Source organism: Molothrus ater, chromosome 17 (assembly GCF_012460135.2).
Source record: "Molothrus ater isolate BHLD 08-10-18 breed brown headed cowbird chromosome 17, BPBGC_Mater_1.1, whole genome shotgun sequence".
Classification (NCBI taxonomy): domain Eukaryota; kingdom Metazoa; phylum Chordata; class Aves; order Passeriformes; family Icteridae; genus Molothrus; species Molothrus ater.
The window spans coordinates 1613400-1672890 of record NC_050494.2 but is presented as its reverse complement, the minus strand read 5'-3'; the positions used below and the strand labels follow the sequence as shown (position 1 = coordinate 1672890).

General features: G+C 49.0%; 2 protein-coding genes across 2 annotated transcripts; one reads left to right on the top strand and one right to left on the bottom strand.

The window, feature by feature from the left end:
- Positions 1–6404: 6404 nt before the first annotated feature.
- On the bottom strand, positions 6405–9455 carry GDF5 (growth differentiation factor 5). Its single transcript, XM_036395771.2, has 2 exons — positions 8822–9455; positions 6405–7273 (listed from the first exon to the last, which is right to left on the bottom strand). The coding sequence occupies exons 1-2, from the start codon at positions 9453–9455 to the stop codon at positions 6405–6407; spliced, it is 1503 nt and encodes a 500-aa protein (XP_036251664.1).
- Positions 9456–13641: 4186 nt separating this feature from the next.
- LOC118694675 (centrosome-associated protein CEP250-like) lies at positions 13642–43038 on the top strand. The gene is made up of 31 exons (XM_036395858.2): positions 13642–13758; positions 14350–14406; positions 15087–15169; positions 15737–15902; positions 17209–17315; positions 19070–19297; positions 19880–19976; positions 20459–20557; positions 21316–21477; positions 21782–21960; positions 22403–22585; positions 22714–22858; positions 23138–23284; positions 23463–23693; positions 25008–25201; positions 25560–25687; positions 25868–26037; positions 26796–26975; positions 27584–27718; positions 27995–28138; positions 28601–28881; positions 31932–32091; positions 32657–32969; positions 33395–33522; positions 33786–33906; positions 34518–34672; positions 35625–38141; positions 39777–39929; positions 40926–41039; positions 41201–41251; positions 42274–43038. The coding sequence occupies exons 1-31, from the start codon at positions 13642–13644 to the stop codon at positions 42562–42564; spliced, it is 7236 nt and encodes a 2411-aa protein (XP_036251751.1). The 3' UTR covers positions 42565–43038.
- The last annotated feature ends 16453 nt before the right edge of the window (positions 43039–59491 follow it).

Genomic DNA, 59491 nt, shown 5'->3' with positions numbered 1-59491 from the left:
AGGAAATGGTAGCCAGGGGGGGGTTGGTCTCTTCACCCATGTAACAAGTGACAGGACAAGAGAAAAACATCCTCGGGTTTTGCCAGGGGAAGTTTAGGTTGGATACTGCGGTCAATTTTTCATAGAAGGGGTGGTCAGTCATTGAACAGGCTGCCCATGGCAGTGGTGGAGTCACCATGCCTGGAGGTGCTCAACAATGTGTGGATGTGGCACCTGGGACATGGGTTAGTGGTAAACCGGGCAATGTTAGGTTAAGGGTTGGACTCCGTGACCTTGGAGGTCATTCCCCAGCCTTAATGACTGTGTGATTCCATGATCCAGCCCCCTCTTGCTCTAAGCCTGCAGCAGCTTCTGGCCTGGAGCCCTCAGGAAAGCCCTGGAAGCCACTAGCAGGGAGGACAGGAAAGTGCTAAGAAAGAATTACTTTCACCAAGCCCTCAGAATAAGGGTTTTTTTACCTGGTAGGCACATAGAGAGAATTATAGAATCATTTAGGTTGGAAAAGACCTGTGAGATCATTGAGTCCAACCTTTGACAGATCCCTACCTTGTCAACTAAACCATGGCACTGAGTGTCACATCCAGTTGTTTCTTCAACAGCTCCAGGGATGGTGACTCCACCACCTCCCTGGGCAGCCCCTGCCAATGCTTGACAACTCTTTCTGTGAAGAAATTCTTCCTGGTGGCCAAGCTGAACCCCCCCGGCACACCTTGAGTCTGCGTCCTCTTGTCCTGGTGTTTGTCACCTGGATGTGTCAGCTCCCCCAGCAGCCCTGCCACCCACCCAGCTCCTGTACACTTGGAGGTGCATCCACTCTGCAGCTCCTCCTGTGTTTGCCCCACCTTAATATTAAGTCTTTCATCCAGACTCAGCCCCTGCTGTGGGGGCTGCCTGTCTCTGTCCCCCCAAGAGCCACTTGTCCCCAGGTCCTCTCCCCCAGCCACGTTCCCTCCTCCTGCTTCTCCCCTCATTGCCTTTAGCCCTTAAATCCTCCCTAGCTGGGTTCCTGTAACCTGATCACCAACCCTAGAGTTAATGACTTCTTTGCCATCTGAAGTTTATGAGCCTTGTTTCACCTTTGCAGAAAAGAGAGCTGTGGGGAAGGTATCCATCCCCTTCTCTCAGCATGGGGAGAACCCAAGTTGTGCTTCTCTTCTAAAATTTCTGGAGAAAGATTAATGTTTTCAAGGCATTTGCATGAACAAACTGAAATGCCTCTGGTTTTATCAGTTAAAGCCTTATTTCTGACTTTATGCCACAATCAATGGCATTGTGTAAAAACAGGCAGATGGAAACTGGATGTGCAGAAGCAATTCCTTCATTTTAGTTCCATTTAATTAGTTTAATAACATTTCTCTGGCAGTATGATGGGCAGAGGCTGCTCAGCCTGGATTCCTGGATGGCAAATTATTATATCAAATAGATTCTAAGAGAAAAAAACAGTGAAAAGAACATTTTCTGTCCCCTAGCAGAGGGTCAGCCAATTAATCACTGTTATTGTTGACTAAGTCATTTTTTCTTGACAGCTGTGCCCTTCAAAATGACATCAGGGGAAACTGAATCCATTTGCATTACTTCAGCTGGCCAAATCACTGCAGAAAGTTGAAACTAGTTCTGAAAAAAAACAACCAGGCAAACAGGGACATCAGTGAACTTGGAATGACAGAATAAATGGGCTATTCTGAGTACTCAGCAAAGTGCATTTACTGCTCTGTATTTACTGTTTTTCAAAAAATGTTAAGAATATTGTTTATTGGATTTGTTGAGAAGCAATGAAATCTCCTGCAATTTTATTTTGAAATATCATTTTACTACCCAATAGCAATAGTAAAATCCATAAAATAACACGATTGACCAGGACTATGGAGTAAAAAAAATATTGTTTGCTTTGTACATTCTTATTACTCTTGGCTAAGATGTTATAAAAGCAGTATCTTTTAACACCTTTTATTATACAAGGGTCAAGGGGTTTTTATGTTTCTTAAAGAAAGCTTCAAATAGCCCACATAGTGGGTTCCTGCATCTTTCATATGGCTGCTGTATAAACAAGCCCATTTTACACAGGAAATGACATAACCATGTAAAAGTGTACACGGAGTTTAGGCACATATTCAAACACTAATGGGAATGCATTGTTTTCAATGGCATACTTTTATGTTTACCTATTGAGCTTAGTACCCATATTTTAGCCAAATACAACAAAAATTATCCACACATACCTGTCTTATAGTGTACTGTTTATTTGAAATTTGGACCTTCACAAAGACTCTCGTGGGACAGATAATGACCCTAAAAAGTAAATACAAATGAGGCATTCTCAGTGAGAGTGAAACCTGCCATCATAAAGGTGGAAAGCTAAACTTTTAACCTGTATTGCTTTACAGCTCAGGTTTCTGCCATCCAGTTGCTCACATCAACTCACCCATGGGAAGAAAGCCGTAACAATAATTTAGGGTGTCTATCTTTGCACATTATATAATGACCTGGCTGAAGAAAGTAGTGCCAAACTCCTGGAGTCATAGAATCACAGAATCACTCAGGGTGGAAAAGACTTCCACTGAACCACATCAGCAAATGTCACATCTGCTTGTTTGCTGAACTTCCAGGGATGGGTGACTCCACCACTTCCTTGGCCAATGTCAGGTTCTCTGATTTCTCTGTTTCTCTCCAGTTTCTGTGCTGAGTGTCAACTCCAGGGTGTGCCTTATTCCTAAACCCCTGGGTTTGGAGGGGAATGAAGATTGAGTGAACCCTGCCTGGGTATTTCTTTTGTGCTCATCCATGCCATTCATGTACCTGGAGAAGTTTCAATGCCTGTTTCTGTCCACGTGCCAGGTAACTGAAACTGAGACTGCCAGGTAAGGTCTTGACAAGATTGGCAACAATTTGTGAGAAGACAGAAGTTTGTTGTGCCTGGGGATTCCAATGCCTCCAGCAATGTACCAATAAAGCACCTATAGGCTAGTACACATTTACACCATGGGCAAAGTCAGTAGAGCATTCCAGAACAAAATAGTGTAGAACTGCAATTTCCAGACTTTTCAGACAATTTTACAATGTAAATGCAAAAGGGCACACTGGTCATCACAATATTGGTTTATAGCTAATGGTATCAAACAAGAATGCTCAAATTTAGACCTAAAAGTGAAAAAACCCTACCTTATTCCTATGCTCATGATTATAAACTCCTCACTTTGAGCTGAACCAAACTTGAGCAGTGCCAGGGCTGTCCCTTCTGGGTGTCACCACATTTGAGAGACCAGCCAAGCCAACTGAATGTCATGTTACCTCCTAACCCAGACACTTGGGCTTAAACTGCTTCTGTTTTGGCCAAAGCCGTTTTTGAAGCAGTAATAATCCATTATGATTCCAGCATTTACTGTCTGTACCTTCAAATTTGTTTAAACTGATATTACAGACCTACTGATGGTTTGGTTTCTTATTTTCCTTTCTAGGTATAACTCCCACCAAGCAGAATGTAGGCTTTTGAATGATTACCAAAGGATATTTGTTAAGACTTCAGTTTGACAGTAGTTCTTTTCATTTTTCCTCAGATCATACTGTTTACTTTGGGATAATTGCAAAACCATGGCATTTTTTTCCATTTAGATGCTGATACACACTCAATTTAAATACCATTTACCTGAGCTTTTATTTTGCTTTATTCATGCATTGAAGAACTCATACAAGGACAGCAAGAAAGAACCTCAGAGAGGTTTATACCTATTAGGTTTTAGAAACTTTCTATTGTGACCAGCCTCACCAGGACTCTCAGGCTGATCACCAGCTCTGCAGTGTGAACTGAAAAGGAATTTTCCTCCTCAGATTTCCAAACTATCATGCCTCATGACTCACCAGTGCTCCTGTCCACCACAGTTGTTACAGCACTTGATGAATCCAGGTGTACTGAAGCAAACTGCCCTGTGCAGGCAGTCCTAATCCCAGGAGTTAACTTGTCTTAGTTTAGATTTGCTTCAAGTGTATTTAAATAGGCAGTATTTGCTATTTTAAACTGATCACCCTTAGCCATTGAGAAACCTGTGTGGTTAGTAACTGGCATGGCACAGCTGTGTCTCAAAGGTCAGAGCAGAGATTTCCTTGGGAACGTGCAAACAGCATTCCCAGAGTGGGAGCTGCACATGCCTAAGGAAAAAAGGAGACAACCCTTTGTCATGGTCATTGAGCAAACCTCTCCAGGAGATAGGTGGAGCCAGTGCTAGAAAAAGCTGCAAACACACCTGAGAACAGCCAGGAGCTGGAAAAGAACTGTTTGAACAGATCAGGGGGAAAAAAAAAGCCTGAGCTGCCCTCCTGGCTTTGGAATTGGCAGGGGAGTGTTTTCCCTCCTACTGTAGCAACAATAAAAATCAGCAGTATTTAAATCAGGTTTTAGTAAAACTTAGACTTGTAGTTTTGAAAGACTGGCTGATGAAAGGCAGGTAGTGCTGGGGCCAGTAACTGCTGTGCCTGGCCTAAGGCTCCATGAGGATGAGGAAGAGCAGGACCTGGAAAGGGACACTGGGAGTCCAGAAGGGAGATGGGGAATCCCTGCAGGCAGCCCTGACCCACTGAAAAGACCCATAAAACACCCGAATTTCTATGTGCCTGCTGCCCTGCTGGGCATTCACCATCGGGGCAGGGGCAGCTTTCTGGTCCCGGGTGTGCAGCAGGTGAGCAGTGCCTGCAGGCAGGAAAAACAGTGTCAGCCCCTCCAAGCCAGGCAGTGTCAGTCTCTGCAGGCAGGAATGATGGCACTGAGCAAATCCCACAGACCAAATGTCCCTGCAGGGCTGTTCTGCATCCCTGAGCTGCAGGTGAGGGCACAGGGCAGGTCCCCTGCACAGGGGTTCCCCAGGTGTCTGGCAGTAAGGATGCTTATCCAGGTGCATTAAGCTGGTTAAAGGCTGAGCTACCCAGAGAGTGCAGGAGGAAGGGCAGAGCTTTATGTTACTGTTTATGGCCATTGATTGGGAATTTAGGATGGTTTGCTGCCGGTGTGAGCTGGAACATGTCCAGACCGGGGCACTGAGCAGAAGGACCTTGGGGACTGTACTCAGCTCCCTGCCTCTACCACACCAGTGATGCTCTGCAGAGCCAGGAAATTTTATGACTTGATGGTCTAAGAAATATCCAACCTTAGCATTTATATTTTGTACTATGGATAAACTCCTTCAGTAATTTCGGTTGGTTCATAGGACTTTTCTGATCCATCTGTAGTTGAACATTTGGTACCTAGTTTTGTTTTGGAAACATACAGGGGCAATCCCATTTATAATCCATGTCTGTAATAGATAAAGGGGATATACAAGCACACAGCCTGTGGAGGCTGGAATAAATGGATACCAAAGCTCTTTTGCAACCATCTGCATAACTCATTTTTGCCCCAAACACATCAAGTCACAGTGTCATTCCCCACCAGATCAAACCAGGCCTTCCTTTCAGGTCTTTCTTTCAATGTTTCCACAGTTTCTCTCTGTTGCAGCAAAATACACAGACATGTTTTGCATACCCCTGGTATTCTGCTGCATGGAAAAGTCCCTTTCACTTCTATTTATTGTACAAAAACATAAAACAATTTCTTAATTGTGTTATAATTATGCAGAGTTGGACAGCTAGGCACAATGCAGCACTGTGTCAATAATTTATTACATCTTATGCCATAATTGAACACTTTTACTATGAGCACTTGAGAACAACTTGGACCTTATACAGAATAATATATTTTGCTACATAATAATGGAAAGGTGGATACTTAAGAAAGATGTGTAGCTTGGAGGAAAACATACATGGAAGCAAATACCTCCTGCATCACCTATCTTTATGTAAAACTTAAAACTAAGCCAACATATTATATTTAATGACCCCTTTTTATATATGCATAGTTTCAAGAGCTAATCAGAAGGAAATCGTATTACAGTGCAACTATTTACACCAAGATGGGGGCACACCAGAACACAACAACTCTTGTCAACATTGGGACTCTTTTCTCACATTTATGAATGGACAAAGCACATGGGAATCAGACAGAAATTCATTCTCAAGAACAATGTTCAAGGAACAAACAGGTCATATCCACAGCTCACTGATATCATCTCTATCCACTGCCTCGAGGCTGAAAGCAGGAGATCTCCAGGTGTACAGATATCATCTTCTCTGTCATGGACTTCACTTAGAGTCAGTCCTGTGTTGCCAGCGGCACAGGGCCTTAAATCCAGCTGTGTGACAGCATTCAAATGCTACTGCAATATGTCCATGGAGAGACACAGAAACGCTGGATTTATTGCTACATCCTTGTAAACACACTTACCCTAGGGGTAAGAAATCTAGTTAACCTTGTTTGAGGAGAAGTTATGTCCAATGTGTCAAATTACCTTTCGTAACATATTCAGTGAGCAGCTGTTCTGCTACCTACAGCCACAGGACTCCACCACCATGTCCTCGTACTGCTTGTAGACCACGTTGTTTGCAGAGTCAATGAAAAGGATGCTGATGGGGCTCAGCCGGGTTGGGACGCAGCAAGTTGGGGGCGTGGACTCGGGGTCCATGGAGTTCATTAAAGTCTGGATAACTGCATGGTTGGTGGGCTCCAGGTGGGACCGGAGGGGGAATTCACAGAGCCCTTCGCAGTGATACGCCTCATACTCCAGGGGGGCTATTATCCAGTCATCCCAGCCCATATCCTTAAAATTCACATGGAGGGCTTTTCTGCTACACCTCGCCTTCAGATTCTTGGTGGGCCTCTTGCCTTGCCGTGTTGCTAGAGGAGCTCTTCTCTTCCGCCTCTGGTTGAATAAGTACTCATAAACAGTTTTGTCATCTTGGCCGGATCTAGCTTTGATTTCATTGAAGAATAAGTCTCTTTTTTTTGTCCTCCCAAACACCAAGAACAGAGCCTTTTCATTGACCTGTCTTCCTGTTCTATTAAATCCCACACTCCTGAGATCAACAGCTCTCCCCCTGTCAAAAGTTTCCAGTTCAAAACACAAGTTAACCAAGTTTTTAAAGTTTCTGAAAAGTTTCCAGATGTCAAACACTTCCCACTTGGGTGTATCGGTGATGCTGACAGTCCGAGAGTCCAAGAGTGTTGAGGCCTGTCTGTTTGTAGAGCAACTAAATAATTTTACTTGGGAAGTTTTTCCAGAAGAATGAGACTTCCAGGTATCAGAAGGTTTTTTTCTCAATATTCGAAGCTCTGCTCCCAGCAAACCATCTTTTTCTAATGCACTGATGTCAAAAATATATTTTTGTTTTCTTATAGTTGGTGCTCGCTCATCTAAAAAAAGCACACAGATTTTTAAATGTATATCAAGCACAAAGCAATATCACGTATTCAGTTCTCAATGGTTTTCCTCAAATTTGCTTATAAGCCTTGAAGTTAGCCCACTGAACAGAAAAAACAATTTTTGTCTAAGGGATCAGCCCCATGCAGGGACTCAGAAGAACTCAGGGACTCACCGGAGAAATGAGTTTCTGAGTCTGCCTTGTGGAAATCTTCTTTCTATTACCAGTGGGCATTTTCTACCTTCAGAGTTGTGAGTAGCCAGTTAAAAAATAACACTTTTTCAGGGCCGAGCATTCACAGGACCTATTTACACTAATATCCTACTTAAATTACTGAAAGAGAGCTTCAGTAGTGGCCAGGCCTTATGCTGGCTCCAAACATGAGCAAATTTACCCTTAGATGATGCAATAGTAAATTAGTCCTTTAAAACTAGCATCCTCAGGAACTGCCAGACATAAGGATAATTGCCTAATTAACTAAACCCCACGTAATTCACAATTTTTCAAACTGGGCAGAAAAAAATTCCTCTCTTTATCCCGACTTTACATTTGCTTGCTTCAGGTGGTGAAGAATATGGCTGAGCCATATTCATTCCAGTGAGGTGACATTAACAGAGCCTTCCAGTGGCAAGCTGGGAACCTGAAGGCAGCACTTGTGAGCAGTGCATCCTCCCTTCCCAGCAGCCAAGCTATTAATGAAGAGATGGCAAACAAATCCAGTCCTGGTGAGTCTTTCATCACAATTCCTTCACCAGCTGTGTTGCTTCCTTGAGAATGTGACAAAACTCTTACAAATGTCACTGGAAGCAAGATGGGGCTCCCAAAGCAGGGTGGGGAGGTGAACATCATTCATTGGGAGGCTGGTTATTTCTCCTGTGAAAGCAGACACTAGCCCAAATTTCCAGAAGTGTTTGGAACAGGAATGTTCCAAATCCGGAGTCCTGGATGTTACTACCCTTGGTAGCCTGTGTTGAGCTATGGGCTCCTTGGTGCTACCTGAAAGTTTTAAGGTAGTATAGATACACCCCCCCACAGGATAATGACCCCTGGGTCTGCAGAGTAGTTCCTCACAATTCTACCTTGAACAAACCAGACTGTTGTTTTTTGTTTTTTGTTTTTTTTTTCACAGAATAGCTCTGTTCTTAGCATATTGTTTGTTTTTAGGCACACTACAATCTAACATTAGCTGTTTCCATGAGCTAGTTTCCAGCTAACTAGGAAGAAAATAAGACAAAAATCCAAAAGGTTTCTAAACACCTAAGCATGCAAAGACTCATTGATTTTCAACAATATGCATCTAAAATACTTCCTAAATGTTTTCTTTGGCTGCCACACAACCATCTAGTCCTGCCTGTAAATGAGTTTCCAAGATAAGTCAGGAGGACAAAATCTGCAGCATAGTTGTGTGATTTCATTAACATTAAAAAGAGCTCTTTGACTTTTCCAAAACATTATTATTTTCCAATACTCTCTGCATTTATAAGCACACTCAGACATCTCTCTCTGTCCACACTCACTCACACACAAGCTCCTTTCTTACCTTGTCCTTTGTCTATAAAGCTGGTTATTGTATTGGCAAGTCCAGCCTCCAGTTTTACACTTCCATTAACACCCTTTCTTTCTGCATCTGAGAGAGTCCTGTACAAAGAGAGCATGTATTCATGTGGCGTTATCGGGGGATGTCGGAAAGTTTCCTTAGCTTCCCTCTGGGTTACAGGCTCTTTAGTCTTTTTGGTTTTGAAAGAATCACTGTCAGTACTGCTTGTGCCAGTTTTTTTCAAAGCCACCTTGCTGCTAAGATTTTGAACCTTTGGAGTCACTGTCCTTACTCCAGAAGGTCTGCTGGGGAGATGTCCTACCTTGCCCTCCGTGGCTGCTGTTCTTGAGGGAACCTTCTTTGAGTCATCGTTCTTGGCCAGCAGAGCTCCAGCCTGAACAGCACTGCTTTTAGTCCTGGCCTTTGAGGTCCCAGCACTGTATCCATGGCTTGCAGTCCTCAATGTACCTGTCCGTGCAGAGGGATTCCTCTCCTTTCCTTCTGCTTTCAAAAAACCTAGTTTAGATCCTGGATTACCCTGGCCTGCTTCAGAATTACTCAGCGCTCCAGGAACTAGATCCAGAGACAGCCAAGTCAAATGCCAAAGCAGTAAAGTGAGAAAATGCAGGATTTTCATCCTCTGGTCTTCCTCTGAATGCCACTAAAGAAAAACTCAGAAAAGGTTCCTCCAGTTTGGCAGAAGAAAACATGAAAGAAATTAAAAACCAAAGTTAGCAAAAATGGTTTTCGTTTGAGATTAAAACATTTCAGATATCGTTGTTCAATACTTGTATCCAGTCCCATAGTGGAAATGCTCATGTACTCAGATATGATCTCCCCTGACTTCAGTTAGCAGCTATAAAGAACTTGTTCTTGAAAAGAGAAAGTTTACCACCTCGTTTTCTTCTGTAAAACTGACTGAAAACTTGAAGGAGTCTTGTTTAAATCCAAGGGTTTTTTTTTTTTTTTTCCAAGAAGGAAGAATGGCGTAATGCTGCCTCTGTGTTAAAAGGTTTTTTTAAAGTTTTGAGTTTTGAATCCTTTCCAGTGAAAATATTTCACACACAGAGGCCTGCAGGTGCTCAGAAATCTTTTACAAACCTGAACTCTGGAATTGGAAACGGAATTCCAACAAACCTATTTAATTACTCTCTGATGTCATGCTGTCTAAACTAATTTAACTGCGATATATTTCTTTAAAAAAATCTTCTTTACCCTTTTCATTAGCATGAGTCATACTCTGCCTCATGTGAAACAGCTCCACAGGCTCAAAACTCCAGAGGATGCCTTTTCAAGTGGCAGTATGACCTCTGCCTCAGCCCTCGATGAACTTCACGTTCAGACAGGACAAACTGCAAGATCAACAACTGAGAGCTGTCACACAGTCCACTGGACACATACATAAACTAATTTAGAAATAACTCATGTAGCTCTTTTTCCATAGAACTTCTAACAGTGCCTTCACTCCGTCCCCCTGTGACTGAAGGGCTGTGCTGTAACGCAGGCGCTTAACGAGGGTAACATTTAATTTTACACAAACTCAACAGGGCCGTGCCCGCAGTCAGTGTATTTTGGCTTATTTATTGCTGCGCTTAAAAAACCCCGTGTCAGCGCAGCTGGAGAAGCAGCTCCTGCCGGAGGGGATGCCCCGCGGGGCGGGCGCGGTGCAGCGGGGCAGCAGTGCACCCTGCAGGCAGCCATCCTCCTCCTCCTCCTCCTCCTCCTCCTCCTCCTTCTTCAGAGCCACTCGGCAGCTGGAGGCAGGCGAACCCAGTCTTTCCTCCCGAGACTGCTGAACACCAGCCTTTGTTTTAATTTTAGATGCAAAATGTCCAAGAGCTGCTGACCCCGGGGCCCCAAGAAGGCTGCGGGTCAAAACCAGCGCTCCTCGCTGTCAGGGCTGCCCTGCAGCTTTCAGCCAGGTGTGTCTTTGATAACCTGCACAAAATGAACTGTTGTTCTAAATGAGCCTTCGGGAAAGAAGGCACTGGGCTGGACTCAGCAGGGATTACTGGGACCCATCTCTCATCTTGCACAGATGCTAAACCCAGTCCTTCTGCAATTGCCTTTCTTTTTGAGTTAAGATGAAAGGAAAAAGGTACACCACCTTTTAGCTTGTTCTGTGTGTGCTGTAGCATTCCCTCCCCACCCACCCTGACCAGTATCAGAAGCAGTGAACTGCTTTCATAAATAACAACCTGCATGCCATGAGGAGCTCTGGATGCTTCACTTGTTTTGATGGAGGAACTGAAGGATAGAAGAGTTCAGTGATTTTTCAGATGTCACAAATAAGGTAGATTCAAATCACAGTCCTCCTGATTTTGATCTAATGGCCCTTCCTCTGAAGTCAGTTATACTTTTGATATTTCCCTACAAAATAAAGCAGCTTCTCCTGGGAGTTACCTTTGGTGAAACCATTCCCCAGCAGTCACTCCACACCATCCCATGGCCCTCCCAACCATACCATCACTTTATCCTTCCCATATTGCCCACCTTTCTGCTGGGTGGTGTGCTGTGTCTGGTTCTGCATCGTGGGGGTATTGATCAGCTTGCCAGTAAGCCACAAAAGTAGCTAAATGTTGAATTTCCACTTTTAATCTATCCAGCTTCCAGTTTTCACATTGCTTGTAAAAATTTAATATCTTTAAAAGGTTGTTTGCTCTATCAAACTTGGCTGAGATTTGCAAACAGATTTACAAATGACATAAGAGATGGGATGTGAAAGAGCAGGAGGCTGGACAATGTGATTACATGGGCCTTGTCTTAGTAAATCAAATTAAAGCATGATCATTGATATGTTCAAAGAATATTTAAATATTTGAGATTTAAAAATCTTAGTGGGCTGGACAGAGCTAGACAGAAAGAAAAAGGAAAAGCAAGCAAAACAAGGTGTGCAAACTAATCTCTCTCTTTAAAAGAGGCTCTCTTGAAGCAAACACCATCTCAGTGCTTGGAACCACGGGAGCACAGATGCTGTGGAGTGCACTGAGCCCCACAGACCCCAGAGTGGAATCCTGACCCTGAACAAGACCCACAGACTGGGGGGTTCCTATCATCCCTACACCAACGTGGAGTCATTCCAGCTGGCTAAACTCAAACTCCACTGCAGGAGTTCAGTGTGTAGCTGGAAACCCTCCTGCTGGGGAGGCTCTGGATACAGGGCACAGCGGCAGTGGTGCTCCAAGCCTCCCACTGCTCACCACCAGCCACATTTCTGTGCCACTCCCCTCGAGTGGTCAGGTTCATGTAGCCCAGGTGTCCTCCTGAGCCTGTTCTGTGACAGCAGCTCCTCCCTCACACGGTTTGGGTGGGATTTGAAAAGGGAGGGCCACCTGTGTCCCTGCTCCCTGAAGTGCCTTTCCTCCTGTTCTCCAGATCCTGACATTATGCCTACATGAGCTGTGACGCCTTCTCAGACAATCTCAGCCCTTCTGGCTGTCCAGCATGGTCTAGAGGAAGGGATCACTCTGAGAAGCCAGAGGAAGATTTCACAGTGTTGAAAACACTGCCATTCCCTGAGGATGAACAGCTCCATTGGATATGTGATGCCAAGAGTTAGAATTTGCTCTCTGCTGCAAACTTGCAGTTGAAGCTGCACATGGAAGCCTTTAGAGTGATCTATCAGGAAATTCATTGTCCTTTCCCAGGTGCAGTAATTTCCAGAAAGGACTTACAAGATTGAGTTAACTCCATATATTAGGCCATTTGCTGTCACATTGTTTTGCTTATTGAAACTAATTATCGTTCTGTTTCTGTGAGGATTTAGACCTCTGCACCATAGCTCTTGGGCAACTGCTTTTTAAAAGTGTGAAGTTATAATTTAGGAAGGAACTTAACAGCTCTGTACTTTTCAGAAGGAAAGAATTGCACAAAACCTACAGATGTTAAAATTAAAACTTGCTTGTCTTGGGTCAGAGCAAAACAAATGTAATGATGCTTCCACTTCCATGTGAAGGTGGCATAATTTAAAACAATGTGGTGCTGTTAAATAAAAAGTTGGAAGTCGAAAGAAATAATTGTGTCATTGGTTATCAATAAACTTGGCTACATGTGCAAACAGTAGTGAACTACAAAGCACAGAATCATAGAAACATGGAATATCCGGAGCGGGAGTGTTATTTTTGTTTCTTGATTCCACAGATGTACCTAATTTCCCCAACTCTGAACTAAGTGGAATTTTTTTTTCTTATTTTTGGTACCTCTGCCTGTTCCCAGTTAGAGAAATAAAGGGTTTGTTTCAAGCTTCTTCAAGCCTATTCACTAACAAGAGTCCCTGCATTTGGTATACAATGTTAATTAGCCTGAGTTGCCTTTGATAGGTATTGTTCATCTTTGCAATAGAAGCATGTTTAAATGATTCAAGACTTGAGAGAGAGATCCCGAGATGCCAAATTACTTTGCTGACCAAAGAGAATTTTGGTGGCAATTCATTTATTCCACCTCTTTTTAAAAAACCAGAATGTCAGTGATGAAGAATTCACAGACACGGGAAAAAGCAGGGACTGAAAACAAGCCAGCGTTATTCAGCAGCCAAATACAAAATGAAACATATTTTTAGCAATGGGGTTAACTTCACTAACTCCCAGAACAATTCCCGATGAAATGCAGAGGGTTCACTATCACTGTATTTTCTGATTACATTCCCTGCCGGAGCGGAAGCGCCCGCAGCGGCCCCGCGCTGGGCCCGCCACGGGCAGGCCGCGCCACCCCTCACGGAGCCTGCGCTGCCTCCGGCCGGGCCCGGGGAGCCGCTCCTCCCGCCGCCGGCGGGGCGGGACCCTCGGGGCGGGCTGGGCCGGGCCCCGGGCTGGGCTGGGCCTGCCATGGCGGGCAGCGCGGGCCATGGGGAGCTCAGCCCGGACTCGCTGCGGCGGCGGCTGCGGAGCGCGGAGGAGGCGCAGCAGCGCCAGGCGGGGCTGGTGCGGCAGCTGCAGGACGAGGTGAGCAGCGGGCGGTGCCTGGCGGCGGGGAGGGGGAGCGGGGCCGCCCGCGCTCCCCACGGGGACTCGGCGGGAACCTGCGGGGCCTCCCCGGGCGGGCGGCGCCGAGCGCGGAGCTCGGGGCGGGGAGGCCCCGGGAGCGCCCGTCCCGCCGCGGTCTCGCTGCCGAGCCCCTCCTGATCTCCGTGCCTGCAGCATCGCCGCTGTTCGGCCCCGTTAGCGGGGTTTGTCCCAGGCAGGAGTCGCGCTGGTTTGCTTGCAGAGCAAGTTTGAAAACTCATTTCGGTCGCTTCAAGGACCCCCTTGAACAGCTAGATGTTGGCTCGGGGTACGCGGGGGCCGTAGGTCACGTAGAGCTGCCCGCGGCCGTCCCATCGTTCTGCTTGCTGCCGCTGTCTCAGGTGAGCAGACAGCGCTACGCCTGAAAGAAACCCCGCCCCAATCTCTGTCGTATTACAGTGAAACTTCCCTATATTGCAGTGACTTCTTGTGGAGCGTATCAGAATCACTCTTGGACAGAGTCAGAGAAAAGTTAATGTGGGGTGAGTGGAGTCTATAACAAGCTGCTTCTCTCATGTTCATTCCATTCAGGTACTGCAGTACCAGACCTGGTGTCGAGAGTTGGAGCAGCAAGTGAAAGCTGGAGGGGTGAGTGTGCTGCAGGTTGTGAACTAAAAAGGGTGTATCTAATGTTCCCAAATGTAGACCAATAAAACCTCTACAATCCAATTACAAGAAAGCAGATTTTTACTGTCTGAGGTTTTAGAGAAACATTGTGAATTTTCCCATCAGTGTTTTGTCCATTTGCCGTTCTTAGAGCAGTCAATAGTCCCAGAAATGCACGTCCAGAAAACCCAGTTAAGGATTTTAATTTTGTGAAAGAGTGCTTCATTGGAATTACATTTCTGCTGGGTCTCAGGAGAGGACTGTGCTGTGTGTTACAGCTGTCCTGGAGAAAGAACCAGTTGAAACAGCTTTTTGGAAGTCAGGAACGCTGGTGGTCAACATACAGAACTGGATTTGTGCATTTCTTTCTGCTTCATAGCTAAAGTAAAGCTAGAAGCCAAAGGGTGGAAGAATAGGAGAGCATTCCCAGGCTTCAAGTCCAAATCAGCACTTGAGGTGAGGACACATAGCAGTGGGAGAGTGAGGAGAGCTACTCACACTAACACCCCTCCCTTCCCTTCCTCCCTGTAGTCACAACATTGTTACACCTGGAAGAAGCCATGAGCTCCTGAGATACCCAACAAATGGATGGGAAAAGGTGAATGCTGACAGTTGTGGAGGAAACACTATCATTTGACTAAACATTTCCTTTCTTCTTAAAGGGATCTCTTCCAGGCAGATGGGAAGCCACAGCAGACCACAGCCTGGAGAAAGCACTGCTTCAGGTGGAAGAGGAGCAGCAAAGGTACAAGGAAGAAGCATTTCTTCATACTTGGTATCCTGGATGCTCATGGAAGTGAGGGAAAACCTGTCGGTGCTACCTGGTCTCCTCAAGGGGAAGCGGTTGGGCAAGCTGCTTTGACAGGACAAAGGTCCACAATCTGCTTTCTGTGGTGCAGTAATAGTGCTGTGTGCTGAGTGGCTCTGCTTTGAATGGGGAAGTGGGGTGTGTATTCTGGGTGAAAGGTCCCTTTCCAGCCAAAATTATTCTGTGGTTCAGTAGGTGAACGACTCTGGACAGTGCTATAGAAAAGTGATGCATCCAGTGACCATCAGCATGAAGAGGGGGCAAATTGTTACTTGTGGCCATCGTCAAGGTTGAAGGGGAAACCAAAATCATGGATGGAAATTGAAGGCTCAAAGCACAGAGAAGCAAATGAGGTTTTCATCACAGAGAGATCTTAGTTAACCCCTTAAAGTGCTTTTACTGCCTCTCAGACAACAAAGTCATTGTTAAAGGAGCTGGAAAATCACAGGGATGCTGGAGAGCTGTTGTTCAGTGACCTTCTTGTTGTTTCTCTCTCTTTCCAAGGTGTGAGAATCTGGCAGAAGTGAACACTCTCCTGCGGGAGCACCTTGATAAAGCCAGCGAGGTTAATTCTGCCCTCAGGGAAGATGTTGGGAAACTGACAGTGGATTGGATGAGGGCCCGGGAGGAGCTGGAGCTGAAGGAGACTGAATGGCGAAGTGAACGGGAGGTGAGGATGGGCCAAGGGAGTGCCAGAGTGGAATGGGAATGGGAATGCCTTTTGTTCCTTGTTGGGGTACCTGCTGCCGATTCCCTGACTTCTGGGACTCTGGCTGGGCCCTCCCAGGGGGCTCCCCTGTTGGGGGAGACCCTCCTGGAGCAGTCTTGTGTCAGGAAAGAGAGACACACTTGATCTTTTAGGTCTTCAGGTTCTTGTTTATTGTTATCTTATGCAGAGTTTTGCACTCTGTCCACACCAGGCTCAGTGCACTGGAAAAGCACCGCAAAAATGACCAACAGTATTTTGTTACAAGGTCTTTTAAAGCTAAACTATCCAATTAAGAACTGACACCTGGATTATTTTCCCTTTTAACCCAATAACTGATCCCAAAGAGCCCACAATGCGGATTTCTCCACCCAATTACAGAATGCCACCCAAACCCATGAAGAAGAAGCCCAGGATGACACCCTGTGCCCTCCATCTCGCTTCCATCCACTACATACTAAAAATCCTAAAACCTAAATTTCTCATCAAGTGATGCACCTACACTGCTCTCTACAATCTACTTCACACCCTAGTGGATTCTAGTCTATTCTGGAGTTAGGAAACTTTCTCCATGAATGAGGTCAAAGTCAGTGTTCCCCTGGGGATCAGGGCACCCCAGAGCAGACAGGGAAATATTCCTGGTGCCCTGGGTTTCCACAGTTCCTGGCATGGAGAACTTGCTGTGTGGAGGCTGTGGCTCTGCTGAGGATGTACTGGTGCTGGACAGGGGTGTGGGAGGGAGGAGTGTCAGCAGAGCATGCTGGGGGGAGATGCCCACCTTCTGTCACTGCACTACTTGGTCAAGAAGATAGAGCTGGGGGCACTGTAGGGCAGTCACAGGAACACCTGTCTCTATAACAGTTCCTTAATCCTTGTTTTGAGCAATTGAGACCAGAGAGGTCTATGTGCGTTCAGACTCAAAGTGGCCAACACAGGAACAAGACAGGCCTCTTGTACTGACTGCTTGTTGTAAGCCAACCTGGCACTGGCCTTGAAGGAGTTTGTGTTCCTCTGCTGGGACTTTGAGGTGGTCAATCACCATCAGCTTGCTTTGCTGCCACCCACTGCCATGGGAGAAGTGTGGGTGTTCCCCTCTGGGCAGGTGGTTCCCTTCTGTGAGGCTCTGTGGTGCCTCTTCAGTCCCTGATGCCCCTGGTGCAGTAGTTATTAAAATGCACCTGGTGATGGTGATTTACTCCCTCCTGTCTGAGAGATGTTACAGTGACAGTGAAGGCTGAATTGGCATTTCTTTTTGTCTTTGCACGTTTAGCTTTATGACAGCTACTTAAGGGGGGAACATGCCCGCCTGCTGGGGCTGTGGCGGCAGGTGCTGACCTTGCGCCGCCTCTTCCTGGAGATGAAAACTGCCACAGACCGGTGAGTGGGGACTGGGGCGACATCTCCTGCAGCAACGAGAGCCTTGCTTCCTTTTGGGTCCTGCCTTTTGAACCTCCATGTTGCATTAGTTACAGCAGAGGTAGGATTTCTCCTTTGGCAGTCAGAAGCAATGCCATTCAGCTTTGAGCTGGTCTCCCAGGAGTTGCTGGCTGCTGGTCTTCTGTCACGGACATATTTTATGAAAAATCTCTTTGTTATGATCTTTAGAAGCTGAGAGGCCTCAGAAACGAAATGTAAACAATAATTATCTGCTGCTGTGGAATGCAACAGGTGCATCTTTGATTGGTCTCATGTGGTTGTTTTTAATTAATTGCCAATCACAGTCCAGCTGGCTCAGACTCTGGTCAGTCACAAGATTTTATTATCATCCCTTCCTTTCTATTCCTTGCTAGCCTACTGATGAAATCCTTTCTTCTGTTCTTTTAGTATAGTTTTAATATATAATTTTCTTATATAATATGTATTATATATATTATATTAAAAGAAAACTATATAATATTCTTTATTTTTTCTTTATATATAAAGAATATATAAAATATATTCTTTATTTATATAATTTTATTATTTTATTTATATATATATTTTATATATATATATAATAAAATAATAAATCAGCCTTCTGATACATGGAGTCAAGATTCTCATCTCTTCCCTTGTCCTGGGACCCCTGTGAACACAACCACATTCTTCAGATAAAGCTGAAGGGTTTGGGCCATAAGGACAGCAGAGGCTGTGAGCAGGCAATGACTGTGGTGATGTGTGGGCATGTGAACACAGGCACAAAAATGCATGGACACCTGGGAAGAGACTCAGTGAAGCTGTGCATGCAGCATATAGAGTGGTCTCTTTTATGAAATTATAAAAACCTGCCTTTAAAAAATCTTACCAGATTTCCCACTGCTCCTAAGAGAAAGATGATTAATGCATATTTTTTCCCTTTTCATTTCCAGGATACATTTATTCTGGTCAGTTTGTATCCTCTTCCAGCATTACTGAGAGAAAGAATAGCTTCTCTGCCCCGTTACTGCATTTGTTCAATTTGTTTTGTTTAGTTTGATACCTCTTTTTATGGTTGATTCCTTGTTCTTGGGCTCTCTGAAGATTTTTCTCCCAAGAAAAATAGTGTAGCCATAATAGTACCTTCTGGTGTCAACATGCACTTTCAAACTCTGGGTTACTGTAAACCATTTGTCTTAATTGATTATTATAAGTCTTCCCTATTGTGTAGAGTCTGCCTGACCTGCTATTTAGTACTTGTGTTGTTTGTGCTTTTATGTTACAGCATTTCAGGCTGATTCTTACACCACCTTTCTGAAATGTTTTATTATATAGGTATAGTCTTGAGCTTCTTAGTAGTCCAAGTGGGGATAACAGAGTACTCAAAAGCAGAGTATATAAAACTGGGGATCTTGGTAAAATTCCTAATATCTAGTAATGATAATTACAGTATGTTAATAAGAGTAATTAGAGGTGCTTCAGGCCTTCTGGTCTGTGCCATATCTTACTTCTTATATCTGAGAAGAAAACAGACTCCACACTTGGCTACCTGGTAAAGTTATTGTTCAGCTGTCAAGATGTGTCCTGGTCCCCAGGTGTCAGATGAATGACTTGTCCCCAGCAAAGACATCACCTTGCCTGCCAGCTCTTCCTTATGCATGATTGCATGCTTCAGAAGTGAATCAGCTGATAGAGATGGTGGAGTGAACATTGGCTTTTTCTTGGTTCCTCTTCAGAGATTTGTCAGAGCTGAAGGCAGAACAGATGAGGCTTTCTGGATCTATTCTTGTGAGCTGCTCTCGCCTGAACTCCTGTGTGCAGCTCAGGGAGTCCATCCCTCTGGGTAAACCTGTCCTGACGGATCAGGCAGAGCAGCAAGTGGAACCAAAAATAAACCAGACAGCTCAGGAAGTGATAGCCTTACAAGTCAGGTGTGACATGGAGAAGAAAGAGCTTCAGGACAGGTAAAGGTGTTTTAACTTTGCTATTACCAGCATTATCTTTTGTAGCAACTTCTTGGGTTCACAGATGGGCTGTGCTCACATTTAGAACTGCCCTGCACAGCCCTGTGTCTGTCCCCAGTCAAACTCTTGCCTTCAACAGAAAGGATGGGAAAAAGTACCTGCCTGACAGAAATTCTTCCAAGTAAGACAAGACTGAAAAAGAGATAGCCTCTGATAGTGCTTTTGCTGTTAACCGATTCTTGGTGAAAAACTGAATTCAGCATAAAGAGAGTTGTGTTTCTTGTACAGCCCTTTTACTTCTCAGGGCTGTGTGAAGGAATTGAGAGGAATTTGCCCAGGGCCACCATAAGCACTGCAGCACCTCTCTGCTGACAGTTCCTTGCAAGACTGAGTGCAGAGGCCTTTGGGGCAAGAAGTTCCATTGTGCAACATCAAGCCTATTAACCTGTAGAGATGAATGCTGCCTTTGCTGTGTTTCCTGGGTTGAACTTTGCTATGCTATGCTTTGGGGAGCTGCTTGGCTCTTTAACAGGTGCTGGTGTGCAAAGCTTTTGGAATGGCACGTAGACCTTCTCTTCTCAGGGTGATGGAGCTCTCAGCCTTGCTTGTACAGTCTCAGAAGCAGAACGAGGAGAAGGAGAAGACCATGAAAACACTTAACGACACAGTGGAGATTCTAGTATGTTTTACCTTTACCTGGGAGATAGCCCAGTGTTTGCTCTCCAGCCTGAACACAGAGGTGTGGCTTCCTCAGGAGAAACAGTGGTAAAGATGCCCAGTGTATGGGAATATCAGGCACCTTACCAAAATATTCCTTGTGTGTTCAGCAGATGTGGAGTCAGTCCAGATGCAGGCAGTTCCAGAGGAACTGCAGACAGTTCAGGTGTCTTCCTCTGAGGGGTTGCACCAGTGCTCTTCCACCTGTGACTTTAGGTCTCTGGGGATCAGAGTTCCTTGGAACTGACCATTTAATAGCAGTCTATAAAAACTAGCTTTTGGTCTTCCTTGTAGTTTTAGTAGAGAAGAAATGGAATAGATATGGACAGGAATATACTGGAATCACTAGAGCTGAGACTTAGCAGTGTGACTGCTACTGAGGATGGGAATGCTGCAGATGGGAGCAGCTCTTCCGTGCCCACCCTTTCTTTATTCTGTTCTCAGGAATCAAGTTGGATAGAGAAAGAATTTGCAGCTTCATTGACTAACAGTGCCAAAGAAGAGAATCTTTTCCTTCAAAAGCTCATTAAAAATATCACTGAGGTGAGTACAGACCTGGTACAGGGACCACATCCCTGTAAATTTGATTTTGAAGTATTTGAGGAAGGCAACAGACTGGCCTAGGGACTAGAGATACATGTTGTGTACTATCTGTGTTAACTGCCATTGCCTGTTTAATTTTTAGACCACTTTTCTGACACAGAACCTGTTCTAGCTTGTGAGTTGCTATGCTGTGACAATTCAGTGAGCCATTAGAAGTTCCAGTACCTTTGCCTTCACCACCCCAGAGGTCTCTCTTGGACTGTGTTTTTGGAGTGTGCTACTTGACATTTGTGTTCCTATGTTTCTTGGGCAATTCCCTCACCCTCTTTGAGCAATGGGTCTGCTGTTCTTCAGATCTTTATGAAAGGTCACTGTCTCAGTTGATGCACTTGCCTGCTCTGCTCCTTCCCTCAGTGTTCACTGACCATTATAATCTCCTGAGAATCACACCTTTCAGGGGTAACCTTAACTTAGTCCCAAAGTTCTTGTAATAGTGAAAGGTTTAGTTGTCAGCTCTTCTGCACAGCTGCATGAAAGTGAGTGTTCAGGCAGCCTCCAGCCACTTCACATTTGTGAAGAGTAGCTGTATTCAGAAATCCCAGGAGTACGTGTAGCCACAGGGACAAACCTTTGTGGACTGAAGAAACAAGGAAATTGAGTTTTTTATGACTCCAGGGTAAAGTGGGAGGAAAACGAGAACAAGATAAAGAAAACCAAGTAGAATGAGCAAAGACTAACAGCTGGATGTGGGCTTTCAGATGGTGCTAGATGACAGTGACAGCATGGTCAGCATTATCTGCACTGGCAGTTCCCAGCATGCAGACTCTGGGCACATCTTCTCAGCTCCGAGATCTGTTGATACAGGGCGTGCCTTTGGACTGGTTCTGGAAGCACTGGCAAGGATGCGAGGGGCAACACGGGTGAGAGCTTTGTGTCTTCCCCAGTGGCCACAGGCTCAGTGCTGAGGCCTTGCTCAGCTCAACACCTTTCCATTTGCTCAGCCACTTGAGGCACTTCTTTGCTCCTCATACTCTTGCTCCTGCACTGCTTTGCTGGTCTTCCCAGCTCTGTGTTCTGCTGCTTTTCTCTCCTTGATGCCCACCCTCTCAGCACAGCTTTTGCCTTCAGGGAAGCTGTCTCTGCTAGCTCTTTTTCCAGCTCTCTGGAGCCACCTTCCTTGCTCCTTATTGCTCATTTGTGCTCCTTCCCTGCCTGTTCCTGCAGGCCCTGAGAGAAGAACTTTCTGCTAGGCAGGACTCAAACAAATTCCTGCTGCAGCAGCAGAGGCATCAGGAAGAGAAGTGCAGGGAGGTGCAGCAAAGGCTTGAGCAACTGGAGGAGAAATGCAAGAAGTCCAGCAGCCACCAACAGCACCTTCAGTCTTTAGTAGAAACACTCAGAAGGTGAGTCTCTCCTCCTCCTCCTGCATTCCAGAGGCAATCTGCTTCCAGGTCAGAGGTGTCCTGGGTGAAGAAATCACCTGCCTACCATGTGTAGGCCTCAGTGTGGCTCTCGAGCATTGTCCTGTCTGTGTTTTTCATGCTCTACTGGGACTCCCAAGGCTGTCTAGGAGATGCAGAGCCACGTTGGAATAGAAGACTCCTTCTTCTTGTTGCGCTGCTTCCCTGAATTCTGTTCTTTGCGTGCCCCTGCCCAGCCACTGCTTGTCACTGAAAGAAGGCAAAATCCTGCCTTCCTTTCCCTTTGCCTCTGGAGGTTTCCTTGGGAGGGAAAGAGCAAGGTCTTCCTTAGCCCACTGCCCCCAGCTCCATCCTGGAGTGCAGAAAATGGCATTGCTGACTCTTCAGGCCTCTTGCTTCTTCTGACTGAGCCTTGTCTCTGCAGTGACTGTGCAAACCTCGAGAAAACCAGGGAAGAGCTACAGGAACAGCTTGGATTAAGGGAGCAAGAAGCTTCATGTCTGCGTCAGAGTAACACTGAGCTGCAGATGAGGGAGGAGTCAGCCCAGGCAGAAAAGGCAGAGCAGCAGGACAGGATGGAGAGAGCACACCGTGAGCAGGAGCTCCTGTGAGTGTTAAAGCTTTCTCTGGCAGTGCTGGGCTTGAGTAGGCCCAGTGTGAAGGAACGAATGGTGCCTGGTCCTCTCTTGCAGCATAGACTGTTTTTCTATACAAACCTCTTTCCCCTCCTCATAGAGTGAAGGACCTGGCTGCACTTGAGGAAAAACACTCATTACTGCAGAGCGAGTTGGTAATCAAGAGACAGACACTGGAGAAATTGCAGCTTCAAAAGGATCTGCTGGAGCAAGAGAAGGATGAGTTTGCCATGGCTCTGGAGAAGGTATGGACACCTTATTCCTAGGCAGCACTTGTGGGAGTGGGAGCTGTGCTACCAAGATCACCTGAGATGCTGTTTCTGGCAGTAGAAGAGAGGGATACTGTTGTTCTTCTTGGAAAATGGTGATCCAACCAGACAGGCTCTTTGGGATCATTGGTCCCCATGATCTTACTGAGAGCTCTGCCCTAGGAATAAGTCAAAGACACCCAGGAGAGGTGGAGTGGCTGCCTGCAGTCTGGGATTTTGCTGCCCTTGTTGTCCTATTGTTCTTTGCCTCTCCAGGCAGAGCGGTCAGTGGCAGAGCTGACAGGGGCTCAGAACAAGCTGAATGCTGAAAGAGCTGATCTACAGGCTGCAGCAGCGAAGATGAGCAGCATCAATGAAGCTCTTGCATTGGACAAAGTGCAGCTGAACAAATATGTGTGGCAGGTGAGCAGAGTTGCCAGAGATGTGCCAGATGTTTGTCTCCAGCTGCTGCTGCTTCTCAGCCTTCTTATCTTGGCACAGTCTGCCCAAGTGACTGTGGCAGCGTTCCTTTTGTGTCTGAGACAATCTTTCATAGTAATTCTTCCTGTACTTTATTTCTTCTATGTTTCTGTGATTCTAGCTGGAGCAAGAGAAGGAAGTTTTGTCTGCTAAAGTGGATGAGATGGAGAGAGCAAAGATCTGTGAGCAGGAGAAGTTGAACTTCTGTGAAAGAGCAAACAAAGAGCTCTGTGCAGAGAAAGCCCGGCTAGAGCAGCTACTGAAGGAAGCAGAGGAGCAACGGGAGGAGCTGTGGCTGGAGCTTAAGACACTGGGAGAGGAGAAAGCAGAAACCCAGGAGAAATTCCATCAGGTGACCAAAAGTATGGTGCATCCATGTGGACACTGGGCTGCTTGGATGAGAGAAGCTTTACCTGGTGGATTCTGCGGTGGTTTTGTCAAGGGGACACGTAGTAGTGCTCGAGGTCACAAGGCTTTGCTTGCTCCTTTTTGGAAATGTGTGGGTGGCTTGCAGAGCTGTTCCACAGTTCTTGGAGTTGTCCTCTGCTTCTACAGAATCTTTCGGTCCACCTGTCTTTGTTGGCCTCTTTTTTGGCTCTTGATAAGTTGCGGAGAGATAATTGTGTTGTCCATGAATCTGAGTGGGTGGCAAAACAAACTGTGGCAAAAGGATCAAATTCTGTAGCTCTGAATCCTTTTTCTGAAAAAACCCAGGTCTGCACGTTTCTGTTGATGCTTTTTGTCATGAAGTTGGAGCATGTCCATAGAAGGGAACGGAGCTGGGGAAGGGTCTGGAGCACAGGTGTGACCAGGAGCGGCTGAGGGAGCTGGGGGGGCTCAGCCTGGAGAAAAGAAGGCTCAGGGGGCACCTTCTTGCTCTCTCCAAGTCCCTGTGACAGGAAGCTGCAGCCAGGTGAGGGTCAGGCTCTGCTCCCAGGGAACAAGGGACAGGAGAAGAGGAAACAGCCCCAAGCTGTGGCAGGGGAGGTTTGGATTGGGTGTTACAGGATAGCTGCAAGAGAAGGCTGTGTTTCAGAGGGTCTCTGTCAGACACTCTCAGGTCTGGGCAATGTGGTAGGTTTGGCAAATGCACAGCAGAGGTTTTGCTTTGGCCACATCAGCCAGACATGCATCAGTCACTAAATGTCTGCTCAGCACAAGAGCCATTTCCCTGCCAAGCATCCTCTCCTTGCAGAGCGTTACTTGGAATATGTGAGGAGGTGACACTTTGATGTGGGTTTTGTTCTTGAAAGGAGAAATCCTGTATATTTTCCCTTGATTCAGCAAGCAAAATTGTTTTCCCCAACCTTCCTGAAAATGTTCAGCACTGAAATAGATACAGACAGAAATTTTGTTAGCCCAGTGGCAGTTTTGGAAGATGCAGTGGTTGTGAGAGACAACACAGAGTTTGGAGTAGGGATGTTTGTTGGGAAGGAGCTGTCTGGTCCCAGGCAAGGCAGCAGGGCCTGCCACAGCACTTCCAAGGGAACAGTGCCAGAAGCTTTTGGCAGGCCAGGCTATCAGAGCTGCATGGGGCAGATGCTGTGAAACTTTGAGGCCAGAGCACAGGTGCTCCTTGTCCTCTGGCTGCCTGTGAGGTGGCACTGGCTGGCTCTGCACAGGGCTCCCGAGGAAGGGCTCCAGCTGTACCTTGTCCCACTTGCAGGTTTCCCAGGAGCAAGAATCATTGAGCAGGGCTCTGGAGCAGCTGAGCCAGGAATCCTCTGACCAAAGGCATGAAGTGGCCCAGGTGGGCAGAGAGAAGGAGCTGCTGGGCCGGGAGAAGGCAGCCCTTGAGGGCCGACTGGCAGCCATGGAGCGCCACCAACATGACCTTTCCAAGCAGCTGGCAGAGACCAGGTAAAGGCAGGGAGCAGGCCCTGGGCAAGACAGGGCTGAAGAGCTGTAATGATAAAAGTGATAAACACTATACAGAGGCTTATTGTATCCTCTGTGCTTTTCAGATGTAGATTTGGCTGTTGAGGCCAAGTTGGGCTGGGCTGTCTGTGCTATGGCAGGCCATAAGGAAGGCCTGGGCAGTCCCTCAGAGGCCCTGCTCTGCTCTGGAAATGGCCCAGATGTGCCTTCTCAGGACGAGTTTCCAGCTGAGCCATTTTCCATCCTCAGGCGTGGGGATCTTGACCACATCGTCCTGGAATAACCGGCTGTGGGTGTCTGGAGCAAGCAACTCATGTCTGTCCATATTTGCAACTTGTAGGTCAGCAAAGGAGAGCCTGCAATCCAGGCTGTTTGCTGCTCAGCAGCAGATATCCCAGCTGGAGATCACCAGGAACCATCTGGAGGCTCAAGTGCTCATAGTCACACAGGCCAAGGAGGTGATAGAAGGTGAGAACCTCATGTGCTTTGTTTGTGGTGCTGCCCCTACCACAAGAGAAGCTGAGCACCCTGTAAAGGTGTCTCTGTCCACAGAACTTCTGAGGAGTGGTGGGGCTGGAGGCACTGAAAGGGCCTGTGGTCAGTAAAGTCAGTCAGGACCCTGACTGTTGCTGTTGGTTGTGTGTGCAGGAGAAGTGAAGTGCCTGCAAGGTGAGCTGGAAGCAGAGAGAGCTCTCAGGAGGCAGGAACAGGAAGACACAGCTCAACAGCTCCTGCAGGCAGAGCAGCAGCATCAGGAAAGCCTCAGGCTTCAGGGAACTGCTCAGCAACTGGAAATAAAGAAGCTCCTGCAAGACCTGGTAGGGGACAATATGCTTCTGAATTGTCCAAGCCAGCCCTGTGGGTTGGTGCAGCACAAGCAGAGGCTGAGGGTGTGAAAGGGCAGCAATCCTCTGCCAGAGGCCTCCCGCTGCTGGGCCGGGCAGCAGAGCCAGCAGCTGAGACTTGGAGGAGCGTGAAGGCCCCCAGGATGGTGCTGGGACAGTGAATGCAGCCATGGCTTCAGTGAGGGTGTAAGAGGAGTTCCAGAGCAGGTTGGGCAGTGCCCACCCAAAGCGTGGCAGCCCAGGGCAGGATCATCCCCGAGTGCCACCTGCCACAGAGCAGATGCCAGCGTGGAGCAGATGCCAGCGTGGAGCAGATGCCAACAGCACTGCTGGCTGCAGGCGTGGGAACTCGTTTCCTTTCTCGCTGTGCTTCCATGGTGGACAGAGGGATTAGCTTTGGGCTGGAAGCAAATGGAACAGGCCCCTTGTCACTGGTCCTTCAGTCCTTGTGACTGGGGCATCAGAGAGGGGAAGGTGACACCTCCTCCTCTGAGTGCTTGGACTCAGTGCTTGGGAAGGTCTTTGCCAGCAGAAGAGATTCCACAAGTCTGTGATTCTTGCACCTGCTGAGCCTCCTTTTGAATTCCCTGACAGGACACAGCTTCTCGAGTGCAGAAAGCCAGTGCTGTTGTCTTTTCCAGTTGGGGGTTGTGGGAGGGATGGAGCTTCACATCTTTCAGCCAGGAGCTTGCCTGGGGCTTCATCTTGCAAATTTTTCCTCCCCTCCTCAGGCAAGTGAGCGTGAAAGGCACCGTGCAGAGATGCAGGAGACGCTGGAGCAATGGGAAAAAGAGAAGGCAGAGAGAGAGCAGGAGCACAAGAAGGTGCTGTTTGAGATGAGGCAGAAAGTTGCCACCCTGCTGGCCCAACAAGAAGAGGAACGAACTAGATTTGAAAATGCCAAGCAAGAGGTAATGATTGTGAGAGGAGAGCTGGTGTGATTTTTTGCAAGGCTGGAGCTGTGGGAGATGGCAGGATATGGGGCTGTGTGGAGCATGCCCTCCGTGTCTCCTGCATTGAATTAGGGGAGGTGAAAGCTGAACGGGGCTGTCTTTGGCCCCAGGAATGAGCCCTCTCATAGGGAGCCAGGCAGAAACATCAGCTGTCAGCTGAGATTTTTGTGCTGCTCTTGTGCTCTGTTGTTCTAAGATGCACCTCAGGGTATCTTCACTGTTCTCCTTCTGCTCCCCTTTTGGTGTGTACTGGTAGATGTTCATGGCCAAGGTGATTTTGTAGGACTTTTCTTTTGTGGGCATGGGAAGGGTGCAGCAGGAACGCTGACAAGAGAAAAATCTTGTAAAAGGCTTGCCTGGAGTATTTCTGAACAGTAACGCAGAGATGTCTTCTGGGCTGTGTTTTAAGTCACTTCCTGGGAAGCTGTGTCTCCCCCAGGGCAGGCAGTGGCCAAGGGAGCAGCAGCCAAGTGCTCTGAGAGCACGTGAGCCCATCAGTCTTTGCCCCTTGCCACATGGATGTTGCAGGAGGAGCGTGAAGCCCTCTGCTCTTTCCTCCTGTGCAGGTCCTGCTGGAAGAGCAGAAGGAGAAGAGTGCTTTATCAGAGGCACTGCTCCAAACTCAGGGAGAGCTCAGCCGAGCCCGCCAGCAGGTGCAGCAGCTCAGGCAGGAGGTGACAGAGCAGCAGGAGAAGGCGCAGGTAAGTGTGAGTAGGCAGGCAACAGAGGGCAGGGCAGTGACAAGGGCACAAAAGGCAGCTCCTGGGACTGAGGAAGCAAGGGCTGCTTCAGGCCCTGGGAGCACAGAGCCTGGTAAGCTCCAGAGCTCAGCCCCAGGAAGGAAGGCTTGCAGTGGAAGCAGAGCTGGCTAGAGCAGCCAAAAGAAGCAGCTGAGGGAATGGGATTTTGAGGCAGCAAGTGGAAAAAGCTGAGCCTGAGGGCAGGTCCCAGGAAGTTGCTCTGCATTTTGTTGCCAGACCATCAAGGCAAATCTGCAAGATGAGCTGCAGGAAGCTCAGAGTGAAGCCCAGGCAGCGCAGAGGAGGCACGAGGAAGAGCTACAAGGCCTCAAAGATGAAAGGAATCTCCTCCTTGAGCAGAGGGAGGCTCTAGAAAAGCAGGTGAGTGAAAGAGCAGTGGCTCTGCAGTCATGCAGTGAGGGGTCTGTGGCCTTCTTGCTTTTCCATGGCAGAGCAGCAGCTGCTGGGGTGAGCCCTGGGGCTGTCTCATGCTCTGGGGGCTCCATGGCAGCTGCTCTGAAGGCCACTCAGTGCTCTGCTGAATGTCAGCTGCTGCTCTGGACAGCTGGGCTAGTCCTCTGTGCTGCTGGCCAGCAAGCAGCAGCATGGATTCCTGCTGGCCTCTTCTTGCTAGCCTTGCTTTGGCAGGTGCTTTCTCAGGTGCCCTTGCTGGTGGGCCACTTAGAGACTGAAACAAGTTGTCCATGTCCTTTGTGCATCTGGTGCTCTCAGGACAGGGAGGAGTGGAAAGTTGTCCTTTACCTTTGCTCACAGCCTGTGCTGTGGCTGAGTGTGAGAAGCTGTGGCTGTAGCCTCTGACTGCTTTGTTCTGTTTGACTGGAGGTGGCCGAGTTGACATCTCAGCTGGCAGCCTCCCGAGAGTGCCAGGAAAGGACTGCGCAGAGAGCCCAGCAAGATGTGAGGGAGGCCCAGGAAGAGTCCAGGCAGAAACTGTTGGAGATTGAGCAGATCCAGAAGATGCTGGACGAGGCAGAACATCAGAACAAGGAGCTGCAAGTGCATCTGGAGTACCTGGAGAGGGAAAGGAGTCGATTGGAAGAAATGGCTCAGCAAAATTCAGAATTTCAGGCTTCCGTCAATGCCCTAGAGAAGGAAAAGGCCAGGTAAATGAAAGCCTGGGGGACTCTGCATTGTGGTGAATGGATTCCCTCTTTGTCATCTTTGCACCTGCCAGGGGCTCTGGCAGCATTCCCTAAGTGGCAGATTCTGAACTCTCCGTGCAGACACTTCTCATTGTCTGAATGTTGAGTTTAATTTTCTTTTCTTTCAAGCCTTCAGATAAAATTTTTCAGAAGATAAAGGCTTTTGGGGAAGCCCTTTCCCTCTAGGGGTTATTGTGTTGTTAGGTGGGTGTGTTGACACTGCCCGAGGTGCACTGTAAGGAGCTGCATACATCCATCAGCTCCACCTTGGGGCCTGTAAGTTGAAGCCTTTGGGGTCTGGATCAGCCTGGCATCTGATGCTTTTTGTTGACATAAGACATGTTAAGTCCATGATTTTTTATCTTAGCCAGATGAAGACAATCAAAGAAAGGGTAAGGTTGGAGGCACCACAGTGGCTCATCTGGTCCCACCTCCCTGCTCACACAGGGCCGTCCCACAGCACATGGAACGGGATTGCATCCAGACGGTTCTGGAATGTCTCCAGTGAGGGAGACTCCACACCCTCCCTGGGCAGCGTGTTCACGGTCTCTGCACAGGAAAGAATTTCTTCCTCCTGTCCAGGTGGAACTTCCTGGGCATCAGTCCCTGCCCGTGGCTCTGGTGCCATTGCTGGGCCCCAGGGAGCAGAGCCTGGGCCCTGCTCTGCCCCTCCTGCACACAGGGACAGCCAGGCCTGAGGGCCCCTCTCAGCTGGGGCTCCTCTCCAGGCTGAGCAGCCCCAGCTCCCTCAGCCTTTCCTGGGCACCCAGATGCTCCAGGCCCTCGCTCAGCTCTGCAGCCTCCGCTGGCCCCGCTCCAGGAGCTCCTGTCCCTGCTGTGCTGAGGAGCCAGAGCTGGACCCAGCACTGCAGATGTGCCTCCCAGGGCTGAGCAGAGGGGCTGGATCCCCTCCCTGACCTGCTGGCAATGCTGTTCCCGGTGCTTTCCAGGATCCCAGAGGCCCCCTTGGCCACAAGGACCCACTGCTGGCTCGTGGAGAGTTCCTTTTCCACCAGGACCCCCAGGTCCTTCTCCACAAAGCTGCTTCCCAGCAGGTTGGCCCCAGCCTGTGCAGGTGCCTGGGGCTGTTCCTCCCCAGGTGCAGGACCTTGCTGGATTTCAGAGGGTTCCTCTCTGCCCATCCCCAGCCTGCTGAGATCCCTCGGAGGGGATGCCAGCCCTCATGGGGAGGCATTGCTTGCCTCATCCAAGCCATTGAAGAGCAAGTTCAACAATAGTGGGCCCAGGAGTGAGCCCTGAGGGACACCACTAATGACAGGCCTCCAGCCAGACCCTGTGCCACTAATTACAACCCTCTGGCTTCTGCTGTTCAGCCAGTACTCAGATCAGCCCATCGTCCATTCCTCCAGCCCCTGCTGCCTGAGTTTCCCAAGGAGGATGTTGAGAGTGACTGTGTCAAAAGCCTTGCTGACATCAAGGTAAACAATATCCACTGCTCTCCCTTTGTCCACCCAGGTAGATGTTTCATTGTAGAAGGCAATCAGGTTGGTCAGGCATGATTTATCTTTAGTGAATCCAATGCTGACCATTCCTGATCGTCTTCTTGTCCTTCCATGTGGGGAAGAGGGCACCTCCAGCATGAGGTACTCCATCACCTTTCCAGGGATTGAGATGATTCTGACAGGCCCATAGTTCCCTGGGTCCTCCTCCATGCCCTTTCTGAAGACCAGAATGATATTTGCTTTCTTCCAGCCCCCAGACACCTCTTCTGATCTCCATGACCTTTCCAAGATAATGGGGAGTGGCCTCACTCTGGTGTCCACGAGCTCCCTCAGCACTCATAGTCACATCCTGTCAGGGCCTGAGGACTTGTGGATGTTGAGTTTGCCCAGGCATTCAGTAACCCAGTTCTCCTTGAAAGGAAAATCTTGCTAAGGGATAGTCTTCCTTCCAACATTCCTTCAGCCTGGTCTCCTGGGCCAGAGATCCCTGAGGGCTGGTCTTGTCCAATACAGACCAATGCAAATAAAGGCACTCAGGAACTCTGCCTTCTCTGTATCCTCTGTTACCAGGGTCTCCCCTCCATTTAGGAACAGACAGAGACACATCATCCTTGGTTTTCCTTTTGTTGCTGATGTATTTTAAAAAGTCCTTTTTGATGTCCTTGCCCAGATTTAATTCCAAGGTGGTCCTTGGTCTTCCTTGTTTCATTTCTACTTAGTCCAACACTGTCTCTATATTCATTCTAAGTGGCCTGAGCCTGCTTCCATCTCCTGTGTATTTCTTGCTTGCACTTGAGGAATAACAGAAGTTCTTTGCTTATCCACTCAGGTCTCTTGCCCCCTTTGCCTAGTTTCTTGCTCACTAGGATGCATTGTGTTGAGCCTGGAGGAAGTGATCCTTGAATATCAGTTGGACCCCTTTACCCTGCAGGACCTGTTCCCATCTGCTTCTTTCAAGAAGGTCCCTGAAGAGGCTAAAGTTAGCTCTCATGAGGTCTGTGGTTGTAATCTTGCTTGCTGCCCTGCTTTTTCCTCACCCCCAGCTGAACTTCACAGTCTCATTCATAGGCAGTGCAGCCAAGGCTGACCTCAGGCTTCACATCTCCAACAAGGCCTGCCCTGATGGTTAGGGTAAGGTTGAGCACCATGCTGTTCTTTGTGGGATCCTCCACTGCCTGTGACAGCAAGTTGTCATCAGTGCTTTCCAGGAACATCTGCACTATGTGGCTTCTCCAGCTGATGGCAGGGAAGCTAAAGTCTCCCACAAGAACCAGGGCTGTGACTTTGAGATTGCTTTATGTTGCCTGTAGAAAGCCTCATCTACTTCTCCTGTTCAGGTGGCCTCTAGCAAACACCCACAGCAATGTCACCCTTACTTATCTGTCCTTTTATTCTGACCCATAAGCTCTGGACACACTCATCATCTACCCCAGACAAAGCTTGACACATTCCAAGTATTGCCTCACATAGTGGTCAACTCCACCACCCCCTCTGAGGCACCCAAGGATATGAATGTCTCTCATGGCCATCTGTTACCTTGTTCTACAGGCTGACTCTGTCTCTGGAAGAAAAGGATCTGAGCCTCAGAACCCTGGAAGAAAACAACCTGGCCCAGATCAATCAGGTGACTCAGCTTCGTTCTGCCCTTACCCAGGCCGAGGAGCTCCACTCAGAGCACAGAAGAGAAGTGCAGGAGCTCAACACACAGGTAAGCTGTGCAGTGGCATCCTCTTCTCCAGGGACACACAACAGCACCTTTGCCTTGGAGGCCCCAGCCTCTTTCCCCTGCCAGCAGCATCCACAGCTGCCGTGTTCTGCCCAGGGCTGCTGCTGCACCCTGAGGCTGAGGCTGGATCTGGTGTCTGCTGCAGAAGTTTTCCCCCATCCTCTCCCGGGTCCCAGCAGGAAATGTGGGAGGAGAAGCAGCAGCAGACTCCTCTGGAGCTTCTCTGTCCCTCTGTTGGCAGTGTTGTCCCAGACAGAGTCGGTGCCTGTGCCAGGCACTGAGCAATGTGGGGACACAGAGGTGGCTGTGGCAGGCTGGGCAGGGCACTTCCAGCACAGCCAGTTCAGCCGCTGTTCAGAGCTGCAGCCCAAGGATGCCCATTGCCTCCCTTTCCCTGTTTTCTCTCCATTTGCCTCCATTGCAATCTTTGCCTCTGTGCCTTCTGGTTTTGGCTTGAAGTCATTTCTCCTTCGTTGCGCTCCCTGCGGCCCACTCTGCTGCCTCAGGAGCAGCCCTGTCCCTGAGGCTCTGTGCATCCATCTTCCAGATCCGGGCCCTGCAGGACGCAGTGCTGCAGATGGAGGCTTCCCAGGCAACTCAACAGAAGCAGCTGCTGAAGGAGCTGGAGGAGTCTCGAGCAGGAGAACGCTCTTTGAGGGACTCTGTGCACGTGCTGCAGGCTGAGGTGTCTGAGCTGCGTGTGAAGCTCCAGAGCTCTGATGACAGAGCAGAGGCCTTGGCCACACAGTGTCAACAGGCCAGTGGTGCCCACCAGGAAACTCAATCCCAGCTGGACAAACTGCTCTTAGCTCTCCGCCACATGATCAGGGACAGCAGAGACTTGGTCACTTGGAGCTCAGGCAAGTGTGGGAGCCTGGGTGAGCAGGTGGAGTGAGGGGGTGTTCTTGGTCACCCTGGTATCTATCACACACTCACCCTGGCAGTTTAGGCTGACTCAGGCCTTGGGAAGTCTTGACAGCTTGACTTCCCTGCAGAGACACAAGTCCATGTTTGTATGTAGAGAAATGATCAGAGCCAGAAGGGAGACTTGGGCCTGTCAAGCCCATGCAAGGCCCAAGTCCATGTCAAGCCCAGGGCCCATGCAGTTGTCTCTGGGGCAGTGCTGACATTAGTGGTCATCAGAATAATGTCAGCCTGTGAACACACATTCTGCTGCAAAGTGAGCTTTAGGACAATGACAAAGGGCCCTCCTCCTAGGTAGAGAGGCCTTGTTTGTTGGAGACCACTGGATTAAATCTTGAAACAGAATATCTTCTCTTTTCAGAAGAGGGTCATGTCATGGGCCTAACTGCTTCTCAGGCTGGGGATGTCCCCACAGAGCTCACAGTGGACAGAGTGGCAGCAACTCTGCAAGACCTGCAGCAGCACCTGGAGCATTCCCAGAAAGATCTGGTAATGTGTGCCCAGTGCACCCAGAAATCCTGTCTTGCTGCTGGGCTGCTGGACAAGCACTGTGCCAAGGCCAGGATGGGTGTCAGTCCTTGTAGGGGGGTTGGCTCACTGGCATGGGGAGGAAGGAGGATCACAATCACATCCGCCAGTACTGTCTGGCTGCCCTCTCCCACATTGGCTATTTCTTCTTTAGTGTTTGTAGTCCTTTGTCTCCTGCCAGCAGTGGCAATGAGAGGTGATTCTGCTCCTCTTGTCTTTTCCAGAATGATGCAAGGAAGAAGATACAGGCCTTGGAGCTGGAGCTGGGCACGGGGCAGGATCAGATGGACAATCTCAGAGCCAGCAATCAGGATCTGCAGATACAGTTGGATGAAAGTCGGGCAGGTACAGCTTCTACTCTCCCAGCCACTGCCCCATCCTGTCTCTCCAGTGGGGTTCTTTGATGCCACACAGAGAAAAAACGCAGTGCCCAGACATGGCAGAGAGGAAAAACAGCCAGCAGGAGATTTCTCCATCCAAGTACCAGTGAAAGCTTTCTCTTGAGAAAGATGCTGTGGCTGGCAGTGCCATCTGGCTGTGCTAGGGCTGATCCCGTGCACAGCTGATGCCTCTCAGGTGCCGTGTCTGTGCTAAGGAGCTGTAGCTGGATGCCTCAGCTCCATTCCCCCCAAACTCCAGGCCCTGCCAGTGCCTCCAGGCTCTTGGCCTCTCTGGAGCAGGGCTGCACAGGCATCCCCTGTGCTTTGTCTCTCTTGGCTTGCTCACTCTGCACAAGGCCAAGAACAAACACACTTTTCTGTCCCTCTGAACCCTTGCCCCTTTCATTCCTGCCTTTTTCTGTGCCTGGAAGTTTCCTTCATTTCTGTCAGCTTTGGAGCCTTTGTGGGCTTAGGGCCTGGCAAACACAGGCAGGTAGAGAAGAGTGCTGTTGTCTCTGCAGGATGCACATCAGTTTAACTTGACTTTTCTTTTCCTCTTCTCCTTCCCTGCTGCAGCAATGTTGAGGGCAGAACACCAGAAGACCTCTCTAGAAAGTGCCTTGAAGGAAGAGACCATTGCCCTGAAGGAAGAGGCTGTGGCTCTTCGGCAGGAGGTGGCATCTCTGAAGAGGAAATTGGAAAAGCTGGAGAAGGAAAGGAAGGATGTGCTGGTGAGATTGGCTGATGCCACAAAGGGCCATTTCCTAGCTATGTTTGGGCCTTGTGTTCATAGTTCTAAAGAGCACCTTTTCCCAGTTTAACTTTTCTAATTGCATTCTTCTGAATAAGGAGGAGAAGATGTTGTAGTCATGGCAAAGCCAGTTAATGCTGAGGCTGCTGATTTTCCTCCATGCTGGGCTTCTGTGCCCTTGAACCTTTAGTTCTCAATGTCCTCAGTGTCCCTACTGACATTGCATGGTTTGGGGAATTCCTGGTGTCCAATCCCATGTTCAGATTTCTAAATATCTGAATCTGGAATGAAGGGGAGAGTCCCAAGTTTGCTGTTAATAGAAAGGTGTTTGGCCTTGGCCATGGGAGAGCAGCCAGTGGGGAGAGAGGAGAGGAAAGCCAAGGTCTGATCCCCAGCAGGACGTGTGCCTGCAAGGGGAGAACTGGTCCTGAGTGGCAGCAGAGAATGACAGACTGATCTGGCCATTGCTGCTGCCAGAGAGGGCAGTGGGGCTCTGGGGCATGGAGCCATGGGAACTCTACACAGGAGAGGAGGAAAAGCACTGCTGTCAGCCCAGCCCCAGGGAATGAAAGGCTGCGGCTGTTTGCTCTTCCCTTCCTCCCTGATGGAGAGCACATCCTCGTGGCACTGCCTGAATCCTGCTTAGCGGGCACTTGAAATCCTGGCTGCAGTTCTGGCAGCTCCTCCCCAAAGGAGCCCTGGAGTGGAGCTGCAGGAGGTCAGGCAAGGGCAGAAGGGAAGCTGGGATGGGCTGAGTGAGCTGGGAAAGATGCAGCATCAAGGGGAGGGGGGCCCAGCAAAGCTCTGCAGCATCCTGAGAGGCTGAGAGAGAGGGGCAGCCTGTGCCTGCCCCTGCAGCAGGAGTGCAGATCTGGTATGAAAAGCAAAGTGAGAGAGGGAATGAGTGACCCTTTTTCTCCCTGTTTTGGCAGCATGAACAGGACAGGCTGCAGGCAGATAAAGAAAAACTAGAGTGTGAGATAAAACTTCTGGAGGAATCAGTCACAGCCTCTGAAACCCGAGCAAATACAGCAATAGACAAGAATCACTCCCTTGAACAAGAACTTCAAACTGCCCTGTCCATGTTAAAAATTAAAAATGAGGAAGTGCAAAACCAGGGGAAGAAAATGGAGATTCTTCAGAAAGAGGCAGCAGAGACCAAAGCTTTGCAGGAGCATCTCGCTCATGTGACTGCCATCCTCTCAGAGAGGGAGGGTGAAATGAAATTGTACCAAGAGCAGATGAGAATGTTGGAAAAGCAGAAAGAAATGCATAAAACTGCTCTTAATCAGGTTATTAAGGACATAACAGAGAAAGAACAGAAGACAGAATCCCAACAGGAACAGATACAGGAGCTGGAGAAGCAGCAAGAAAAGCAAAGGATTGTTTTTAGCAAAATGAGCCAAGAGCTGGAAGAGAAGGACCAAGAGATCAGATCCCAGCAAGAAATGATAAGGGAGCTGGAGAAGCAGTTAGAATTGCAGAACTCTGCTGTCAGCAGGGTGAGCAAAGAGCTGGAGGAGAGACACCTGGAGATCAAATTCCAGGAGGAGAAAATAATGATTCTAGAACAGCATGGAGCAGTACAAGTCAGAAATCTGCTTGTGGATCTTGATGATATGAAAGGAAACCTGAAGGAGAAAAGGTTGGAGCTTCTTTCTCTGACTCAGCAGATTCAAGAACTGGAAAAGGAGAGAGAAGATGTGAAATCTCTAAATGCTAGCCTTGAACACCTGAGAACTGTTCTTAAGGACAGAGAGAATGAGTGTGATGCTCAAAGGGAAGAGTTAAGGCTTTTGCAGCAGCACAAGGAACAGCAAGACAGGCATCTGCAAGAGCTTCTTGATAAAGTAGAAATCATGACACTTTCTTTATCTAAAAAAGAGCAAGAGCTTGAGTCACAGCAAAAGCAAATGCAGGAAGTTGAAGAAGTCATGGAAATGCAGTTAAAAACTGTCCGTGACCAACTGGAGCAGACCTTAGCAACCTTAAAAGAAAAAGACAGACTTATGGACATCCAAAAGCAACAAACAAGGAGTTATGAGGAAAAAAAAGAGGAACAGATTAATGTCTTGCACAGAGACTTAGAATACTCTAGAACAATATTGAAAGAAAAGGATTTAATGATTGAATCTCAGAAGGAACTGATTGAGACCTTCCAAAAACAAAAGCAAGACTCTGAACAGCAGAAGCAAATTCTGCATTGTCTTCAAGTGGAACTAAAGGAAAAAGAGCAGGAAATTTTGTCCCTTAGAAAGCAATGTGAGGCATGCAAGGAAAAGGAGGAAAAGCATGAAACTGAGCAAAGAAATTTCCATGCAACAACACTGACTCTGAAAGAAAAGGAAGACAAGATTTGTGTTCTGGAGGACACCATCACAAAGCTTCAACAGCAGAAGGAAGAGACAGCGGTGCAGGCTAAAGCCATACTGCAAAAACTAGAATATGCTGAATCTTCTCTTGAAGCTAGACATCAAGAGATAGTGTCTTTGCAAGAGCATGTCCAGGACCTTCGAGAGCAGAAGGAGGTGGCAGGCAAGCAGGCCAAAAGTCTAGAGCAGGATCTAGACAAAGCAAGCGAGATGTTGAAGAAGAACCGTTTGGAGTTCCTCAAGCAGACAGAGCAAATGAACACATTCCAGCTTCGTGAAGAAAGCATGAAAGTAGCACTGACATCATGCCAGAAACAAGTGACTCTACTTGAGGAAGTGGTGAGGAAGAAAGATGAGGACAATGACACTCTTAGGCAAAAACTCCAGCATGTAGAAGAAGAACTGAAGACTTTGCAGAATCTCCAGCTTAGGCTAACTGAAAAGAATGAAGAGGTTAGACATGATGGAGAGCAAGAGTTCCTGAAAGAAACCTTTCCTGAGAGAGAAGGAGAGATCAAGGCTCAAACTGAGCAAAAGCAGATAGAAGTGGAAATAAGAGCTCTTCGGGAAGATCTCCAGCATGTTCAGCAGACTCTGACAAAGAAGGATAAAGAGATCAAGTACCAGACAGACAAAGTCAAGTATTTAAAGAAGACTCTGATAGAGAGAGAGCAAGAGCTTAGGAGGCAGAGTGAACTCCTGAAAGAATTAACATTGGCTTTGCGATGGAAAGATGAAGGGGAGACTCTAAAGAAACAAATCCAAACACTCCAAAAATGGGAGGAAGAGGAAGTAGAGAAGAGGAAAATTCTCCAGGAGAGAGACTATCTCTTGCAAAGGCAGGAGGAAATGACCCAACAGTTAGAAGCTGAGAGGGAAGCCAAAGGTGAAGAGTTGGGGTGTGTGGCTGCTGCTTTGAAGCAGAGAGAAAGCAGAGAACATGAATGGAGAGAGAACGCTCAAGTCCTGAGTGCTGCACTGAGCAAGAGTGAAATGGCCAATGGGAATCTGAAGAAGGAAATAAGCATCCTGCAGAGAATGATTTCAGAGAGAGACACAGACCGATTTTGTCAACAGGTAGGCACTGGGATTGATCTTCAGTCCACTCCAGTGTCCCTGAATTATTCCAGAGATGTTTCCCATGAAGAGGTGGGTCTCTATCCCTGTCAGTCCCGTTGGGTAAAGCAGCCTGGGCTGCAGCAGGCAGCCTTGTGTGTCTGCCTGGCTCCAGCCTGACACCACTGACTGCCAGATTGTTTCCTGGTATGCTGGAATGACTGATCCAGCTCTGGAGCTTGCTGTTCAAACCAGCTCCAGACCAAAAGCTGGGCATGGGGAGCTGCTTCTCCTGTGCCCATGCAAAGGGATGCAACACGTGGGGGTTTGGATTTGGTGGAGCAGCTGAGCAGAGTGATGAACTAAACCCAGCTGAGTTTTGTACCGAGAGGGCTGAACAGCAGCTGCACTGCTGGTGCTTTGAGGATGCTTCCTGAGATGGAGATTTCTGAGGGACAGCTTTTCCTGTGTGTTAAAAGAATGGGATTTATTTTATTACCTAGTCAGATTAAATGCTTAATTGTGCATTCAGGACATGTTTGTACTGCAATCAAAAATGACAGAGGCAAACTTGTGTGTAATTTTTCAAAGTGGACTTATTCAGTTCCTGCTAGTGGAACAGTTGCAATAGCCTGTGCTGCAGCTTTGCCAAGAATTTGCCTATATTCTGGTGTCCATTAGTATATTGGCATGTAAAAAGTGCTACTAAGAAAACACTATTTATGCATTATACATTTACTTATGACTTGAGAAATATTACTTGCAGCCTGATCCAGGATGCTGACAAGTATTGAGATCTGTTGATGGGAAGTAAAGATGTGACAAGGGCAAGAAATGTGAAAAGAGCATGAGATTTCAGTTACATCCATGTAGGTCAGGTATGCAAGAACATTCAGTCAGGTAATGCAGTGGCATCCACACAGATTGGTTTACTGCTGATACCAAGACTGCATTTATAGGTGCTCCAAGGAGCAGTTCGTGAAGAAAGGCACAAAGGAGAAGGAGGAAGTGGTTCCTGACTAAGTTCCAAGCAATGCTTATGGCCTGATTGATAACGTGGTATTTTCAAAGAGCAGTTCTGTATGAGGATGTAACAGGTAAAGAGAATAGAGAAAAAAACTGCACTGTTTTATCACTGAAGAAATGCATGCTTCACCCACATCTTGCACATTTGGTTGTCTAAGGACAGAGAGCAGAACTGTAGGGAAGAGAATTTACTGTGATGATCAAAAAGATGACCAGAGATGGTAATTAACTTCCCCAAGGGGAGTAAATGTTTAAGTATTCACAACTGAGAAGAAATGGCTGAGAGAAAGAGAGAGGTGGAGACACTACAGAACTTTGTAAAACCATGAAATGGCTGGATAGGAAATTAATGCTTTCAGTGTCTGAAAACAAGAATGGGGAACACTGAAAAAAACTAGCAGGAAGCAGATCTGGAAGATCCAGAACAAAGTACTCAATTCTCCAAGAGGATTTGGAGGAGGGTCCCTAGAGAGAGGGTGTGTTGTTTTGGCCTGTGGACAAGGGGAAGAAGAAGGCCCTTAGCACTGTCCATTCATGCTGTGGTCACTCTCCCCAGTGTATCAATTCTGACACCCTTCTAACCTTTATGTGGCACCAGCTCATGGCATCTCCTTTCTGAATGCCCGGCAGGCTGTTGCTGAAGGGGAGCAGCTGTCATTGCTGTCAGAGAAGAGACTCATGTTGCAGAGCCTGGAATGTCTGCAGCTAGCAGTTGCAAAGCTGGAAGATGAAAAGGTGGAGCTCAAGCAACAAAACACTGAACTCAGGAGGACTCTTGAGCAGGTAAATTGGGCTTTGGTTGCCTCTGCAGAGCCTCAGGCTCCTCTGGAACTTGGCACCTTAGCCCTGGCAGTGCTTTGGAGACCTCTGCTTGTTCCCTTGCCTCTCCCTGTCCCTGCTGTGGGCACACCCCTTTGTTTGTTCTCTCTTATTGGAATAAGATCCCAATATTACCGGGTGGAACGTGCCTGGGCTCGTCTGATCCTTGCTGCTGGACCAGAGGTGGCAACTGAGGTATTTCACCTCAGAGACACTTTTGGCTGGCTGGATGTGGCAGCTGGCACTTAGAAGAAGTCCAGGCAAGCAGGAACTCAGTTTTACCTCTGGTGGAAAGGCTTTAGGCGATGGTGAAGAAGAAAAGGAGACGGATTCTGCCAGAGGGTTTAATCCAGAGCTTTATTCCAGGGTTACAGGTCTCTGAATCTTGTAACAACTCCAACAGAATAGCGACCACATGGTCCCAGTGTCCTTTTAAGCCCCGGGGACAGGGGGAGGGAAGGGGTAGGTATGCCACCAACCAGGTAGTAGGGGGGAAGGCTCAGGAGAGAAGTGCCACCTAGGTAGCCCAATGACCCCAGGGCTGAGAAGCATCTTTTGAACTTTTGCCAATCAGACGATGCCCTTGCTGGAAAGTTAAGATTGATGGACAGCACTTAGCAGGAGGCAAGGGGAGGGGAAGGGAGAAGGTATTGGCACACCTGGGAAAGGACTGGGATAGCTAAAACAGGATATTGCATCACACTGCAACACTCTCTTGTGGCAGCCCATGGCTTTCACAAGGGCACCTTCACTGCGCTGCCTCCCTCCCTGGCCCCGTGTCCCTGCACACACACACTGGCCTCTCTTGCACAGCCTCCAGCGAGAGCTTTTTGCCCCCAGTGTTGTCTCGTGCACTTCAGGGTCTCAGAGCAGGGATCTCCTTGCCTTGATGTCCAGAGGTCCTTTTGCTCCATGTTTGCTGGCAGGTTTCTGTGACCCTCTCTCCCATCCAATGTGCAGGTGGAACACGAACGGAGGAGACTGAAGAGATGTTTTAGGGGTCGGTTACTCCCAGATGCCTCTGGATTTTCTCTCTCTGAGTCTGACCAGTGCAAGTTGGCTGCTTCCAGACAGGTGAGAACAACATTTTCCTTGGTACAAGGAGACTTTGGTCACACAGAGGAATGATGAGAAATTCCAGTGGCAGCAGCCCTCCAGAGATCTAACAGAAGTGAAATATTGCCTGTGGTTGTGACCAAACAGACTGAAAGAACATCCTTTCCTTTTCTCAACAGGAGGAGTGTCATGCTCACTGCAGTCAGCGCTTAGCTGAGTTACAGAACCAGGTGAGGAGTAGGAAAACTTTCCTCCAAAGGCTGCTGTGGCTCTACTCATGGGCACAGCTGTGGCTGCTGCTACAGCCTGAGTTGTGTTTGGCTCTCAGGAAGTGAGTACAGCAGGTGTTGTCAATTGTGCACCTGTTGGCAACAACCAAACATCCTTTACCTTGGTCTTGTTTCTGACTTGTCTAAGATCAGGCGGTGGGGGAGAGAGATGGGATGAAATTCAGAACATTGGAAGTCACCTGAAAATATCAGAATCATAGAATCATAAAATGGTTAAGGTTGGAAAAGCCCTCTCAGATAATCTAATCCAACTATTAAACCAGATTGTCAGTCCCAACACTAAACCATGGCCCAAAATGCCACAGGCACGTTTTGTGAACACTTCTAGGGACAGTGATTCCACTACTTCCCTGGGCAGTCTGGACCAGGATGTTCTCCTTTGTTGCCTGTTTCCATTTTCCCTTGACTCTGTAACAGTGGAGCTTGCATTTTAGCAGAAATCCAGGGACCTGAGGCCATGCCAGAGGTTTATTATTCCACTGGGCTTAGTTGTCCACATTCTGCTCTGCTCCTGTGTGGAATGCTCTGAAGGCTGGGAGAGGGAGAGTTTGCTCCCTGTCCCTCAGCTGCCTGTCCAGCAGCTCAAGTAGAAGAGTCCTCCAGGAGCTCAGGGGAGCAGCAGCCCTCGTGCTGAGGCACAGCCTGTGGAGAAAGGGGTCAGTGGCCCAAATGTGTGCTCTGGAAATCAGAGCTGGGTTCCTAAATCCCATTGGAAGTGTCTGTAATAGACCTGTGGTGGCTGAGGGATGTACGTGGGAAGGGTTTGGCAGCCTTGAAGTGGACTTGTTGATGCTCTGAGCTCTGTTGTGTCTGAGAGCCTGTTCCTTTGCCCTTGCCCAAGGGCAGAGTGTTGATGAGGGCTGGAGTTGGAGGCTGTGTCTGCCCCGAGAGCCGGTACCGTGGGGCTGCAGGTGCTCCTGCCAGCGTGGGCTTGTCTGAGCCGGGCCTTGTGCCTCTTTCAGGTGTCCCTGCTGCAGTCACAGCTGGCCCAAGAGCGACAGCACTGTCAGAACTACATTGAGAGCTGTGCAAGGACCAGCCAGGAGCTGTCAGACCTTCACCAGGAGCTGTGCTGCTCCTTTGCAGCTGTGCTCAAGGAGCCCAAAGCTGCTGTTCTGGAAGAAGAGACTCGGAAGCTGGATCAGTCTCTGAACCTTAACTCGGCACTGACATCCCTGGGCCATCAGTCTCTGGAGAAACAGCTGGAGCATCCAAGACCCACACCTGCCAGAAGCAATGATGACCTGAGGTAACAGCACCTCTGGTCTCCATTTGAATGGAACAATTTCTCCTAAGACAAAGAGCTCATGGATGTGAGAAATGGGATCAGCTCCTCAGGACAGGGCTACTCCCTCCCTTAAACATCCGTTGGTCTCACATTCGGCTGGTGTCAAACCTCACCTTATGTTGAGGATTAGGATCTATGAAACATTTCATGAAGTAGATGATTTTTGGGATCAAAATGTGAATATGTGAGAACAACAACATAGGTCAGGAGAAGGATTGGTGTATGGAGAATGAAGCCCAAACAAAAAAAATAATCCTTGAGCAGTAAGACTTGTGGGTGACATCTGTCTGAGGGCAGCTTACTTAAAATAAAAGGACACAAAGAGTGCGCTACAAACAATTAAAGTAACAACAGTTTGTGGTGTTTGCATTTGCAAGCACCTCCTAGGGACAGGTATTCTAATTTTTTTTTTAATAAAATGTTTTTCAGAAGAAAATTATACTCATTTTCACTGGCACAGTGAGGCTACTGCAAGCTCTTACACAACTTCCCTTCTTGAGGGCAGAGGTGTTCCCTGCAACAAGTAACGAGAATTTGAGGTATTATCCAACAAAGGGGTGAAGAGTGCACAGCAGGGACCTAAGTTCAGTGAGAAATGGGGCTGCCCTTCCCTTCTCCCTTTTCTTCCCTTTTTCCCTCCAAAGCACTGATGGCTTTGCCCCAACAGCAGCCCAAGGGACAGCTCAGCTGCTCTCCACAGGCTGTCAGTGCCCAGCTGCAGCCCTGCCACAGCCCGAGGCCACAGATGCATGGGGAGGGTGTGCTGGTGAATCGTTAGAACCAAAAATCACGGACAAAGACTCTCTAACTTGTCAAAGTTAGAAAGTGTTATGTTTATTACACCGGCGGGCGGCACCGTGGGGATCATCCCCAAATGTGTGACCGCGCTGCACAAGGATTTTTGCCTTCCATTATTTCCCAAAATAATACATATGCATACCCCCAGCACCTCCAATCCCCACTCTGTATTAAAATGAGTTTATTAGTCCTTCATGCCTGCACAATTCTTCCCTTGAATTGGGTGGGTGATCTCAAACTGGGTCAGTGGTCCCAGGGATTAAGTCAGGAAAGTCTTTGTGAGGTCTCTGGGACCCTCTGGCATGATCCAAGCCCCCCTGCTTCATGATGGATTGACATAGAGTCCAAGTGATGGGCATTGTCCTCCTGGTTTCAATATGTTCCTATAATGGTTCCCTTGCTCCACTTCCTTCTACAAATGAGTTCACTGTGGCCGCAGCTCTCTTCACAGAGAGCAGCAGGCACAACTTCCCAAGGATTTTTCCTGTGGAAGGCAGTGAGAACCTCAGAGAAGAAGAGAAAACAATTCTTATCTCTAGTCACTGCTCCTGTTGTTTTTGCACATGTGGAATGTGTTATGGAGATTGTTTACCAAAAGTGATTTTGTTAATTGGACACCGGTGAAAGTTGTTTTAAGTGATTAGCCAATCACTCAAAGCTGTGTCCTGGCTGTCTCAGACAGTCACGGGTTTTTCTTTAGTAGTATAGTAATAGTATAGTATAGTATAGTATAGTATAGTATAGTATCTTTCTGGTATGTAATTTAATATAGTATTAGTGTAATATAATATAGCTTAATAAAGCAATTGTTCAGCATTCTGAATAATGGAGTCAGAGCACATTGCTCCCTGCCAGGGGATTGCCTTTCTACCATAGCTAATAATATAACAATTAGCTTTAGCATCTAATAATCATTAACCTATTGTTGGTGTACCAGCTTCAATATGAATTGGTTCTAACCCTCAGCTGAAATCTTAACCCTTTAAAATCATGATTCACTGGGCAGGGGGAGCTGCTCTCCACAGTGGCGGAATCTCCTTCCTATGCTGCCCACAGTGCTGGGATGCAGCCCAGGACATGGGTACTTTCTGGGCCAGTGCAGGGAGAGGTGTCCTCTTGACTCTTATCCTGTCAGAGTCTTATCTTATCCTCTTAGCTTACTTGTTAGCCCAGCAACCCTGTATCTACAGGGTCTCTAGGTCATCTATAGGGTCTCTGAGGAGCTGGCCAGGCTCAAACACAGGTGAAGGAAGCTGGAACCCTCTCCTTGGTCCCTTCATACAGCTGCTTTCCTGCCCTAAATCCTCTTTTCTAGTTCCCCCAGGATGTGACAGATTGCACAGGGCGGAAGAGTGGAGCAGGATGTGGCTGGGGGGATGTCTCACCTCTCACCACCAGGTCCAGGGTGTTGCTGACAGCAGACCATTCTCTCAAAGCATTCAAGGTGTAGCACTGGCAGCTGTAGCGGCCGCTCTCACCTTTCTGCACGAGCGAGAAGTTGTGGTCCCCTTGTTCCCTGGGGAACACCTGGGCTCGGATCTGGCCCTCCAGGTACAGGTAACAGCCGGTGCTGGGCTGTGTGGTGGTGCAGAGGAACATCACCTCAGCTCCCGCAGCCACCTCGTGCCCAGGCAGGACAGAGAGGTTGGGTCGGGGCAGATGGAGCTCTGGGGGGACAGGAGAGGGAATGAGAAGGTGCAAAGGGCTTTGACGTGGTGCCAGGAGCACCAGGATCTCTGTGAAGCCACCAATGGCTCAGGCAGAGGTGAAGATGGTCCCCACCTCTCCAAGCCAGGGAAGAGGAGGAAGAACCCTGCTCATCATGTGGACATGGAAGCCAAGTGGCTGTGTACATCCTGGTGTGCCCCTGGGGTGCATGACCCCGTAAGGGGGGAAACAGCCCATGCCTCACCTGCATCACTATGGCCATACTCCTCCTATTGCCAAGTAGTCCCCACAGCTGCATCCCTGTGGCTATGGCCTGATGCCCCTGGGCCTGTAACCATTTCCCCTTGTCCCTGCCCCATAGCCATGGTCCTCTCACCACCCATGAATGTCGTCCTGCTCCTCTGCAGCTGCTATTTCTGAGATTAAAAGCCACATTCCTGTCTGTGCAGCAGGGAATTGAAACTGTTGGGCCAAGAGGAGGTGCCAGGGCTTCAGTGCAGGGGGCAGAGCAGAGCACTGGGTGCCAGGCACTGGGCAGCAGCAGCAGCTCCGGGAGTGGGCAGGGGTCCCCTGCAGTGCCCATCATGGCCCTCAAGTAGCCAAAGGCGTGAGTGGGTCTGGGGGCATCACTGGGGGTTTGTGGGGGGACACAGGGCATGGCTGGAGCGTTCTGGGGGTCACAGGGGGCTGTTGGTGGGGCAGGGGGCTCAAGGGGTGCTGGGGAGAACTGAAGGGTGACTGAGGGAGGTGGGGACTGCAGCGGTCAGGGCTCACAGGGAGGGGTTTTCAGGCGCTGCTGGATGTCTTGGTTTTGACTGGGAGAGAGAGAATTTTCTCCCCAGAAGCTGCTCCAGTGCTGTTTTTGGTATTCAAAGTGAGAACAGCGCTGGTAACACGTTGAGTGGGAGCCCTGTCGCGCTCACTCCAAGGCAAGGACTTTTCAATGTCCCATGCTCTGCCAGCAAGGGGGAGCATGGCCAGGAGACCCAACCCCAGCTGGCCAGGGGGATATTCCAGACCACAGAACCTCCTGCCCAGTGCAGAAACTGGGAGGGGGTTGGGAGCCACCGATTGCTACTGGGGAAGAGGCTGGGCATTGGTCAGTGGGTGATGAGCAACTACTGGGCACTGCTGGTTTCTATTGTGTTCTCTCTCCCTTTCACTAGTCAAAGTAGAAGTAGTAATAGCAGTAATAAAAATATGTTTAGTTTTGTTTCAATTATTAAACTGTTTTTGTGTCAATCTATAGGTTTTACCTGTTCCTAATTTCCCCCATCTCACCAGAGCAGCGAGCGGCTGCATGGGACTGAGTTCCTGACTGGGGTTAAACCACAACAGTCCTTCTCGGTGCTCGACTGGGGTACAAAGAATTGAGGTAACAACAGATCTGAGGAGACCATGTTAAAACAAAGTTGTAAGCATCTCTTGTATTTATCTAATAGCTGTGTGTCACAGCTTGCTCTCATGGTTCCTGCCCGTGCACTCACAGGTGCATTTTATAAAATCCTTCCTGGTATGTGTGGTCCCGTGGGAATGTTCATCCTCCCTGGCTCTGGGCTAAGGTTATCACTCTGTTGTGATTGGTAACACGGGGCTGTGGTACGAGAGGACGGCTGGAGCTGAATGGAAGCTGCCGGCTTGCTCAGCATTGCCGTCCCCGCTGGGCTTCGGGAGCCATCCAGTGGGAACTGCCAATAATTACACCCTTAGGCTTCTCTCCTGCGACAGCCAAGCCATGAGACCAATCTTCCAGCGTGGTCTTGCCTTTGCCTTGCCTTACCTTTGTTATGAATAGAAGCTTGACTAGGCCAATATTCAAGCAGCAACCAATTTATTATTTAATATGGTAAAGTATGAGCAATACAGCGCTGGGTACAGTGGGGGAAGTTTTCCCTCCAACTGCACACCGTTAGTTGAGGGTTACAGGTATTTATAGGGGTACTCATCAGATTTTTCAGCAGTTTCTATTTCCAGTTTTTTTTTCTCATCAGCAATTTTTATTCCAAATTATTACATCACAATTCTATACACTATTGTGATCTTAGTTTCTCAGGATGTATCTCAAAAGGAGTATCCCAGATGATGGCGCTCCAGTTTCCGAAAGAAGAAAAACGAATCCCACCTGATGGAGTCCAGCTCCCCAGATGTGGGTCCACCTTTTAATTGCAGAGACTATAAATCTAACACAGTGATGTCCAGCTTCCCTTTGGTCAAAACCATAAATCCTTGAGGTGATGTTCATCTTCCTTTCTCAGGCTGTTTTTCTCTGCTTCCATAAGGTGTGAGATAAGCATATTTCCTTTATATATATTCCAAAGCTATAGTTTCAAGGATAGAAGTAATATTCTAAAATTATACTTCAAAAGGTTATTATTGCAGAGCTCTTTATGGATTAAATGCAAGCAAAAAGCAACATCCTTAACACCTTAATTCCAATGCTCCTAAATCAACCAGAGTTAATTGCAAAGAAAAGATAGGTTCAAAGGCCTTTTTCCATGCTTTATTTTCCTCAGTTATTATTAGAATTCACAGCTCTACCATTGTCAGGGTCCACACATTTCGCATTCACAAATACACACATCGCTTGTTTGTACCTGACACGAAACACAGCTTTGTGTTTCACACCTTGCCCTCCCTTTCCCAATGCTCTGCACCCACTCAAACGCTGAGGTCAAGTCCAAGAGGATGAGCACGCAGACAGAGCGGTCTGACAAAACTGGGGGTGTGGTTTAACTTCTTCCATTTCCTTTTCTGCCTAGCGGCCTTCCCCAGCCCAGGGCACTCTGCTGCGCCTTGCCCGGTTTCTTACAGGCAGAGCATGGCCTGGACTCTGCTCCAGCTCTCAGGCAGCCCTGTTGTTAAGGAAACTTCCCTGTCTGAGCATCCCCAAGGCACTCTGGCAGTCACACTCCCACTACCAGACTGTTCCTGCGGGGACCCAAATCCCCTTTGCAGTGGGTGGCTCAGGTGAGCTGAAGGGGGGGCCCCCACTGACTCCCCGCACTCGCCCCACTCTCACAGTCAGACCAGGTTTCCCACAGCAGAGTCTCACGTGTCTCATTCCACAAAACAATTCATTTGCGGTGCAAGAACACAGAAACAGCTCGAGCCGGTGCCTCCAGGGAGGGACTTTGAACCCCTGGGCTGTTATGCCTTGACAGTCTGAGCACAGCAAAGTCTCAGCTCTTCCTCCCAGGGCTTGGCATCTGCCCTGTCTCTGAGTGGCCGCTGACCTGGCCGTGCCACAGGTCCTCGGGCTCTTTGTCCTGCCAAGGGTCAGCAGGTCATGGGCTCTTCCCTCGAGCTCCTGCCAGCCAGAGCTCAGGCTGGAGCTGGCAGTGCAGCTGCACCCTGAGCTACCTGCACCAGGTGTATTCCTCAGCACCTGCACTGCACACAGCACTGAACTGCACACAGGGCCTCCTGCTCGGCCTCCAGGACCGCACGCTGGAGCTGCCGGAGCTGCCTGAGCCCTGCCCCAGGTGCGGGTGCTGTGAACGCGCCGGGGGCTCACGGCCCCGGGGCTGAGCAGGTCCCGGGGCACAGGGAAGCTGGGGCACAGCCGATGCTGCTCCTCCCCTGGCCAAGATGGAGAAGAGCTGCAGCTGGAGCGTGTGCCAGAAAGGGCTTTGGGAGCCCAGGAACACCGTCCCTGAGCTGAGCCCCTCGCTGTTTCCCAAGAGCCCCGTGGTGATCAATCACTGCACCTCCAACAGATTGCTCTGCCTGTCTCTTGCCTCTGTGCAAAGAGCGAGGCTGGCGGGGCTCTGCAGTGTAAAAGCTGCCCCAAGGAACCAGACAGGCTGGAGGAACGGGCACCAGAGATCTCACCAAATCCAGCCAAGAAGGGGTAGGAAGTGAGAGTGTCACCAAACAGGAAAAAAGAAACTTATCCAATACCAGTTTGATGTGAATAAGCAGACACTTCTTTATTCAGGTGCTGGGAACACAGGGATAACTCCTCTGGAAATGTGTTCCACTGAAGCAACAAAACCCATCCATTTTATATACTTTTTCTGCTGAATCATCATTACCTGCGTTCTTTTACATATTACGCATGCTATGCCCTCTCTTAAATTTAACCTTTACATTGGTTCTAATAGTTAATAACTTCATCAATATTCTTATTCTAAAACAATCATTGGTCATCTCTCCTGAGGTCTACTGACTGGAATCCTTAATATTAAAATCAAGATGGGAAGGATAGTGGTTTCCAAGCAGTGTTACTGGTAAGCATGACTCCTGATATTTCTATACCTCATATTTCACAATTGTCTACTTATAATCCTAGCTAACCCTTTTATATTATCTGACTATTTGATCAAAACATTCATAACAAGAGCAGACAGGAGCAGCAGAAGCCAGGGCAGGGGAGATCGGGAAGGCGGCAGAGAGATGTCTGGGCTGAAGGGGATCCTGAGGAAAGGGGGGGAAGAGGGCTGTCCCTCAGCCCATGCTTCTCTTCTGTTTCTCAAAACATGACCAAGGAATCTCATGTTGCCAGGGATGGGCCAAATATGCAGTGTGCTGCAATTTCCCCAGTTGTGGCTGCTTGGCCATGACAAGGAAGAAGGTCTAAAAAGGGGAAAGCAGCCCCCAAACTGGGCATCTTTGGAGAGGCAATTCCTCCCGTTCCTTCCTGTTGGTGAGGAGGCTCTGCCTGACAGAATGACACAACAGGGGAGGGGGGAAGGGGCCTGTGGACAGGAGCTCCCACAGCTGGGTCACACGAAGGGGGTGGCCCACAGGGCTGTCCAAAGGACCCTCCAGGTCCCCCCCTCCCCCCAGGCTTGGTGGGCAGCTTCCATGTGACACAATGTCAGCACGGTGATGTGACAATGCGGGGATGTGACATCACCATGATGGAACAATGCCCCATCGCTGGGAAACCTCTGGAGCACGAGGAGTCAGCGTGGGATTGCAGCACCACGAGAGCTCTTGGAAGGAGCTGTGGAGCTCCATCTCACTGCTCGTGTCCTGCCAAAAGGCAGAGGCACTGCTGAGTGCACTGGCAATTAGGGGGAGGAGAGCAGTGGGCTGAGAGAGAGAGCCGGTGAGCCTGGGGCTTGGGGGTCTGCTCTGGGGCCTCAGAACCCTCAAGACTCTCAGCTCCTTCTCTTGCACCTGCTGTGCAGGAGGCTTATTGAGCTACTGCCCAAGTGTCTGTGTCTTCCCAGCTCAGCCCCAGAACTCCACACCTGGGAGACTGAGCCACCAGGCTGATGGATCCTGACCTGCTGGACCTCCCACTTGGAGTCAAGATCTATGTGAAGCCCAAGTCCAAGTTTGTCTTCTGCAGGGAAAAGCTGGGGGAAAAGGTAAAGGAAGTAAAAGAGTGCAGAAAAGCTCTCCTCTTTCATGGGGTCCCCATCATGCACAGAGTTCTTGTGGACACCTCCTCTACGGCAAGGGCTGCAGCCCTACAGTCAGGCAGGGCTGGGCAGAAGAGGGAAGCTCCAGGTTCCCTGGAACACAGAGAAGAAGCACTTGTCAGTCTCCTCACTGGTTTCTGGCACTGTGCATGTATGTGGCTGGGCCCCTGCCTGCAGGCCTGCAGTAGGCACCTGTGTTTGTCCTGGTGCCAGGGCAATGAGTCCCTCCAGCTGATCCTGCCATGTCGAGTCAGGCTCTGGTGCCCCTTTGAGGGACACTTCCACCTTCTCCTGCTTATTCTGAAGAGCTTGGGTTTTCCTGGTTGGAGAATGCACACACTGTCCTCCTCCTCCTCTTCCTCCGCCAGCTTGCACTGTACCTTCCCAAGGCAGAGACTTGCCAGGGGCCAAGGCAGAGGCAGCTGACACAGCCCTTGAGCCTGCCTAACCCGAGGAGACTGGTTTCATTCACTCTCCACTGGCTGCATTTGAAGCACTGGGCCTGACCTTTTCAGTTGTGGGTGGGTCAGCAGTTCCTCCTGATGGCCTAAGGTGTCTATTTGCTGCTGGGGTTTGTCTTCTGTCCCTCAGCCCATCCCATCACAGCCCAGCCTGGTCCAGCACAGCCCTGCAGCCTTTCTGTGAGGGTCTCTGTGTCTTCAGAAGGACAGAGAAGAGTGTTGGTCTTCAAAGTACCTTGCTCTTCTCACAAGTACCGCATAGCACCTCTTTGCTGCTCTCCTGCCTCCTTCATACTCTGGGAAATGTCTCTTTCAGCTTCATGGGCTATCTCCTTCTTTCAATCTGGATGACCCCTACATGCACCACCTGAACCTGCAATACAACTGCCTGCATGACCCCCACCTTCAGGACTACCACAAGCGCAAGGACATCCTGCGGATGCTGAAGAAACAGGGCTGTGTCACCAGAGAAAACAAGGTAGGTTTGGACATCAGGCTGATCAAGAGCAGCCCTCTTCAAGCAGGGCTCCCACAGCCCTTGCTGCAGCTGCTGCTGCCAGAGGACAGGGCTGTGCGTTGGTGTCCCTGGGAGCAGAAGCAGCGCCAACATCTCCCTGGCAAGCCCCAGTCCTGCCCTTCTCAGCCTGCCCCACGCTGCCTGTTCAGCCCTGGCTGGGGGCACAGCAGTGGCCCCAACACCAGGGTATGGGGGGAGGGCTTGGGGGCAGCTCCTCTCCCACTGGACTCAGGCTGTTGTGGGGAAGGCCGACTGCATGGCTTGACAGTTTTTGGGGCATTCTGCCCTTGTCCCTCCATAGGTGATTTGCACTGTGAAGGAGTTCAACGAGTACAGGCAGTACCTGACCAGGACCAAAGTGCAGTCAGAGCAGATCTTGGGGCAGCAAGAAGTAGGCAAAGTGTTGTATTCAGGGGCATGGGACTGTGCAGGGCGGTGCTGCTGGGCCGGGCGCTGTGGCGGGGAAAGGACTCCAGGGCTGGGAGCTGAGCCAGCACAGGGCACTGAGCTGGGCACGGGCAGCAGGGCCACGTGCAGGCACACACTGTGCTGAGGGAAGCCCTTCTCCCCTGCCCTCATGGCCCTCATGGCCTGGCTGAAGCAGAGTTCCGGCCTGGGCCTGCGGGAATCCTCAGCACGCAGGGGCTGAGTGCTTGTCCAGACACCATGACCCACAAGCTGGTGTCACCTTTCAAGAAGGGTTTCTGCCACTTTTGGCCACATTAAAGGATGGCCCCAAACTGCTGGGAACCATTGACAGTTCCAGCTGGGCAGAGTGGCAGCTGCAGCCTCAGAAACCTTCCTGCCTACCTCCACAGATCAGCAAAGAGACCGCTCGGAAATCAGGGAGATTCAGAAGAGTGAAAATGCCTTTGTATGAGGGCCAAACCAACTCCACAGCTAAGCTGGGTCAGGAAGATGCCAGCAGAGCTGCTGACTCCCAGCAGAAGCCAGACAACACTGCTGACAGCCTCTTTAAAGCTGTCTTTGAGCAGCTGACCGCAGCAGAAGTGCAGAAGCTCCAAGAACTGGTTGAGACTGTTGTGCACGAAGTCTTTGGGAGGCTCAGGGTTCCTCGGGATCACTATGTCAACTTTTTAAGGAGGGCTGCCCGGAGGATCAGAGGAATAGCTTTTGGCGGCTGTGTGAGAACAGAGACACCTCTAGACCACCACCAGGAAATAGAACTGGTGGCCAAGGAGCTTATAGCAACAGCATTGGAGATCTTGGGGGACTGTCTGGAGACCAAAGCTTCTGAGCCAGGGAGGGCAGCCAGGCAGAAGGAGCAGCCTGTTGATGGAGGAGCCACCCAAGCAGACACATCCAAGGAAGCTGAAACAGACAGAGCACGGTTACACGCTTGCCTTGACAAACTCACCACACAAGTTGTTAAGAATGTTCGCTGCCTCTTGAAATCCATGATAGCTTCTCAGTTTGGAGGAGACTCCAGCTGTGAGTACACCAAAATCCTGAAGCTTCCCAAGGGTAATGTGTCCAACAGACAGATGCAACCAGCAATCTCTGGATCATCTGATGAACAGAGCAAGGAAGAAAGCACAGGAGTAAAGCTGCCTCCCTTAGGACCACAGCTTCATGCAGAAGGGACTGGATATGCCAAAACCATGGAGCCTGAGGATTCTGCAATGGTGAACGAGAGCTTGGTGAGAGAAGCAAATCCAGCAACTTCAGGCAACACTTTGGACATAAAGACCATTGCAAATCGGATTGTTCAGTCTCTGTTGGACCAGATTGGTCAGCATGGGCCTGCACCAACCCCCAGACAGAATTTTCAAGGACCTGTCCCAAGCCCAGCCACATCCCAAGGCGGAGAGGAGAGCTGTGCTGCTGAGAACAGCCTCCCCTCCGTGGATTCACAGTTTTCCCGACAGCCCATCCCACCGGAGGGTCCAAAGCCCCCTGCCCAGGCCAGAGCATGGCGCAGATCAGTGCACATAAAGTTCACCTGAGGCGAGTGAGGCGTGTGGCAGGAGAGCTGAAGGGCCTCTAGACAGCAAACTTGATAGCCTTGTTCTGTCAATAAAGTGTTTACTCCTAAGGCCTTGCTTGTGCTTCCTCCAAACCAGGCCAAAGTGCATCTGCTCATCTTCCCTGCTGTAACCTGTCCCATCCTCTTCCCTTCTCCAGCCTCAGCCACACTGCAAGCCAATTCTACTGAGCTCGGGAGGCAAGGAGTAGCCAGCATTTTTGTCTTGTACAGCAAGCTTTGCTGTCAGGTGCGTGGAGGGATGCATCCCATTGGAGGCAGCCTGGCTTTCACCTTGTGTGAAGGACAATGATGTCTTTGCCTTGCAATCCTTTTTGTAGGGCCCTTTCTGCTAAGACCAAGCTGCCCCAGAAGCTCTGCACGAGCACTTGCTGTCGCTGTGCTGTGGATCAACAGCAGCAGCTGCATCTGGGATTGCTCTGCCACCTTCGGGTCTCACCTGCCCCAAGGAGGGAGGCAGGGAAAAGGTGGTGGCCCGAAGCTAGTTCTGAGTTTTCTCCTTTTTTTCACACCCTGTCCTGGATTGGAATGGCCAACCCACATCCCCGTGGGGTAGTGTAATGCAGCTGCTCAGCAGTGGTGGTCTGTGAGTGAGGGCTGCTCTGGCATCGCTGGTGGAACGGTGCCACTGCAGAGGGGTGAAACGGGCTGGAGGCCGGGATGCCAGAGCACAGCTGCCATCCAGGGCCTGTCCTTTCCGCAGGGGATGAGATAAGGAACAGCAGGGAACCTGGGGAAGGCAGCGACTCCCGCCGCCTCCCCTGCCGCTGGGGCTCGGCCTGCCCCGCAGGAACAGGAACGGCTTGGAGCCCGCCCAGCAGCCCCGGTCTGGCCCGGCAGGGCTCGTTCCATCTCCGGCCTCAGGCTGCGGGCAGGGCCCGGGGGAGTCGCAGCAGCCCCGGCCGTGCCGCAGCTCCAGACCGGAGAGGCCGAGGTGGCTCTGCGGGCGCTGCTCCGCTCGGGGCCGGGCAGGGCCTCGCACAGGTCCCGCTCCTGCCGAGGCTGCCTCGCCTCGTCCCTGGCTGCAGCCCGGGGTCCCTCAAGGCACGCGTGTCCCGCATTTACCTCATCAACGTGTGCGAATATCTAAAGAGGCAGAGGCTGGAGCCAGGCCCCGCTTGGCAATGCCCAGCAATGGGACAAGAGGCAACAGGCAGAATACCTTAACCTGAAAGTTCTACCTGAACATGAGGAAGAAATTCTTTCCTGTTTGGAGACTGAGCACAGGAACAGACTGCCCAGAGAGGGTGTGGAGTCTCCCTCACCGGAGATATTCCAGAACTGTCTGGACACAATCCTGTGCCACCTACTCTGGGATGACCCCTGTTGAGCAGGGAAGTTGGACCAGATGAGCCACTGTGGTCCTTTCCAGCCTGACCTGTCCTGGGATTCTGTGGGAGCAGGAGCCCGGTGGTATCATCAGCCCCTCATCCCAGCCTACGGAGCTGTGGCACCGTCAGGCCAGTGTGCGGCTGCCTGCCCTGCCCTGAAGGTAGGTTACAGGGAAGATGCTGCCAAGCAAACGAAATTAGGTACAAGAAATACTCGCTTGCTAAGTTTGCACAGTTTTGTTGCAACTTTGCGGCTTTCAGACAATTTGATGTGTTTTGTTCTATAAAAAATACACAGTCACCAATAAAACTGAACAAGGACATCAAAGTAAAACTATTTATCAATATGAATGAGTCCTCTGAGCTGTGTGTGTCTCGCTGAGGAGGCACACCTCCCCCTGAAACGCACACACTTTTACACCCTTCCCCAGCCAGTGGGGGTCCCTGTCCCCTTTCCCACTGGCTGGGTTTTCAATAACTCACATTCTTTCCAACCACCTACTGCGCTCAAACAACTCCTTTCCTCTCCCCTTTCTCTCCCTAGTGATAAGCTACATCTTTCCCTATGTGAAATAAGTGTACATTCTTAGGGCTGAAGAAAAACATTATTTTATCCCTCACAATCCACCCCCTTTTTATTTATCACCTTTTTGCTGAAGCCCTAGGTTTGGTTATCTGTCTGGCCGCTGCAGGCCAGTTCCTGTTTGTGAAATCTAATTCAAATGTAACAGTTACACTCCAGTCCTAGTATTTTTCAAACTCTTATTTGTGCTGAGCTATGCTTATTCCAAAGTTTTAAGTTTGCATTTCACGCCGAGGCCCATAGCTCTGCTCTAATGTGTGTAGAATAAGCTGTAGGTCTTCTTGTTACTCTCCTTTTTGATCTTGCCTCCTTAGAACCATAATCTTCTGGATTCTATTCTTTGTCTAGCATCATTTGTTTCAGGAGTTGGCAACCCTTCCTCCCTTCCCAGATAAGGTAATTCAAATAGTATTTCCTAAGGAGATACTCCCATATCTTTCCTGGGAGTGGTTCTAATTCTTAGTAATGCTAAAGGTAAACATTTGGTCCATGGTAGTTTAGCTTCTATCATTAATTTACTTATATGGGTTTCAGTTGCAGCATTCATCCTTTCAACACATCCCACACTTTGGGGATGCCAAGGAGTGTGGAAGTTCCAATTTATATCTAAAGCCACACACAGAGTCTGTGAGATTTCTGAGGTGAAGTGCCCTTACTGGAGGTATATCCTCTTGATTACTCCATATCCAGGAATGATCAGTTCTAACAGAATTTTAGCCACCTTATAGGTGGTAGCAGTTGCAATGGGAAAAGCCTATACCCAGTAAGATGACTGACCATTAGCAGTAGGTATCTCCATTGCTGTTCCTTGGGGAGTTCAGTACAATTTACCTGTATATTCTGAAAGGTCTAAGAGCCAAGGTCCTTCCCCCACTATGCATTTTTCACATCACTTTCTTATTTATCTTTTGACAAATCAAGTATTCTTCAGTCACATGTTTGGCTACTGTGTAAACTCACACACAGCAGTAAGTTCTTAAAAACTGATCACATACTGCTTGAGTTTTCCAGTGTGTTCCTTGGTATAGCTTAATTAATTTCTCTAGTAATGGCTTTATTCAATATTTGCCTCCCATCTGGTAATAGCCACGTTACTTCCTGAGTCTTTAACTCCCATCTTCTGTAAGAATTCCTCTTCCACCTTAGTAAACAATGGGAATTTTAGATCCTTTTTTTTTTTTTTTTACTTTGCTGCTAGGTATTAAAGCAAGCATTTTGGTTTTTTTCCATGGTGGCTTCCTTAGCTAGTTCATTAGCCAACTGATTTCCCCTTATTTCCAGAGTCTCTTCTTTCTGATGCCCCATTACATGAACTACAACAATCTCCTCTGGCAAATCAAGAGCTTCCAGAACTTCTAAGACTACCTGCTCATGTAATAATTCCTTCCCTCTAGAGAAAATTAATCCATGCTCTTTCCAGATATTCCCAGAATTTTTAATTAGTTCACCACAGGGAAAAGGAATCCTTCCCTTTTAACGCCAATTATTTTGGTCTGCTCAGTTCCTGCCTCACATCCTTGGGGCACCAACTGATGGTGGACTCACAACTGACATGAGTGTCAATCCCTTATTATCTAAAAACTCTGATACCTTTCCCCTGATTGACAGTGGGCTTGAATGACTGATGCCAAAGATGGTGGCAAGCATCTGCCCTTTATTATCCTACAGTAAAACTTTCATACCTTCTCTCTGTAAACTTCTCACGGCCAGTGCCATGCAACAATGACTTCTTCTCTCCATCCTACTTCTGACTTCCACCTTCTCTCCTTCCTACTTCCTCCACATGACTGGCCAACCCACATCCTTATTGAACATAGCTGCAACATTATTGGACATAGCTGCAACCTATTACCGGGCAAGGCTGTTTCCACTCTTTGGTAATTAGTACAGCTGGAACTCATCAGGGGCAAGACTGCCTACAGCACTATGTCTATCTCTTACAATCCATTCCCACAACTCCCCCTTTTTCTTTTAATTACAAAGTTGCGGCATCTCCAGAAAGACCTGTTCAAGTAAATTGACATCATGACACATTCATGTATTTCACTTAGCCTAACAGTTATACAAATGTTTAGGCAACATGTCACAGTAAGAACATAAACCTAAGGGTTTTCGTAAACTAATGCCATGTTTACAATCTTCTGCAGGGCCCTTTCCAGAAGATAGCAAACACAGTACAGGCATCTTCTGCGTAATTTCCAGTAACTCCTGAATATGTCTGTGAATTGACCTTGATTCATTCCCCAAATTCATACAGCATACATCATAATCTTCACACCTATGCCTATGGGATAATAACAAAAATTAACAGCTGCACGATTTTATGAAGTAACATGCAAAAAATAAGCTAGCAGCTATGCATTCCCATCACCCAAACATTTTTGCTATTCATACACCAGTCCCAATATTCAGAGGTTTAGGGTACAGTCATAAGGGCTGCCTCTTGCACTGACAGTTGTACCTGAGTGCGCATCCCCATTTCCTGACAGCCTCTAGGTGACAGCACTCATCCCTGGTTATCAGCCTTGGAGCAGCATTGTTGGCACAGCGTCCTGACTGGCTGCAGTGTACACACAGCCTGACAGCATGTTGCTTGCTGTTCCCTTAGCACTGAATAGCCCCGAGGCTGGTTGGGGTAATTTCCATTTAAATACACTCCTTGACTATATCAAAAACAACTCTTGGAAACTTGCATGACTGCAGCAACTTGCTTTGCAAGTTGCTCCACCTGATAGTTTGTCAAAACAGGCTCAGGTTGTGGATGAGATCTGCCAGCAGCTTCTGCCTCTGGGGAGCCTGTTCATCCATTGGTAGCCTCCACACAGCCTCCACCACAGCACTCTGCTGGCTGCAGAGCGCAGCCAGGAGCCGCTTGATGATGCAAGCACAGCTCCACCAGCTCTCCCTGGAGCCCAGCAGCACCAGCTCCATCTGCGGCAGCAGCGTTTGGAAGCAGCTCTCAGTCAGCTCAGCTCCGTGCTGCCCTTGTAGAGACAGAGGGGGCTGCCTACAAAGGGAAGCTGCAGCAGCCAGCAGCCCTTCCTCAACAACCCACGCAGGCTCCCGGGCGCCACCCCAAACCTCTGCAGGCCACACCTGCACAGGCAGAAGGGCCGCAAGGGCTCCACCATGGCCAGGCCAGTGCCGCTTCCCAAGACACTGGAATGTCATCATCGATATCCGGGGGAAGAGAGCAACTTTCAGGCAATACTGACAGGATAGGACTCTTCACAGAAGGAGCAGTCATGAAGGGAAGAGACGACAAAGGGGACACGGCCACACTGGGGGGGGGTCAGCTGCTGGAATGGTGGCTGCAGCCAGGACTGGGGAGCAGCAGCAGCAGAGACAACAATAGCTCTGAGTCCCAAACTAAATGCCATGTCATGAGCAACCCTGTAGCAATTTCATCCTCCCTCACAGCTGCCTCCCACAACACATCCCTTATTATCTAAATTCTCATACATTTCCCGAGATTGATGGAGGGCTCAAATGATTGACCAAAGATGGTGGCAAGTGTCAGCCCTTTATTATCCTACAGTAAAACTTTCATACCTACTCTCTATAAACTTGTCATAGGCAGCTCCATGCAGCACTGACTCCTTAACTCCCTCCTACTGACTCCTTCCTGTGGGAAGCCCTGGGCAGGTGGTGTTGGGGTGATGACCCTCCCAAGAGCGATCCCCTCCCAGTCCGGACAACCAGCTCCCTCAGCCCACCTTGCACTCAGGCCCAGATATAGCAAAGCATGCACAACCAGAAGCTGAAGTAGAGTCCTTGACACAAAGGATCCAACTGGGCTTTATTGAAGGAACAGCAAAGGGTCCAGGGAAGGTAGGGAGCGAGCGAGGTGAAAGGCAGGGCAGGCAAGAAGGTCCACAGCCACAGCTGAAGGGTTTCAGGGTCAAGAAGCCAAGGAGGGAGGGTGCTGATCTCTCTCTCGGGAGCTACAGGCACACAGGCTCAAAGCACTGACAGCTCACAGCACCCCCAGCAAGGGAGGGGATTTGGTATATAACCGGGGAAGGGTAGGAGGGGTTAGGGTACAAACAAGCCAATAGAGTTGGGGGAAGGGGAGGAGCTAGGATGGGGTGACACAACAGCAACCAATGGGGAAAGGAGAGGGGAGTGGTTTGAGGCAGAAGCCAATGAGCATACAA

Bases quoted from the DNA above. Each gene is read 5' to 3' on its own strand.
- GDF5 (XM_036395771.2), bottom strand. From the start codon at position 9,455: ATGAAAATCCTGCATTTTCTCACTTTACTGCTTTGGCATTTGACTTGG. The intron at 7,274-8,821 runs GTAAGAAAGGAG...TGCTTTTTTTAG, and splicing joins CTTTATAGACAAAGGACAAG to ATGAGCGAGCACCAACTATA.
- LOC118694675 (XM_036395858.2), top strand. From the start codon at position 13,642: ATGGCGGGCAGCGCGGGCCATGGGGAGCTCAGCCCGGACTCGCTGCGG. The intron at 15,170-15,736 runs GTACAAGGAAGA...TCTCTTTCCAAG, and splicing joins GTGGAAGAGGAGCAGCAAAG to GTGTGAGAATCTGGCAGAAG. The intron at 21,478-21,781 runs GTGAGAGCTTTG...CTGTTCCTGCAG, and splicing joins GGATGCGAGGGGCAACACGG to GCCCTGAGAGAAGAACTTTC.